Source organism: Lissotriton helveticus, chromosome 2_1 (genome assembly GCF_964261635.1).
Source record: "Lissotriton helveticus chromosome 2_1, aLisHel1.1, whole genome shotgun sequence".
Taxonomy (NCBI): domain Eukaryota; kingdom Metazoa; phylum Chordata; class Amphibia; order Caudata; family Salamandridae; genus Lissotriton; species Lissotriton helveticus.
The window spans coordinates 1,554,135,389-1,554,207,477 of NC_136059.1; positions in this window are offsets into that span (position 1 = coordinate 1,554,135,389).

The window sequence follows — 72,089 nt, forward strand, 5'->3', positions numbered from 1 at the left end:
GCTCTTCGTGTGCTGCTAAGATTAACCCTAACCTGTGTTCAAGTTTGGGATTATTCTATCCCCCACTCCAGGGATTCGAGCAAATGAAACATTATTTGCATCAGTTATATATGAGTACTTGAGTGGGAAGCCTTTTGGTAATGTTATACCGCTGTCCTTGTTGGAAGTGGTGACAGCCTGCATTATTTTGCAGTCTATTTTTGTTTTTGAACGAGTGATTGCAGCTATGGGAGCCGTTTGTACAGCCGCCTGTGCGGCTTCATCAGCCAATGAATTCCCTGCAACGTGAACGCCATCACGCTGATGACTCAGTGTATGGATCACGTGAGTCTTCTGTAGTTCTTTCAGTAAAAGAACTACTTGTTCCCATAGAATTTTATGCTTGATTGTGCCACCTTTTGCGTCTTTGAAACCGTTTTGAACCCACTTATGCAAGTATTCATTGTAAGACTGGACGCAGTAATACGAATCACACACTGAGTGGGGAGAATTCGCGATCGGTATTTTCAAGCGCCATCTTGAATGCCTGTAGTTCAGCTCCCTGAGCTGTACAGTCTCCGAGAGATTGAGTTTTTGTGACCAAAGGTCTGAATTTACCATCGCGACAGTGACCTTTAACAATCGCGCACGCAGCACTGTAAGCTTGATTTCCCCCAATCGCGGGTTGTGCTGATCCGTCTGTATAAATTATACATCCGTAATGTTCTAGAGGCAGAATCTCAGTGTGCAGAGGACGTTCTTGTTCGTATTGGAGAAATTCTTGAGTCTTCAAGTAGGGGTCAAAAACGTACTCAACGTCTGTTGCAGCAAGAGAATTAACCCATTGTATCCATCTTGGATGTAAAGCTTTTGCATTTGGAATGCTTGCCTTCGTCAATGCCTCTAAGGCAGGTACAGGAGTAACAACTTGTAGTCGTTTACCCTGTGTGAGGGGTCTCTCTTTTGCTACTGCAGTTTGAACCGCTGTCAGAATTTTTTCTGTTGAAGTGAATTTCATTTCAGCTTGTGTGTACAAGTGTGATTTGTAAGCTATTGGTACCTTTTCACCTTCATTAAAGGTTAGGTACGTGAATCTACATCTCCCTGGGATGATTCGGATTACAAGGTTGGGTTCATTTACACATGTCTGTAAATGGGTTGTTGCTAACATGTCTGTTTGCACTGAACGCAAAATGTCTGTGTGTTTTTGAGTCCAATTAGTATGTTTGAAATCAGGTTTGATTAATTCGTAGAGAGGTTTAACCCTTTCTGCGTAATGTAGAATGTAAGTTCTCCCAAAATTCGGGAATCCTAGAACTGACTGTAAGTTTTTCAGCATTTTTGGAGGTTGGAGCAGCCCACATTTCTCTAAAACGTTTGCTGCCAGGCTTTTGCCTTCACTTGAACGTTCGTATCCCAAGAATAGGACGTTGAGGTGGCCAATTCTTGATTTTTTAAAGTTGAATTTATATCCTTCAGCGGCGAATCCAAGTATTATGGTGTTCACCCTGGTCAAGTGCCTGTCCAAGTCGTCATCTGTAAGATAGAGGTCATAGACATAAGATAATGCCTCATCATCATACATTTGCAGTAATTCTGTTACTCTGGCTGAAAATAACCCAGGGCTGTTCTTGAATCCCTGTGGGAGTCGACAGAAGTGACACTGTATCCCCATAATTGAGAAAGCGGTCAAGTACCTGCTTTCAGGTGCGACAGAAGAAACCGTTTGAAATATCTAATGTGGTTTTATATTTTTTGCGCACGATGTTATTCATCAGTGCTGCAGTATGTGCATTTTGTACTGCAAAGGTTTTGCAACAAAAATGTAAATGTCTGAAGTCCAAAACTAGACGATAAGTATTGTCTGGTTTGGGGACAGCAAACAAAGTATTGTTCATGGACGAGGTGCATGTTTCAATGACCCCTTGGTATTCAAGTTGATCTAGGATCTCCCTTACCTTCTTTTTAGATTCTTATTTAACCGGATACGGTTTCTGAGCAGTGGTTGTTTTTTTAACTGGATCTTATGGCGAGGAGAATCCTCATCCCATCCCACATGGTTTTTATATAATTCTGGAGCCTGAGCCACAGCCCATTTTCTGGCATAGGTGTATTTTTTATGAATAGGAATATGATTTGAGAAGGCTGGCATAATGATTTCTTCGCCATGTGGGCACTCCCTGACAAATTCAGGTGTCCAGTCTTTTTCAGCCAGAAGAATGTCATAACCCTTAGATAGTTTTTCCCAAAAGAGTGTTTTTGTTTTCCTAGTTATGCCCCCTTCTATTCGGAGTGTTACTGCACATAACTTATGTGGTACACTAACCCTGGTATCTGCAGTTTCAACCTGAATATATTCATTCAGGTCTACTGTCTCCAGATGGTCCTTCGGGATCTTGCGAGCTATGGTAACCTCTGCTGCGCTGTCCAGCATTGTCTGGGCCCACTCCCCGTTCTTGAGTTGTGTCCTTAAGATCCTCGGCATGTCTGATTTTAAGACTTGCTACCTTCTATTTGCTGAATTTAGTTTTCTTATTTTTCGGAACGTGTTGATCGTCTTTGGACTTCACGCGTTCTTCCTTGTGTTCTGATCGTTCTCTTCTTTTGGATTTCTGAGAGGAAGTCTGAAAGGTACGAGAGGAACGTGTATCAGTATCTTGATATCTATCAGGTTTTCCCAAATGTTCCCTGTTTCTGAGGTTATACCGCTATTCAGAGGGCTCCTTTTGAGGAGACCTTCCTCTTGTTTGAGAACGCTTCTCTTTAGGAAGTGTCTGTCTAGTATTTTCCCACTTCTTTTTAGGAGTAGTGAGATTCTATTTAATAAAAACTTTTTCAGGATTTTCTGTTAGTTCGGGCTTTAATGGTTTCCCTCCCAAACTATCACTTCCTAGTTCTTCATAGGATTTTTCTATTATTCTGGCCAGTTCATATGGTTGCTCAGTTCTTTTAGTTTTTGGCGGATTGCCACAGACGCTGCTTCACCTTTAATATTTGCTAATATTATAGCTGAGATCTGTTTGAAATCTTTCAGTAACTTCATACCGAGATTTAGAGCAGGCTCTGCCCCGTATTCATTTTGAATCTGTTTCAGGACGTCTGGAATTACCGCCATAGACGGTACACCATGAGTTTTTGTGTAGATTGCAGCAAAGACTGTACCCCAAGTGTCACAGTCCTCCAGGTGTGGTGCGATCCCCATTGGTAAACAGATTGTTAGAAGCCTGTGTTTCTCATGAGGTGTACTATCGGGAAATACTGCCTCGATCTGAGTAATTTTTTGAGCTAACCAGGAATTTGTTCCCTTTTTCTGGGTAATTTACCAATGACTGATTGTATGATCTGTGGTGTAAATGTGTTTGTGTTCCCTTGATGAAGGGTTTGTTGTGGAATTCTGATAGTCGGTTGGACCATTAGAGTCTGCATGACATATTGAACCAATTGTCTGTGTATTTTAGTTCATTGTTTTAGCTGAGCTAACAGTTCTGGACCTGTCATTTGTTCTATGGCAGGATGTGGTGTATAGCTGGCTAGTACCGGCCATGTTGCTCCTGGTGTACCTAGTGGACGGAGCCTGGTAATGTGATTTTGATGTTGTAGGGCGCCTTTAAACCAGAGCTGATGCTCTTGGTAAGTTAGTGGAATTCCAATGTCCTCGAAAGGAGCGTATTCCGCTGGATGTTCCTCTATCTTATAGAAGTGGAACACATGTGTTGTTGGATTTGCTTGTGGAAAGATAATCCATGAATAGAATACCTCTGTCTGCCGATATTCATGTGCCTCTATGACAAATATAACCCTACCACCTCTCAGTGATAGGCCATTTCTACGAGCTTTATAGCTATTGTTTTCCTTACGTTTTCCGGGATGATTATAGCATCTGGGTCATCTTGTTGGAGACCTGTAACGTCTGAACCCAGTCTGGTATTAGTTCCTGCGGGTCCACCGTTCTCGACGTCGGTATCCGACATTTTGTTGAAAGTCTTGCAGAGCAAGTTTCAAGGAAACAAAGATAAGGTGCACAATATTTTGGAACACTGTATCCTTCAACGTTGAACAAAACCAAAAACTAATACATAGGATTTTTCGTCCTACTCAGTGATGGTGGATATTTTATCCTTTAACCCACTCCAGACGTCTATTGGAGTATTTTTCGGGAAAAAGGGGTCTCTGTGAAAAGCACGACTGAGTTACTCTAGTATCTAACGTTAAATTAGTGCCTTACCAAACGTTGGGCCCCATGTAGTGTAGTTCCTATATTCCCAATAGGCTCTGCGCATTGGAATAATATATCCTAGAGATGTGACGTAGGACTTAGGTCTACTAGGTCTCTATTGAATATATTAAACTTAATTGTGAGTGGCAGCTAGCTTAGAGGTCACTAGAAACTTTCTCGAATTAACAAGAAGGGATTTAGTTTCTGACAACCGCATAAACATGACAACTTTGTTTCCCCAAGATAAAACTGATCTTTAGAGTCGTGGAAACAATAGATAGATATTTTACTCAGTCATTCGTGCATGCTTCGTTTCACCAGAGGTGCAGCGAAATAGAGAGGCGGCCGTTGTCAATACAAGTATTTATTGAAAAATCTTCTTTCCTAAGCAGAAGAAATGAACTGCTACAATTGTGATACTGGTTGCAAAGTATAATGCGTACAGTAAGAAGAGTATTATAAAATAATACTGTAAAAGCATTGTATGGTTCCTAGACCATAAATAAATACATACATAAATAACAAAGGCTAAAAAGTACTCAACTGTTGCTTCTAATTAAAATACGTCTACCCCGATGTACCTAACCTAAGTCTAGTACTAGGAAAGAAGTAAGTGTGGTGTAGCATAAGTTTTGTATTCTTTTGCCAAGAATCTATCCAAGATTTCTCTTAGGGTCTAATCAGCTCCGTACCTTGGTTTAGAATGAAGGAGGTAAGTCTCAGGACTCGATTTCCCAACAACCCGCAAGGGTAGCTTGGAAACACTGGAGCTGGATTTCTCAGCCAGAGAAAAGAAAGCGTCTCTCTCAGTGCGTCTGCTGGAGGGTCGTCTTCCTTCGGCACTTGCTGTAGCAGGATGCATCCGGCAAGTAGATAGTCGAACTGCTCCAAACCACCGTGTGTTTGCAATGGCAAGTGTGGGCATATTTATACCTTCAAGGTGCCGAGTTTGATGTAAAGGTGGACATAATAACGTCATCAAAGAGTCTCAGTTCTTTGAAAACTCCATGAGTTCTTGGACAAATCAATATTCAAGCAAGGGGAAGTCCCTAGCTGCTGAAGTCGAGTTTTCCACGAAATCGTTGTGGATTGTCGGAACTAGTGGAAGTAGCCATGCCGTATTTGGACTGCAAGAGCTATGTCTACATATGGTTATGATTTCTATACCTATATAAGGACATGGTGATTTATACCTATACAAGGATATGAATCGGGAAAATTACACTAGGGTCCTAAAATGCTATACAACAAGGCCACAGTCTGCCAGGCATTGGAAGGTGGCACGCAGTCACACATGTTGTTCTTCCAGGCTCCGAGAGTAAATGAGGATATCATCACTCAGGTTCATTATGCCTATCAACCCCGAGCGGGTTTCTTTGATGGCATTCGGAAACATCTCTGCTATTGAGGCGATTCCGAGGCTGCGCCAGGTGTATCGCGAGCAGCCTGTGTGTGTGGAAAATGTTGTGATGTTACAACTTTCTTGTGCTAACTCCAGCTGTGGGTGCCCTGAGTTCAGGTCTAGTTTCAAAAACCACTGAGCATCAGTTAAGTCTGCAACAATGCCATCCGTGGTGTGGGTCACATGTCTTTCCCTCTGGATGGCTTGGTTAAGGAACCTCATGTCCACACAGAGCTGGATGGCTCCAGGCTGCTTGGGTTTTTGCGCAGTAACCAATGGAGAAACCCTCGGGGTGGGACCTGATACCTTCTCGATGACTCCTAGGCTTTCCAGGTCATGCAGTTCTTTCTCTACCAGTGGGTGGAGACGAAATGGGATGCGTCGGTGTCTGAGTGCTGTGGGCTTGATGGCCTTGTCAAAGTGCAAAGTGACTTTGTGATCTTTGAGCTTCCCCAGCCCTTGTAACAGTTGCGGGAAGTCATTCAGCATGTCTTCCGCATGTGTGTCGTGGATTTGTTTCATGAAGAACACCAGCTCCAAGTCTTCTGCAGTGTGGCATCCGAGCAACGTGCCTTTCTGGCCTTCAGTGACATGGAAATTTTCCCTGACAGTGGTCAGCGCTGGTGACGTCAACTTCAATCGTGCCCATGAGCGGTAGGGGCTCAGTACTCCCGTATGTGTAGGTTTTTGCCGAACTTGGGGTGAGTGGTGGACGGGGAGTTAGTGTCTCATATTGGCTCAAGTCCATCACAGTCACTGATTCACTGGTGTTGATTAGGGTTTGAATCAGGACGTCGTTGACGCACACTGTGAATATGAGTGGACAGGCCTCGAAAAATCATTAAAATTTTACTAGACCTGCAGGTCTAGTGAGTTAAATAATCTACTCAACCTATTTGTAATGGTCTTGACCCATAAACTGGTTTCAAATGATGTGATCGTGGGCAAAAAATTTAATTAATTGAGCCGCCATTTTCTACATTATTACATAGGTCTGCTGTAAAATATCTATTGCATTTGATTGAAGACTAAACTTTTTTTTCATATAGAATACAAATCTAGCCACATATAGGGTGTACATGACCCCTGACTTGCCTCCTAGTTCATTAAAAGCACTGTCATCAGGGCAGGGCATGAATGTTTCTCAAATCATGTTTAGAAACTATCACTTCTAATAAATACATAACTAAAGCATGAAGTGGTAGCACACATTTGTAATCAGCAGATTTTACATTGAAATGGCTGCGTAGAGCTTCTCTCCTCCCGTGGCGACCAGCTATATGCAATTTTGGAAACCCTTACACCACCTCGAAAACGGCCCTGAAGACAGATCTGTGGATCGGAAGTGGGGATCCTACTTGTGGCTGACTCCTGGACAGCTGTGAGGTCTCTACGTGGCAGATTATGTGAGAGCCCCGACCTCCGACCGCAGCCGATAATGGAGGAAGCGCGGAGCTCCAGCGGCTCCCGCAGTGGCTGAAACCGAGGCGGCTGTCTATATTTCGCATCTGAAGCCTGATCACACAACTGGGCTTCCAAGGCCCCTGAGTAAGTACACAGTGGTACGCGCTGCCCACCGCCTTTCAGTGTCGACTGCTGGAGTCCTGGACACCCATACGGCGCTTACAAAATGGTGGGCGCGACCGAACTTATCCAAAAATCGGACAATGTGTGACGCATACTAAGCACTGGTTACCCCACTCTGTCTCCAAGCGGGCAATTGACTCTGCTGAAGCGTTCAGATCTAGCGCTGCCGCCGCACTAACGCTGTATAATTTCGATACCCCTGGTGCACCATTATCATCAAGTGTGAGCAAGCTTCTTCTTCAAAATGGCAGGCGGGCGCATATTCTCCACTCGCTCTTAAGTGTTAATGACCCAATTATTGCAGAAGGAGCGGCTAGAGCACCAGAATAAAAACGACTCAACAACGAATGTGTCTGCATAAGTGGGTGTGCTGAGATAGAACAGGGTCTCCAAGTCACGCTGTCATCGATTTCTGCCTGTATTAAGTGCGCGAAAGGGACACAGCGAAAGACCAGCAATCTCCAGAAGACTCTCTGGCGACTTTCCGGTTGATAAAGTGACGCCTACTGAAACGTGTGTGCAAAAAGAACAAACTTCAAATCAATGCACACATGAGACTGTGGTGAGGCAAATTGGGTGCCTGAATTGAAAGGAAACTTGAACTTAAGGCAGCGTAATACAGTGTACGGCAGTGTACTGTAGGACAAGCAATAGATTATTGGGCAGCAGGCAAGCAGACAAATGAAAAGGCAAACAAGAAGGTAAGCTCCTGAGACAAGAAGAGGATACTAAACAGAATGAGTCTGTAAACGAACGAATAGGACGGTGTGCAAGCACGGCTACTACCACAGGAAGGCAGACGGATCAAGCGCAGAAGGCATATATAAGGACTGGGCACAACAGTGAACACAATACAAAATATACAATCCTACAAAAGGAGCGCGTTGACCGGCACAAGCACAGCACGGCGAGACAAAGCGGAATGAGAAATGCACTCAAGTTAAAATGACCAATGGCGCAGCTCACAGTGGTGCAGTGAGCTTGCTGTAACATACCTCATCCTGGGGCAGCCGGCTCGCTGGATTAATGCCACTGACGATTCGCGATTCCTGATACATGGCGATGCTTATCATCACTAAGTAAGGAACCTGGTAATACTGCTGCGGCGATTCCTGCATCTGCTCCTTCAAAGTTCCAGACGATATCTACTGGCGCAATTGATCGGTGCAAACGGACTGCGCCTAGTGACCCAATCACTTCCAAAACCGAGTCTTCGTCTGTCACACATCCGCGACGAGTGTCACCATGGGTGACAAAGAAACAACAAAAAATCTCAAGAGTCTCATGGCTGAGCCACCGAACCCAGTATCGCCCATGAAGGGCAAGAAAGATGTTAGCGACATTGTGGATATTATATTAAACAAGCTTGAGGAAGTGCGTGACCTAGCAAAGTCTACAAAGGAAGAAATCGTGGCCATGAGACAGGATATACGAGGCACTAACTCTAGACTTACTGAAACGGAATCGAGGATCAGTCGACTGGAAGACACAGAGGTCAAGACCTGTGGAGCTCTTATACGCCTTACTATAGCCTCAGATCAAACAACAAGGAGACTGTCCGAGTTGGAAGATAGGAATCGAAGGGGGAATCTCCGCATATTTGGCAAACCGGAAGGATCAGAGGAAGCTCACAGCTCATGTGTTTCTTTTCTGGAGACATGGTTCTCACAAGCAACCAACCTCACCTTCCATCAACCGCTTGAGTTTGACAGGGCACACAGAGGTCTAGGCAGGATCACAAAAACCAAAAAGGCCCCAGACCCATCGTCTGCAAACCCCTGAGATACCGTGTGAAAAAAAGCCATCACATTTAATATCACCAGGGAGCAAGCGACATATAAAAGGCGCAATATTCAAGTTAAAAGTACAAAGTTGTGCTTTATTATAAAGTATATATACTCAGAATAAAAACATATAGGTTCAAATATATAACCAAATCATACACTTGACCTATTTAATTATAAAAAACACAATAGTTGACATACAAAGTAAAAATATCAATAACACAAATGATTGTAAATTCATAAAACAGTGGCAGACAATTATAATCTTCGACGCGCGTTTCGGCGTTTGAACAAGAACGCCTTCTTCAGGAGCCACATATAAAATCTGAAAAACATATATGAAACAAATTAAAGTCACCATTGGGGGAGAAGCACTCGCCTCTCAACATAGTCTTATTACATGAACATCTAACAATAATAAAAACCGCCTTACATATCGCAAATAATCCCTGCTTAGTAGCCAAACTGTTGCGCTACATAAGATACAAACTATATATTATTATATTTGAGCAGTGGTGTAGTTACAACATATCAAGGTCCTGCATAATAGTCCGATCTAGACTCATATCTATTGCCCTGTAAACGTGCCCGATAAGTCAGAGGCATATTATTTCAACCACATTTTTCATGACAATATTAAAATAGGCAGTGTAATTTTATCAATCCTAAAGGTATATATCCCTTGAAACCATGCTGGCAAAAAACACCGATGAATGTTATTCATTACTTTCTATATTTCATTCATTAGATGTACTCGATTTTTTCTAGGTTTTTAATCAAGAATGTTTACTTGTGTTAAGCATGAATATTGACAAAGTGTCCTTACCAGGAAGTCAAGAGTTCTACGTGGTTCCAAATGATGGCTGGAACACAGGAGAATGCTCCGCTCCTAATCGTGGGGGTGGTTGATGGACTCGAGTCCTTATTGATATATCCTACCAACCCAGCCAAATTACTAGACAGCAAAGTGAATAAATACTTTATGCCTTTCTGGTATTGAATGGGATTTATATTTAAATATGAAAGATTTTTCAATTGTGCAGTTCTTACCTAGTGTTGATTGAAAAATGCATAAGAGTCGATGTTTAGTAGGGGCATCCAATCAAATATGGTGCTATAGATCACAAAAGATATAAAAGGAAAGCCAAAACCATTACCTAAGCAAAAATAAAAGCGGAATGACTGCCACTATGTAGTTACCTAATGGGTACAGAATCTTACCTATAACATGCAACCAAGATGTTGCTATTTTCAAAGCGAACGGCTCTTCCTAGATGTGGCGCTCGTTACTTTTGGAGATTTCTTTAAAACTGCGGATATGGAATAGAAACAAACCTACCGTCAGTGTCTCATTTAAACGGACAAAATTCCCAAAAGGGTGTCGAAAATGAGCACGACAAAAATACCAAAGCCTAATGAATGCTCGTAAATTTACTGTTCGTGTAACCCGACTGATTAAACTAAAATAACGGGCGTAGGATTTAGGCGATTCAGTACTACCTCAGCAGAAAGGTCCTACTGTTGTTGAGGATTAGTGAGTGCTCGTAACTATATTATTCACATCACCCGACCAACAAGATAGCGGGTGTGGGACACTGAGTGCCACAACTACAGAATGGAAGGGGGATGGGGACAAGGAAATAAAACGGGTAAGGTATGCAGACTAACTGCATCAAAGGCACAAAAAATATATAATATGGTAACAATAAGCACCAAACTTACCAACAGATAGTCGGCTGTGTTGGTAATAATCAAATAACACGGGGCCACAGTCGAATAGTCTGTTCCCTTGGTGCTATCTTTGGGACTAAAGAAAAAATGAAAAGCTGGAATTACGAAAGAAAACAACAATGTGTACCTTAGTTACAAGGTGTAAGACAAATTGACCGGGGGATGGGCCGTTCGCTTACCGAAAACTGCTTTGGTTTGCAGCGTCCACATCAACCCGCGGACGTTCCGAACGATGGATTCCTGGCGTCCCGCGGCCGTTGGAAATGATAATCGTTTTGCCAACACGCCTACCTAAACTTAAATAGGCATGCCGTATTTGTTCCTCATTGTAATTGGTTAACCGTGAACACTCCTGCATGAAGAGTGCTCTCGGTTACGGGAACATAGAGGGAGGACTGCGCAAGACGTGCAGCCAGATCACTGTACCTAGATACAGAAGAGGGACTGCACGGCGCGAGTGTACTAAAACCGGCATGATGTGCGCTACAAAGTTGCAATCTATATTTGCAAAACTACATTATGAGGAGTGGCTGCACGTCTTGCGCAGTCCTCCCTCTATGTTCCCGTAACCGAGAGCACTCGTCATGCAGGAGTGTTCACGGTTAACCAATTACAATGAGGAACAAATACGGCATGCCTATTTAAGTTTAGGTAGGCGTGTTGGCAAAACGATTATCATTTCCAACGGCCGCGGGACGCCAGGAATCCATCGTTCGGAACGTCCGCGGGTTGATGTGGACGCTGCAAACCAAAGCAGTTTTCGGTAAGCGAACGGCCCATCCCCCGGTCAATTTGTCTTACACCTTGTAACTAAGGTACACATTGTTGTTTTCTTTCGTAATTCCAGCTTTTCATTTTTTCTTTAGTCCCAAAGATAGCACCAAGGGAACAGACTATTCGACTGTGGCCCCGTGTTATTTGATTATTACCAACACAGCCGACTATCTGTTGGTAAGTTTGGTGCTTATTGTTACCATATTATATATTTTTTGTGCCTTTGATGCAGTTAGTCTGCATACCTTACCCGTTTTATTTCCTTGTCCCCATCCCCCTTCCATTCTGTAGTTGTGGCACTCAGTGTCCCACACCCGCTATCTTGTTGGTCGGGTGATGTGAATAATATAGTTACGAGCACTCACTAATCCTCAACAACAGTAGGACCTTTCTGCTGAGGTAGTACTGAATCGCCTAAATCCTACGCCCGTTATTTTAGTTTAATCAGTCGGGTTACACGAACAGTAAATTTACGAGCATTCATTAGGCTTTGGTATTTTTGTCGTGCTCATTTTCGACACCCTTTTGGGAATTTTGTCCGTTTAAATGAGACACTGACGGTAGGTTTGTTTCTATTCCATATCCGCAGTTTTAAAGAAATCTCCAAAAGTAACGAGCGCCACATCTAGGAAGAGCCGTTCGCTTTGAAAATAGCAACATCTTGGTTGCATGTTATAGGTAAGATTCTGTACCCATTAGGTAACTACATAGTGGCAGTCATTCCGCTTTTATTTTTGCTTAGGTAATGGTTTTGGCTTTCCTTTTATATCTTTTGTGATCTATAGCACCATATTTGATTGGATGCCCCTACTAAACATCGACTCTTATGCATTTTTCAATCAACACTAGGTAAGAACTGCACAATTGAAAAATCTTTCATATTTAAATATAAATCCCATTCAATACCAGAAAGGCATAAAGTATTTATTCACTTTGCTGTCTAGTAATTTGGCTGGGTTGGTAGGATATATCAATAAGGACTCGAGTCCATCAACCACCCCCACGATTAGGAGCGGAGCATTCTCCTGTGTTCCAGCCATCATTTGGAACCACGTAGAACTCTTGACTTCCTGGTAAGGACACTTTGTCAATATTCATGCTTAACACAAGTAAACATTCTTGATTAAAAACCTAGAAAAAATCGAGTACATCTAATGAATGAAATATAGAAAGTAATGAATAACATTCATCGGTGTTTTTTGCCAGCATGGTTTCAAGGGATATATACCTTTAGGATTGATAAAATTACACTGCCTATTTTAATATTGTCATGAAAAATTTGGTTGAAATAATATGCCTCTGACTTATCGGGCACGTTTACAGGGCAATAGATATGAGTCTAGATCGGACTATTATGCAGGACCTTGATATGTTGTAACTACACCACTGCTCAAATATAATAATATATAGTTTGTATCTTATGTAGCGCAACAGTTTGGCTACTAAGCAGGGATTATTTGCGATATGTAAGGCGGTTTTTATTATTGTTTGATGTTCATGTAATAAGACTATGTTGAGAGGCGAGTGCTTCTCCCCCAATGGTGACTTTAATTTGTTTCATATATGTTTTTCAGATTTTATATGTGGCTCCTGAAGAAGGCGTTCTTGTTCAAACGCCGAAACGCGCGTCGAAGATTATAATTGTCTGCCACTGTTTTATGAATTTACAATCATTTGTGTTATTGATATTTTTACTTTGTATGTCAACTATTGTGTTTTTTATAATTAAATAGGTCAAGTGTATGATTTGGTTATATATTTGAACCTATATGTTTTTATTCTGAGTATATATACTTTATAATAAAGCACAACTTTGTACTTTTAACTTGAATATTGCGCCTTTTATATGTCGCTTGCTCCCTGGTGATATTAAATGTGATGGCTTTTTTTCACACTGTTTAAATTTCCCTGTATAACATATTCGGTTGCATCAACAGGGGGTCCTTGTTACTTTTCGCCAATTAACCCCTGAGATACCAGCATGTGGAGCAAATACTATCCTTTGTGCGGAAAAATAACCACATATTATGGAAATCGAACAAAGTCTACATCTCGCAGGATTATAGTAAGGAGACTGTTGACGTAAGGAAGGCCTTTCTTGCTCTTTGCCCGCAGCTACGATCACTGGGACACCAATTCGGATTCATAGGCCCAGCAAAGTTCCGGGTGCTTATTCAGGGATCTCCTCAGAATTTCACGGACCCGCAAAGACTCAAAAGGCTCCTAGATGGCCCAGAAGAGCTAAATATGGATACAACAATGGTGGACTCTGCAGCTGCTTCTGCTTCTGGCTATAAATGAGTATCCTTTACCTGTGTAGAACTGTGGTTTCATGTTGCCATGTATCTTTAGTAAGCTCTCTATGCTCTAAATGTTAATGTTTGCATTGCTTCCTGCGCAATTGTTAGGTACACTGCTTTGACGCCATGTGGTTCTGTTGATATCTTATTCACTGACGCCATGCTGTCCTATTGACGCCATGCTGTTCTATGGCACGGATGGTCTTTGACCGTTGTCGATGTTGAGGACAAAACAGAAGCTTGGTCTTAGTAACTCAGCCACTTTCAAACCAATGTTAATACATTGCACTTGTTCTACAATTGTTCTAACAAGTGAGGCACAACCTACATAGATAATGGTGTTCACTCTGCACCCTGTGTATATGGTACTAATCTTGGAAGGTGGACTATTCAGGTTTGTAACACGGGGGCATGGAGTAGAGTTTTTGAAGCAAAGAGGATTGTTGTAAGCTGACAGACTGGCCAGGAGAGTCATGTTTTGTTATACTTATGTTACATAGATCTATGAAGCACAATAGTTTCGGAATGTAGTGCATCTAATAACTACTGTTGTAAGATGTTCGATTGTTGATTCAGTTTCCAATTCTCAATGTGGTTTGTGTGTAAGGCCATGCGAGGGACAACGTTGTTGTTTTTCCTAGTCACCATGCCTGTCACCTACACTTGGGGTGGGTTGGGTGACTTTCGGGAAGGGGGAGGGGAGGGAGGGGTGGGGGGGAACGGGGCGGGGTAAGAGTTTGAAATTTCTTTTATTTTTTGTCTACGTATTTATTATTTGTTGCATATCAATGCCAGGGTGTTCATACTGACAATATTCTGAAGCCGCTATCTGATTGTTCTTCCAGTCTTGCTGGAACAGCTGTTGCTTTCCACACTTACACTATGTACACACTGTCGCACTTTAGTCTGGAGGGACTGCAGTCTCTACGGGTATTTGGATTACCTGTTTGTATTTGATCTCTCACTATATGCACATGCCAACATCCACAATTGATACACCCCTTGGGGTAACAAGAGTAGGTAACCTGAAAATACTCTCCCTTAATGTTAAAGGACTTAATCAGCCTGTCAAACGCCAGAAAATCCTAGACTATTTACGCGGGCAAAAAGGAGATATTGTTCTATTGCAGGAATCCAAACTAGACGCTAAACAATTTAATACACTTAGGAACAAATTCTACACTGAAGTGACAGGATCGGAAGCAGTTGGAAAGAAAAATGGCGTTTTAACATTGATAGCCAAAAAGTCCAATATTGACTTACTTTCCTCTATGGCTGACACTAAGGGGAGGTGGTATTTGAAAAACAGGGGACCCCTACAGTATTAAGTTTGCTATACGTAGGGAAACGACACTTTAGGAAAAATATACAATTATAGCAAACACTCAATTAATAAATGCCAGCTCTCGCAATAAAAAATTACAGAAAAAGCGACCTTAAATGTACTACTATAAATATAGCAACACATTTTGTTTTGATATACATAACATTTTATTTCATATAGATAATTAGATCAAGCATTATTATTTCTTAGATATATTCATTTTCTGTTTCAATAAATCATTCAGTACAAATAAATTGAATTTTGTCAACAAATCACATTAATGAAAAAGGAAAACCAGACACATATTACAACAAGTCACACTGGACCGGTCAATATTCTATTGGGGTAGGCAAAGCGGTTGGATTTAACTACCCGCGTTTCGGCATTCTGCCTTCATCAGGTGACCGTCATTCACACATACACTGAGCAGGACATAAACTAGAAGAAAAATACAAAAAATATATATATATATATATATATATGTGTACATATTATAAAAAAGTAGCATGATAATAATTTACATAATCTATTTACAGATATCAACAAGAGAGACTAGGTCACTATTTACAATAAAAATACACAACATTTTTTGCTATTTACAAGAACCGCAGCTCATGTGTTATAATCCTTGTTGCTTCATTACTTAGACAGACATCCTAAACATATTTCATGTTCCTATGTATATCACAAAATATATCTATTAGTATTCCAGATTCTCTATCTAGCATATACTAGTCACAATATTTTAAACATAGAGGCTTAGTTGTCAATTTCTATTATGCTGTCACTGTACATGTTTTGCCAGGTTATACCATACAGTCTCTTCTGGCCACTTTAAGGAGTACACAGAGTATACAACGTCAGTATGAAGAAAAAATATGGAGACAGAAAGAAAGAGAGACCACAAGCCATGATTTAGACAGAGGTATAAGCGGCGACAACTAACCAGTATTATCAGTTTAACCAGATACCTAGGCCTAATTGAAACAGACTACGCATCTATGAATCATTTTAACAGCTATCATATTCCTAATAAACTTACATAAGTTCTATATCACGTTGGTTTAAATGGAAGGTAAATCTTAAGTCTTCTATGGTATCACCATCTGGCTTCTATATTTATTATTGTTCTTTATTAGACGTACAATAGACCCTAAGTAGAATAGAGATAAATTAGGGCAATGCTTATGTAGTGTATACTTTTTACTTGTGTTAGGTATAACAGCTCTTTCTCTTATTTTATCCCTTATATAGTACAAACAATTTCTATCCAAGGGAAACCTATAGTAAAAAAAGGTTTTATTTGGTTCTATTTCCATATTGAATGTTCATGCCACTAGAATTAACATTTAAATATACTTCATTTTTAAGGGGCCATCAATATTTACCGTATATAAAACAGGCTGTATCCTAGATCAGAAACTGTTCGAGTTGAGAATCAGGATACAAGTAAGGTAAATGGGGGTAGATGCTGAATAAATAGATGGTCCACATCCACCTAAATTAACAAAATAGATACGGGTCTAAGTATTGATAGTATAAACACTAGTTATACTCTCCATAAAAATACATATACTGTGTAGGTAAATTACCTTAATCTAGTCGGAGCGTTTCACACTAATTCATAGATCAAGACGTGAGCGATACTGGCAAGTTTATATACTGAAGGCGGAAATGTTCTACATTAAATAGAGATAAGAAAACATATTCCGGTAAACCTAATAGTAAATAAACGAATAACTCCAAGAGCATAGTTAGATTGCACGGTACCTTTAAAATCAAAGTGTACCCTGCTGTAAACAGGTCTCAGCCGTAGTATTCAACCATACGTTTTAGGCGGTATCTGTTAGACCTAAAAAAACCGAGAAGAAACTGTTCAGGCTATCGTATCCTAAGAGTTGTTTACCGAATTATGCCGCCCTTCCGAAAAACGCCTTACCTTCAGTTTAGCCTTTATATTCAAAAGCCAGATCTCCCGATAATTTTCTGCATCGAGTACTCCACGCGAAACAGGAATGGAGGCGACTCTATTTCGGTTTATATACCCAAAGCTTTCCCGCGTAGTCAGTAATTAATTGAGTGCACCTGTCTCTAAACCAAGTGCACTCGCGGTGATGTCATCACTATGCGATGTATGGGCATAGAGATCAAAAATGGACTAGCCGATAATGTGCGCGATAGAAAGTAGTGGTTGTTAAGTTATACGGACATACAAGATGTACTTTTTGTCCACATCAATATTCTATAGGGCCAATGCCCTGTTTTTTATTGAGTACTTATAGAAAAAACAGCATGAGTTATAATTCACGATTTTTATAGCGCATACTGTGGACCAAGGTAACCAACTCCCAATATGATAGCTAATTGAAACCTTATTTGTGTAAATTACATATAAACCTTCAGATAGACCACTCTTTATATGGAAAATCAAGATCAATATGTAGTTTTTGTCCATAACGATATAATTTATATAAAATAGATATGTATGGAACTAGATGGAGGAAACTGCTTCCAGCATTCTCAGAAAGGTTATATCCAGTATTGTGATAGGACATAGTATAAGCATCATTGGGACTGCAGTATAGGGTTATAGTAGAGACATGAGTAACACTATATCTCATATTTTATATGATCGCCTGCTCCCATGGAATGTCCAAATTTAACCCCCCATCAACGGTATCTAGAGAGAAGATCCAAAAAAACTCACGTTTTCTGCGGATCTTATCAGAACATAGACCTTCTCTTACCTCAATTCTTTCTAGAATTATCCAGCGGATATCTTCTGGTCTATGGTTGCATTCTACATAGTGAGCTACCATTGGTGCATTCATTTTTTGTGTCCTTATTGCAGATTTATTTTCTGTCACCCTAGTGCAAAGGGACCTTGATGACTCACCAACATAGCCCATATTACAGGGGCATAATAGTAAACAAACAATGTTTTTCGTTTTGCAATTAGTCATGCCCCTGATCTGTATTTTAACTCCATTGTGCATCAATTCTTTTGTTTCAATGGCCTAGGGGCATACTTTGCATGCTCCACATTTGTAGTTACCAACTACAGGATTTAGGTTAGTTATGCTCCTTTGGGTACATTCTATAGGTACGGGCATGCGTGATCTAACCACCAAATCCTTGATGTTTTTGTTTTTCCGATATGCGAAAAGCGGTTTCGGTAGTTTTTCTTGATTTGTTTTATTTACATTAAGAATGTGCCAGTTCGCATATAGTATTTGACGTACTTGATTGTTCAAAAGGAAGTGTCTAGAAACAAACACCAAGTTTGTCTCTTGTTTCGATGTTGTACCATGTAACAAATGTTGGCGGTCATAATACCTGGTCCTTTTAAAGGACTCTCGCACTAATCTGTGCGGATAGCCGTGTTCTTCAAATTTTTTACTCATTACTGTAGCTCTTTCGTCATAATGGTTCAGTTTAGTACAGTTTCTCCTTAACCGTAAAAATTAGCTAAAAGGGACACTGTTTTTTTGTGTGGCAGGATGAAAACTATCGTAATGAAGGATAGTGTTACGTGCCGTGGGTTTTACATAAAGGTCCATAAATAATTGGCCTTGGTCATGTTTTACAGTGATGTCCAGAAATTCCATCTCTGTATTACTTATGTGTGCAGTAAATTTCAAATTCGTGTCACAGGCATTAAGCAACAGAATAAATTCATTTAAGGTATCTTCTGTATCATCCCATATAAAAATGACGTCGTCAATATAGCGTGACCAATAAACCACAGGTTCGAAAAACGGGGCCATTTCATTGAAGAGATTACATTTTTCGAAATGTGCCACATAAATATTCGCGATTGTAGGGGCGCAGGCCGCGCCCATACTAACCCCCTTTGTTTGTCTATAGAGGGTGCCTCTGAATTCAAATACATTATCTTCCAGGACGATTCTAAGACAGTCCAGGATGAAATTAATGTTACAGTCTATGTTATATGTTTCAATGAACCATTTGGTCGCATCTATTGCACCTAGGCATGGGATGTTTGCGTAAAGACTTTCGACATCAAGTGTCACAATCCATTGTTTTTGGGCATTAAATGCTGTGCCTTCAAGTTGGTTAATGATATGACGAGTGTCCTGTACATATCCAGGTATACCTGAAATATACGGGCGCAAGATTGCGTCGAGATATTTCGATATTGGTTCCGTTACACTGTCACTCGTCGTCACGATGAGTTGGAAGGGGGGGTCCAATTCATTTTTGTGCACCTGAAATGAAATGAAATGAAAGTGGGTTTTGTAAAGCGCATTACTACCCGAAGGCCTCGTAGCGCTATAATTGCATACTTCTGGGGGTCTACTGGTTTATTCAGATAAGAGAAAGGTTTTGAGGGTTTTACGGAATTTTAAGAGATTGGGCTCGTTCCGACTCCTGGGGGTAAGGAGTTCCAAGTCACAGCCGCCTTTATGGCACCTTAGGGGTGCCATAAAGGCTAGCCATTCTAGGATTATCTATGTTTAGATATTCATACTCCTTTCTACAAATGTCTCCATTTTGAAATGCTTTAGTTGTCAGTTTATGAATTTTATTTCTTGTTTTAGCAGTAGGATCTCTGGTGATTTTACTGTAGAAATTGTTGTCACTGAGCATGTCTTCAATTTTTGATATATATATTTCAGTATCCAGGATTGCTATCCCACCCCCCTTATCGCAGCTCTTTATGGTTACTTCTTTTTAATTTTTTAGCTGCAATAATGCCCTGTGTTCGTCTGAGTTGATATTATATGGAGTACTCGGTATGTATTTGGTGGCTATTCGTAATTTATTGATGACTACTTGTTAGAATATACGTATTTCAGGGGCCACTTGATCTAGTGTTGGTGTAAATACCGATTTAGGGGCTAAACCCGACTTATTTTCTTCCAACACATTGTGCTCATTGACTGAAAAAAAGCTTTTTAAACGGATTTCACGAAAAAATTTCATGACATAATTATAGAGCTCAAATTTATTGAGCCCAGAGTGGGGCACAAAACATAAACCCTTTGACAAGATCGAAAAGGTTGCTGCATCTGCCTCAAATTTGCTGAGATTGAATATAGGGATGGTTTTTATTCCCTCCAATAACGCGCATTTCGCGTCTCCAGATATCGATTTGGGTTCTGAGGTTGATGGTCCTGATATTGTGCTTGATATTGTCCCCACTGTTGGTAATTCGGTTGGTATTGACATTGGGACCGAAATTGGGACCGATAATTCGGTCGCCAATTCCCTCTGTTCTGGGGGCGCCTCCCTAAAAAAGGACGATAACCTTGATTAGATCTTTGTACAAATCTTTGACCACTTCCTTGGTATGGCGACATACTCGAATTGCTGTCCGAGTCTGATGAGTTTGAGAATGTAGTGACCTTTTTCTGTCTAGTATCTGTTTGTTGAAAACCCATATCTTGACTTGTTTCATCAGTTTGTTCATAAAAGTTTTCTCTGAGATATGGGTATACATTCTCTTTACTGTAATAGCGCAGATCTTTCTGGAATTTATCCATTTTGCGCTTTGTCAGGTATTCATTATAAGAATTTAATTCTGATTCTACATCTTCTAATTTTTTTTTGATATCTATAATAACTGTAGATGTTTTATTTTATATTCTAGGTCAAGAATCTCTTGGATTAATTGTGCCAGCACTTCCTTAGCTGTTTCCACGATTACCATCATAAGGTTCCTCGAACACCGGTTAGGAATGAGGGACCATCGTTCTAGAAAGTGTTTCACTTGTATAAATAGACCTGGGATGTTTTTAACTTGTAGGCCTTGGGGTATAACCCCGGCTTTAAGATAATCCAAGATATATTTCCCATGAAGTTCTATTCTAGTGGACTTTTTTTTGAGGGCCAGAAGTTTGACAAGATCTTCATTTTTATCTGTATTATTAGGATTTATATTATCAAAGTCAACCGAAGATCCCACCATAGAGGCAAAATCTTCATCACTAAAACTGAACGATTTTAAAGTGGCCATATTGATAATATATAAGAACTATATTTTCTAATAAATCTTATTAGTATCTGTTTAGATATATTGGTTAGTTTCACAACTAGAATGTAACTACAGAATGTAGAAATAAGAAATAAAGAAATAGTATTAAATGGACTAGAGAGAATGCAAGATACTTAAGTTTGATACTGTGTATACATTCATAGATTATTCTAATTGTCATACATGCATAAACAGTTATTGGCTCAATTTCTTGACTGAAAGATCGTTTACAATGTCTGTCATATCTAGGCTAATATTCTATGGATCAAATTAATATAAACAGAATGGCTACGCAAACAGATAAGTTACAAACACTACCTCCCCTCATGGACAGGCCATGAGTATATACTATTTGAAAAACAGGGGACCCCTACAGTATTAAGTTTGCTATACATAGGGAAACAACACTTTAGGAAAAATATACAATTATAGCAAACACTCAATAAATAAATGCCTGCTCTCTCAATAAAAAATAACAGAAAAAGCGACCTTAAATGTACTACTGTAAAAATAGCAACACATTTTGTTTTGATACACATAACATTTTATTTCATATAGATAATTAGATCAAGCATTATTATTTCTTAGATATATTCATTTTCTGTTTCAATAAATCATTCAGTACAAATAAATTGAATTTTGTCAACAAATCACATTAATGAAAAAGGAAAACCAGATACATATTACAACAAGTCTCACTGGACCGGTCAATATTCTATTGTGGTAGGCAAAGCGGTTGGATTTAACTACGCGCGTTTCGGCATTCTGCCTTCATCAGGTGCCTGTCATTTGCACATACACTGAACAGGACATAAACTTTGTGCTGGGTTTTGCTTAATTATTTATTATGCACTTTAGCACCGTTTAAGGCATCAGTTTTAATGAAATGTTTATTGGTTAATTTTCACTTTTGTTTTAGCATTTTTAAATGTATACATCTGTAACTGCTCTTTTATGACAAACACACTGTCGAAATAAAGAACTTATGATGATGAGAAGAAAAATACAAAAAATATATATATGTACATATTATAAAAAAGTTGCATAGTAATAATTTACATAATCTATTTACAGATATCAACAAGAGAGACTAGGTCACTCTTTACAATAAAAATACACAACATTTTTTGCTATTTACAAGAACCACAGCTCATGTGTTATAATCCTTGTTGCTTCATTACTTAGACAGACATCCTAAACATATTTCATGTTCCTATGTATATCACAAAATATATCTATTAGTATTCCAGATTCTCTATCTAGCATATACTAGTCACAATAATTTTAAACATAGAGGCTTAGTTGTCAATTTCTATTATGCTGTCACTGTACATGTTTTGCCAGGTTATACCATAGATTCTCTTCTGGCCACTTTGAGGAGTACACAGAGTATATAACGTCAGTATGGAGAAAAAATATGGAGACAGAAAGAAAGAGAGATCCCAAGCCATGATTTAGACAGAGGTATAAGCGGTGACAACTAACCAGTATTATCAGTTTAACCAGATACCTATGGTTGAATACTACGGCTGAGACCTGTTTACAGCAGGGTACACTTTGATTTTAAAGGTACCGTGCATTCTAAATATGCTCTTGGAGTTAAAACAGTACAGCATTAGTTTATTTACTATTAGGTTTACCGGAATATGGTTTCTTATCTCTATTTTATGTAGAACATTTCCGCCTTCAGTATATAAACTTGCCAGTATCGCTCACGTCTTGATCTATGAATTAGTGTGAAACGCTCCGACTAGATTAAGGTAATTTACCTACACAGTATATGTATTTTTATGGAGAGTATAACTAGTGTTTATACTACCAATACTTAGACCCGTATCTATTTTGTTAATTTAGGTGGATGTGGACCATCTATTTATTCAGCATCTACCCCCATTTACCTTACTTTGTATCCTGATTCTCAACTCGAACAGTTTCTGATCTAGGATACAGCCTGTTTTATATACGGTACATATTGATGGCCCCCCCATCATCTACTCCTGATACTGTAGAATGGACCGAAGCACTCTCTAAATTCTTGGAGGACAAAATCACAACCATATGCGAATCCTTCAGCCCAGACTCTCTGCCTACACAGTACCAAGATCATGACCCCACTACTGATAAGTCTCCCTCTAGAAGGACTACCTTCGAAATGTTTGACAGGGATAAGACCATTATAGTAGGGCAAAAGATCAAATCAGGTTCCCCGAATGATCAATTACCCCCGAAACTATTTACCTTACTTGCCCCGGCTTTAGTAGACTGTCTCACTAGCCTCCTTAATAAATCTCTGCTGGAAGCAGATGTCCCAGAAATCTGGAAGGCGGCGAGAGTAAGGCCAATATTGAAAAAAACAGGAGCTGATGTTAACATTCTTGTAAACTATCGACCCATCTCTCTCCTCCCATATTTTGGAAAAATATTTGAAGCATCGGTCAATTGACAGCTGGTAAAATATCTTGAAATGAATGACCTACTTGACCCTTCACAGTCGGGTTTCCGTGCTGCCCACAGTACGGAGACAGCACTGGTCGAGGTCGCAGACAACATAAGACTTGCTCTGGACAAACATCAATCTTCCATCCTTGTCCTCTTAGACCTGTCTGCGGCCTTCGACACCATCTCCCATCGTATTCTGATTCAGAGACTATGGGAGATTGGTGTCAGCGGGCAGGTATTGGAATGGTTCAAGAGTTACCTATCTAACCGGACGACCACAGTACAAATAGGCAGAATCCTGGCCAGCACTCGGCCTGTCAAAAGGGGGTTGCCACAGGGCTCTATTTTGAGCCCCAAGCTTTTTAATATTTATATGGCTCCCCTGGCCAAAGTAATCAGAGCGTTTGGCTTCGATGTTTTATCCTATGCCGACGATACTCAAATTCTGGCCACTCTTGGCCCTGACATTAACGGGACCAAAGGCAGTTTTAAGAACTGTCTGATGGAGGTAAAAAACTGGATGGGTCGAAATCACCTGCAGATGAATAGCAGCAAGTCAGAGGTCATGTTGTTCGGCAAAGCCATTGAACATTGGACCCAGGACTGGTGGCCTACACAACTGGGCGAATGCCCAGTCCCCAAGGAATCGGTCCGCAATTTAGGTCTACACATGGATAATAAGCTCTCCATGAAAGCTCAAGTAAACCATATTGTTGGTACCTGTTTTGGCATCATGCGCGGCTTGCGTAGGGTTTTTAAGTGGATACCAGCTGAAGCCCGTAAGCCCTTAGTACAGGGCCTCATCATAAACAGGCTTGATTATGGCAATTCACTACTACTTGCCGCAAATGAATGCCACCTCAGGAAGCTGCAGGTTCTGCAGAATACGGCAGCACGTCTTGTCTTAGACTTACCTCGAAGATCCCACTCTGTGCCATGCCTAAAAACCCTACACTGGCTTCCTGTAAAAAAACGGATCACGTTTAAAACACAATGTATGAAACACCAACATATGTATGGAAGGGGCCCAAAATATTGGACCCAGAAACTCACATGGTACATGCCAAGGAGGCAGCTGAGATCAAGCACTGAGTCACTACTCACTCCATTGAGAATTCAAACTGCCAGGAATGGAGGTCGCGCTTTTGCCTTCTTGGCACCATCTCTTTGGAATAAAATGCCTCTCAGTCTGCGTACAACCTCTGAACACACCAGTTTCCGAAAGAAGCTTAAGACTTGGCTTTTCTGCTAATTTTAGCTGCTTACTCTGCTGTCAGAATCGTCTGCATGCGCCATGAGACTCTTTGGACGTGATATGCGCGCAATACAAATATCCTGACTTGACTTGACTTAAAAATGAAGTATATTTAAATGTTAATTCTAGTGGCATGAACATTCAATATGGAAATAGAACCAAATAAAACCTTTTTTTACTATAGGTTTCCCTTGGATAGAAATTGTTTGTACTATATAAGGGATAAAATAAGAGAAAGAGCTGTTATACCTAACACAGATAAAAAGTATACACTACATAAGCATTGCCCTCATTTATCTCTATTCTACTTAGGGTCTATCGTACGTCTAATAAAGAACACTAATAAATATAGAAGCCAGATGGTGATACCATAGAAGACTTAAGATTTACCTTCCATTTAAGCCAACGTGATATAGAAATTATGTAAGTATATTAGGAATATGATAGCTGTTAAAATGATTCATAGATGCGTAGTCTGTTTAAATTAGGCCTAGGTATCTGGTTAAACTGATAATACTGGTTAGTTGTCACCGCTTATACCTCTGTCTAAATCATGGCTTGTGGTCTCTCTTTCTTTCTGTCTCCATATTTTTTCTCCATACTGACGTTGTATACTCTGTGTACTCCTCAAAGTGGCCAGAAGAGAATCTATGGTATACCTGGCAAAACATGTACAGTGACAGCATAATAGAAATTGACAACTAAGCCTCTATGTTTAAAATTATTGTGACTAGTATATGCTAGATAGAGAATCTGGAATACTAATAGATATATTTTGTGATATACATAGGAACATGAAATATGTTTAGGATGTCTGTCTAAGTAATGAAGCAACAAGGATTATAACACATGAGCTGCGGTTCTTGTAAATAGCAAAAAATGTTGTGTATTTTTATTGTAAATAGTGACCTAGTCTCTCTTGTTGATATCTGTAAATAGATTATATAAATTATTATTATGCAACTTTTTTTATAATATGTACATATATATATATATTTTTTTGGTACTTTTCTTCTAGTTTATGTCCTGTTCAGTGTATGTGCAAATGACAGGCACCTGATGAAGGCAGAATGCCGAAACGCGCGTAGTTAAATCCAACCGCTTTGCCTACCACAATAGAATATTGACCGGTCCAGTGTGACTTGTTGTAATATGTGTCTGGTTTTCCTTTTTCATTAATGTGATTTGTTGACAAAATTTAATTTATTTGTACTGAATGATTTATTGAAACAGAAAATGAATATATCTAAGAAATAATAATGCTTGATCTAATTATCTATATGAAATAAAATGTTATGTATATCAGAACAAAATGTGTTGCTATATTTATAGTAGTACATTTAAGGTCGCTTTTTCTGTTATTTTTTATTGAGAGAGCTGGCATTTAGTAATTGAGTGTTTGCTATAATTGTATATTTTTCCTAAAGTGACGTTTCCCTACGTATAGCAAACTTAATACTGTAGGGGTCCCCTGTTTTTCAAATAGTATATACTCATGGCCTGTCCATGAGGGGAGGTAGTGTTTGTAACTTATCTGTTTGCGTAGCCATTCTGTTTATATTAATTTGATCCATAGAATATTAGCCTAGATATGACAGACATTGTAAACGATCTTTCAGTCAAGAAATTGAGCCAACAACTTTTTATGCATGTATGACAATTAGAATAATCTATGAATGTATGCACAGTATCAAACTTAAGTATCTTGCATTCTCTCTAGACCATTTGATACTATTTCTTTATTTCTTATTTCTACATTCTGTAGTTACATTCTAGTTGTGAAACTAACCAATATATCTAAACAGATACTAATAAGATTTATTAGGAAATATAGTTCTTATATATTATCGATATGGCCACTTTACAATCGTTCGGTTTTAGTGATGAAGATTTTGCCTCTATGGATGGGATCTTCGGGTGACTTTTATATTATAAATCCTAATAATACAGATAAAAATGAAGATCTTGTCAAACTTCTGGCCCTCAAAAAAAAGTCCACTAGAATAGAACTTCATGGGAAATATATCTTGGATTATCTAAAAGCCGGGATTATACCCCAAGGCCTACAAGTTAAAAATATCCCAGGTCTATTTATACAAGTGAAACACTTTCTAGAACGATGGTCCCTCATCGCTAACCGGTGTTCGAGGGACCTTATGATGTTAATCGTGGAAACAGCAAAGGAAATGCTGGCACAATTAATCCAAGAGATTCTTGACCTAGAAGATAAAATAAAAACATCTACAGTTACTATAGATATCAAAAAGAAATTAGAAGATGTAGAATCAGAATTAAATTCTTATAATGAATACCTAACAAAGCGCAAAATGGATAAATTCCAGAAAGATCTGCGCTATTACAGAGAGAATGTATACCCATATCTCAGAGAAAACTTTTATGAACAAACTGATGAAACAAGTCAAGATATGGGTTTTCAACAAACAGATACTAGACAGAAAAAGGTCACTACATTCTCAAACTCATCAGACTCGGACAGCTATTCGAGTATGTCGCCATACCAAGGAAGAGGTCAAAGATTTGTACAAAGATCTAATCAAGGTTATCGTCCTTTTTTAGGGAGGCGCCCCCAGAACAGAGGGAATTGGCCACCGAATTATCGGTCCCAATTTCGGTCCCAATATCAATACCAACCGAATTACCAACAGCGGGGACAATATCAAGCACAATATCAGGACCATCAACCTCAGAACCCAAATCGATATCTGGAGACGCGAAATGCGTGTTATTGGAGGGAATAAAAACCATCCCTATATTCAATCTCAGCAAATATGAGGCAGATGCAGCAACCTTTTCGATCTTGTCAAAGGGTTTATCTTTTGTCCCCCACTCTGAGCTCAATAAATTTGAGCTCTATAATGAGGTCATGACATTTTTTCGTAAAATCCGTTTAAAAAGTTTTTTTTCAGTCAATGAGCACAATGTGTTGGAACAAAATAAGTCGGGTTTAGCCCCTAAATCAGTATTTACACCAACACTAGATCAAGTGGCCCCTGAAATACGTATATTCGAACAAGTAGTCATCAATAAATTACGAATAGCCACCAAATACATACCGAGTACTCCATATAACATCATCTCAGACGAACACAGGGCATTATTGCAGCTAAAAAATTCAAAAGAAGTAACCATAAAGAGCTGCGATAAGGGAGGTGGGATAGCAATCCTGGATACTGAAAAATATATTGCAAAAATTGAAGACATGCTCAGTGACAACAATTTCTACAGTAAAATCACCAGAGATCCTACTGCTAAAACAAGAAATAAAATTCATAAACTGACAACTAAAGCATTGCAAAATGGAGACATTTGTAGAAAGGAGTATGAATATCTAAACATAGATAATCCTAGGATGGCTAGGCTTTATGGCACCCCTAAGGTGCACAAAAATGAATTGGACCCCCCCTTCCGACCCACTGTGACGACGATTGGCAGTGTAACGGAGCCAATATCGAAATATCTCGACGCAGTCTTGCGCCCGTATATTTCAGGTATACCTGGATATGTACATGACACTCGTCATATCATTAACCAACTTGAAGGCACAGCATTTAATGCCCAAAAACAATGGATTGTGACACTTGATGTCGAAAGTCTTTACTCATACATCCAATGCCTAGGTGCAATAGATGCGACCAAATGGTTCATTGAAACATATAACATAGACTGTAACATTAATTTCATCTTGGACTGTCTTATAATAGTCCTGGAAGATAATGTATTTGAATTCAGAGGCACCCTCTATAGACAAACAAAGGGGGTTAGTATGGGCGCGGCCTGCGCCCCAACAATCGCAAAATATCTTCAATGAAATGGCCCTGTTTTTCGAATCTGTGTTTTATTGGTCACGCTATATTGACGACGTCATTTTTATATGGGATGATACAGAAGATTCCTTTAATGAATTTATTCTGTGGCTTAATGCCTGTGACACGAATTTGAAATTTACTGCACACATAAGTAATACAGAGATGGAATTTCTGGACATCATTGTAAAACATGACCAAGGCCAATTATTTATGGACCTTTATGTAAAACCCACGGCACGTAACACTATCCTTCATTACGATAGTTTTCATCCGGCCACTCAAAAAAACAGTATCCCTTTTAGCCAATTTTTACGGTTAAGGAGAAACTGTACTAAACTGAAGGATTATGACGAAAGAGCTACAGTAATGAGTAAAAAATTTGAAGAACGCGGCTATCCGCACAGATTAGTGCGAGAGTCCTTTAAAAGGGCCAGGTATTATGACCGCCAACATTTGTTACATGGTACAACATCGAAACAAGAGACAAACTTGGTGTTTGTTTCTAGACACTTCCTTTTGAACAATCAAGTTTGTCAAATACTATATGCGAACTGGCACATTCTTAATGTAAATAAAACAAATTTAAAAAACTACCAAACGCTTTTAGCATATCGGAAAAACAAAAACATCAATGATTTGGTGGTTAGATCACGCATGCCCGTACCTATAGAATGTACCCAAAGGAGCATAACTAACCTAAATCCTGTAGTTGGTAACTACAAATGTGGAGCATGCAAAGTATGCCCCCAGGCCATTGAAACAAAAGAATTGATGCACAATGGAGTTAAAATACAGATCAGGGGCATGACTAATTGCAAAACGAAAAACATTGTTTATTTACTATTATGCCCCTGTAATATGGGCTATGTTGGTGAGTCATCAAGGTCCCTTTGCACTAGGGTGACAGAACATAAATCTGCAATAAGGACACAAAAAATGAATGCACCAATGGTAGCCCACTATGTGGAATGCAACCATAGACCAGAAGATATCCGCTGGATAATTCTAGAAAGAATTGAGGTAAGAGAAGGTCTATGTTCTGATTAGATCCGCAGAAAACGTGAGATTTTTGGGATCTTCTCTCTAGATACCGTTGAGAGGGGGTTAAATTTGGACATTCCATGGGAGCAGGCGATCATATAAGATATGATATATAGTGTTACTCATGTCTCTACTATAACCCTATACTGCAGTCCCAATGATGCTTATACTATGTCCTATCACAATACTGGATATAACCTTTCTGAGAATACTGGAAGTAGTTTCCTCCATCTAGTTCCATACATATCTATTTTATATAAATGATATCGTTATGGACAAAAACTACGTATTGATCATGATTTTCCATATAAAGAGTGGTCTATCTGAAGGTTTATATGTAATTTACACAAATAAGGTTTCAATTAGATATCATATTGGGAGTTGGTTACCTTGGTCCACAGTATGCGCTATAAAAATCGTGAATTATAACTCATGCTGAATTATAACTCATGCTGTTTTCTCTATAAGTACCCAATAAAAAACAGGGCATTGGCCCTATAGAATATTGATGTGGACAAAAAGTACATCTTGTATGTCTGTATAACTTAACAACCACTACTTTCTATCGCGCACATTATCGGCTAGTCCATTTTTGATCTCTATGCCCATACATCGCATAGTGATGACATCATTGCGAGTGCGCTTGGTTTAGAGACAGATGCACTCAATTAATTACTGACTACGCGGGAACGCTTTGGGTATATAAACCGAAATAGAGTCGCCTCCATTCCTGTTATCGCGTGGAGTATTCAATGCAAAAAACTATCGGGAGATCTGGCTTTTGAATATAAAGGCTAAAATTAAGGTAAGGCGTTTTTCGGAAGGGCGGCATAATTCGGTAAACAACTCTTAGGATACGATAGCCTGAACAGTTTCTTCTCGTTTCCCGTTTTTTTAGGACTAACAGATACCGCCTAAAACGTATGGTTGAATACTATGGCTGAGACCTGTTTACAGCAGGGTACACTTTGATTTTAAAGGTACCGTGCATTCTAACTATGCTCTTGGAGTTAAAACAGTACAGCATTCGTTTATTTACTATTAGGTTTACCGGAATATGGTTTCTTATCTCTATTTTATGTAGAACATTGCCGCCTTCAGTATATAAACTTGCCAGTATCGCTCACGTCTTGATCCATGAATTAGTGTGAAACACTCCGACTAGATTTAGGTAATTTACCTACACAGTATATGTATTTTTATGGAGAGTATAACTAGTGTTTATACTACCAATACTTAGACCCGTATCTATTTTGTTAATTTAGGTGGATGTGGACCATCTATTTATTCAGCATCTACCCCCATTTACCTTACTTTGTATCCTGATTCTCAACTCGAACAGTTTCTGATCTAGGATACAGCCTGTTTTATATACGGTAAATATTGATGGCCCCTTAAAAATGAAGTATATTTAAATGTTAATTCTAGTGGCATGAACATTCAATATGGAAATAGAACCAAATAAAACCTTTTTTTACTATAGGTTTCCCTTGGATAGAAACTGTTTGTACTATATAAGGGATAAAATAAGAGAAATAGCTGTTATACCTAACACAATTAAAAAGTATACACTACATAAGCATTACCCTCATTTATCTCTATTCTACTTAGGGTCTATCGTACGTCTAATAAAGAACAATAATAAATATAGAAGCCAGATGGTGATACCATAGAAGACTTAAGATTTACCTTCCATTTAAACCAACGTGATATAGAACTTATGTAAGTATATTAGGAATATGATAGCTGTTAAAATGATTCATAGATGCGTAGTCTGTTTAAATTAGGCCTAGGTATCTGGTTAAACTGATAATACTGGTTAGTTGTCACCGCTTATACCTCTGTCTAAATCATGGCTTGTGGTCTCTCTTTCTTTCTGTCTCCATATTTTTTCTCCATACTGACGTTGTATACTCTGTGTACTCCTCAAAGTGGCCAGAAGAGAATCTATGGTATAACCTGGCAAAACATGTACAGTGACAGCATAATAGAAATTGCCAACTAAGCCTCTATGTTTAAAATTATTGTGACTAGTATATGCTAGATAGAGAATCTGGAATACTAATAGATATATTTTGTGATATACATAGGAACATGAAATATGTTTAGGATGTCTGTCTAAGTAATGAAGCAACAAGGATTATAACACATGAGCTGCTGTTCTTGTAACTAGCAAAAAAATGTTGTGTATTTTTATTGTAAATAGTGACCTAGTCTCTCTTGTTGATATCTGTAAATAGATTATGTAAATTATTATTATGCAACTTTTTTATATGTACATATATATATATATATATATATATATATATATATATTGTATTTTTCTTCTAGTTTATGTCCTGTTCAGTGTATGTGCGAATGACGGTCACTTGATGAAGGCAGAATGCCGAAACGCGCGTAGTTAAATCCAACCAATTTGCCTACCACAATAGAATATTGACCGGTCCAGTGTGACTTGTTGTAATATGTGTCTGGTTTTCCTTTTTCATTAATGTGATTTGTTGACAAAATTCAATTTATTTGTACTGAATGATTTATTGAAACAGAAAATGAATATATCTAAGAAATAATAATGCTTGATCTAATTATCTATATGAAATAAAATGTTATGTATATCAAAACAAAATGTGTTGCTATATTTATAGTAGTACATTTAAGGTCGCTTTTTCCGTTATTTTGTATTGAGAGAGCTGGCATTTATTAATTGAGTGTTTGCTATAATTGTATATTTTTACTTGAGGTATTGAAATTCTGAACCTTGTTATAAAAGTCGTCGTATCATGACGATTTTGGTATCAGCAGACCCAATATGGCGAGTGCTAGATGTGTGAGCATTTTCGTCCTATTCGAGTGACGAGATCACCATGAAATCTGGGTGTCCGTTCTGAACCCTCGGGTTCCATCTTGCGTACGGCAGCCATTTTGTGGTTGCCCTCACATAGGCCGGTGACAGTGGCCGAAACGAGTCTCCAAACACACGTACACTTTAGCTGCCTTCTGAATGACCTGAACGAGCGACCCTCTTGCCTGAAGCCAAACTGGTTTAACCAGTCCCTTCCCCGGTGGCTGATCGAGATTACGGATCGAGACACAAAACACCATCAAACCCTTTTATTGCGCATAACTATGTCTTATCTTGCTCACACCTGTCTCTACTCTTTTCTTTATGATCCGTTTACGATGGGGATGTGCCCGGTTTTATGGTGGGTTCGATCGACCTGTCAGATCAAGAATGCTGGGTTTGACCAATAATTGATTATGGGCTGGACAAACTGAAAAATGGGCTTGTCATCATGATCCTGCCTTTTTCTTTCTGCGAAAACATGTGAGTGGTCAACTGTAAATTAGGGATATTTCCCTTAAGCATAATATTTGGTATAAAAAGGGATGACCGGTTTTTGTGAGCGAGCAGTCTCCTAGAACATACACCGTGTTGTACTTCTAGGATCTCTGTTACAGGCTGCAGCTAATAAAATTGATCTTTGACATCACCAAGAATCACCCGTGTCTCTGTACTCTAAGACAGGTGGACCCGGAGACTAGGGCGTTTCCCCATGCGCCGCTGGATCTTAAATAACCCGGGTCTTCATTTGGCGCCCACGTGGGGCGACTTCAGCGGTACCGGTCCAAGCCTGAGGTTCGTGAGGAGCTTCGTGTGAAAATTCTGGAGGAAGGCCAGCCACTTCATCGACCCCTGTATGTCGTCGTGGTCCGAAAGTCTTTGCTGCGAGGTTCCCCGCTTTCCGACGGCTACGAAGGACTGCTGCCCTGACTGTCGCCCTGTCTTGGAGCCTTCGATGATTTGTAAAGCGAGACGATAGATGGGTCTCCTGGTGCTGACATCGATACCTCAGTTAAGTATGAGGGGAGCGTCTCCCAGTCCTTAGTTTAGTTTTTGGGTATCCCTTGGGATCTTTGATTTGGAACTTGAGATCTTTGATTTGGAACTCGTGATCTTTGATTTGGGACTTGCAAGTACCAAAGCCGAGGGACTTGTGTATTCACAAGACTATCGTATTCGATATTCCCTTGAAGTTTGAAGCTAGACTAGTGAGCGAAGATGCCTGGTCTTAGCAAACTTGGAAGGATATTTTGTTGTGGTCGAAATAGGGATTCCCGATTGGAGGACTCGTGTCCGGTTCCTCCGATTGGAACTCCAACCTATGAGCTCTATGTGAAACATGGCGTGGGCCCCATCACATATAACGAAGTATGGATTCGTTACACGAAAAAGGACGGTGTCCTACAATGGCCCCAATGTGGTAGTTTTGACACGGAAATCTTAGACAATCTAGAGGTTAGACTTTTTAAGAAGAAAGCCCGGCCGGCGATGTTTGACTCTTTCCGCCTATGGCGAAAGGAAGCCAAACAGAAAGAAATTAAATTAGCAAAGAAAAATAAAAGAGAAAGGGGTATCTCGATAATGCAAGCTGCAATGCAGTATAAAGATAACGAAGAAGAACAAGCGAGTGAGCAGTTGCACAGGCAACGTAAAATGGCGATCGATAAATGCTATCCAGTTTTGCCGCTTCCTCGGCAAGATGCAGCGAAGGAGCTTGAGAAAGACCCTTTAATGTCACATTTGTTGAGCTCGCCACCCCCTTATGCGCAGAGAGCTACAGCACCTCCGCAACCTTTAGTTGCGCAGCAACCTCTGGCCGCTTTGCCTCTTGCTATTGCACAGCCGCCAGCTCCTCTTCAGTTGGCTCCTACTCCTCTGGCGCAGCCTTCTCAAGGGCCGCCGACTTTGCTACCTGCTCCGTCTCTAATTCCTACGACTTTTTTGCCTGTTCTCGCTGCCCTTCTGCTACTGCTCCTACATTGGCTCTTACTCAGTCCGCTCTATCTCCTGTTCTGTCAACTTCTCCTTCTGTCCGACAGAGAATGACGGATACTGTTACTAGTCTCTTTTCTCCTTTCTTTGGGTCATTAAGCACGACCCCCAATTCAGAGCGTAAACAGTTGCGTAGCCAACTACCTGATTCTAGAGAGAAGGGAGTATTGGATCATTTGGCGCATAAATGGGTTACTGACCCTACAAGATATGAGTTAGAGTCTGTTATGGATGTCTTCCGCCAATGGGAAGCACCAAAGCAGAGGTACGTTTTTGACAGAATGTGTGATTTTCTTTATGAAGAATTGGAAGATGGTGATCGGGGACAAACTCCGCCTGAGTTGTGCCGTGTACGGTTCGAGTTTGCAAAAGGCACGATTGTGGGTCCAGATGTTGAAAGAGCGGTAGCGACGCTACTCTCATTTAGGAACGAGTTTCCTTCCTAGTCCTTGTTTGAGCCTGATCCTTCTGTTAGGAGAAAAGTGCGACAATATCCAATGAGAGAGGTTCCTCCGGTATGGAAGGAAGAAGTACCTGCTGGTGCGAATAATAACCCCCCAGCTGTGCCAGCACATTTTCAACGTGTTTGGGTCCATGTTCCATGGAAGCGAGCTGAAGTTTTGGCTCTTAAGCAGACTTTGCCTGACCCCCGTAAAAATCCCGCAGGGTACTATAAAGAATTATCACAGACTGCAGACTCATGTGTCATGAATCTAGCTGATATAGACATGTTGTTTGGTAATGTGGTTCCACAACCTTTATGGGGTTTGATTCTGCACACGGACCATGCGCAGGAGCTAGGTGATACCTGGGTCAATATTAGTGCTGCGGATGCGCGACAAGTTGGTGGTGCTAAACCTGACACACTCTACCACAAGGAGCCAAGAGGGATATGGAAAGGTATATCAGGGATCGCCCTCCACTCTGAACAGTTAAACAACAACAAGATCCCTGTACCTGGGGTGATTGTTACATTACCAAGACATGAGTACACATCACTCAGGTTGTATTCTTTGTTTACATACCGGTATGTAAACAAAGAATACAACCTGAGTGATGTGTACTCATGTCTTGGTAATGTAACAATCACCCCAGGTACAGGGATCTTGTTGTTGTTTAAAAGGTGCTAAACCTGAGCCTGTAGTTGCAGAACTTCCTGGTAGGATCATTACTTACATGAAGACTTTAATGCCTGCTATGCGAGTAAACTGGGACAAATTGTCTGCATGTAAGCAAACGAAAGATGAAACTGTGTCCGATTTCTTCACTAGGTTTGAAGAAACATTTATTGACCACAGTGGTCAAGACATGAGTACTGAAGGTGGTCAACGGTTGTTTGTTGATAAGTTCGTGCATAATTTGCTTCCCGAGTTATGTACCAAGTTGAAGGATTCCGAGAGTTCGTGGGCTGTTTCCTCATCGGCACAGATATTGGCTACTGCACAATGCTATGAAAATAGGGATAAGGATGAGAAGGATAGGGCAGACAAAAAGACTAAAGAGCTAAAGACGAAGGTTCTTTTACAGCAAGCATATCCGCCCCGTAGTAACCAGCGTGATTATCAGCAGCCTCCGCAGTTTCAGAGAAACTCGCAAAAGTTCGAGCCTTCTCAGCCGCGTCTTCCTGTAGGCCCTAATCAGTGTGCATATTGCAAAGAAGAGGGCCATTTTAAGAGTAGTTGCTCTGTTTTGTCGCAGCGTATGAATGGTGTTACTAGCGTAAGAGGTCGGAATGTTCCACAAGCTCCTAGAGGTAGAGGACGTGGAGGGTTCCCCCAGAACGCACGTCCCTTTCCTCCACAAAATTCGATGAATAGTTTTGATCAGCAGAATCACACGTCTGGTAGGCCGACTCAGTACTATGCTGACGACTACTATGTCGAAGGTGGGAATATGGAAGGTAATGATTGCTAGGACAGCCATAGACAAAGAGAGGGAGTCGTTTCAGTTCCAGTAGATCAGAGTGGACCTTATAGTGAGGTGATTACATCAGGTGTGTCAGAGCCTTTTCTGTTGGATACTGGTGCTACAAAGAGTTATATTATGCACTCTAAACTCCCTGGCGCACCTTTGTCTGGCGAGATGAATGTTTCAGTAGGTTTTTCTGGCGCCCCAGTTAGGAACCCGATTTCTAGTCCTATATCTCTTTCTGTTGGACCTTGCGAATTCGAAGCACCCCTTATTCTGACGACAGGTTGTGGTGAGAACTTGTTGGGACTGGATCTGTTGAAAAGATTGTACGCGACACTGTATTGCTCTCCTTCAGGAGTACAACTTACATTAGGTAAGAAAGTGGCCTCCCCGATGTATTTGTCAAAGGATAAACTTCCGACAGAATTGTCTTCTCTTCCTGATATTCTTTGGGCTACTGGTCCTAATGATGTGGGTCTGTTGGAGATACCGCCATATGTTGTGTCGTTGAAAGCAAATGTTAAAATGCCACGTATTCCCCAATACAAGATCTCTAGTGAAGGTGAAAGAGCGTTGCTAGCGATCATTCATGACCTGATTGAGAAAGATGTAATTGAAGAAACGAGAGGTAATGTGTGCAATAGTCCGGTTTTGCCTGTACTATAAAGGACTGATTCATCACAACCACCTGTATATAGGTTCGTGATCGATCTTCGCGAGGTGAGTAAGATTGTAGTTCCGCAATTTCCTGTTGTTCCAGACATTACTGCCTTACTGACCATGATTCTAGCTTCAGCCACTTGGTTTTCGGTGATTGATATGAAGAATGCTTTCTTCAGCATCCCGATTGCCGAGGAGAGTAGGGATATCTTTGGCTTCTCTTTAGGAGGCCGAAGCTTCCGGTTTAAGAGAGCTCCTCAAGGCTATTGCGAGAGTCCTTCTATATATAGTCAGGCTTTAAAAACACAGCTTGATACGATTGCTTTACCTAATGGTGCTGCTCTTCTCCAGTACGTTGACGATGTATTAGTCGCTGCCGATACTGAGGAGATTTGTAAGGAAGCTACCTTGCTGTTGTTGCGTTATTTGTCTGATTTCCATCACAAAGTGTCACTTTCGAAGTTGCAGTATTGTCGACAAGAAGTGACCTACTTAGGTCATCTCTTATCGAAGGAGGGAAGAAGACTGACTCCAGATCGAATTCAAGCAATTGCGAAAATGAGTGTGCCTACTACACAAAGAGAAGTGCGTGCTTTCTTGGGTATTAAGTCATATTGCAGACAATGGATACCGAATTTTTCTTTGCTGGCCAAACCTCTGGTGGCATTGACTTGTAAAGATACACCGAATCCCCTCCCGTGGTCTGACGACTGTCAGAAAAGTTTTTCTGAATTACGCGATGCATTGTGTTCGGCTCCTGTGTTGGGTACTCCCGACTACAGTAAGCCTTTTACGCTTTATGTCCACGAGAGAGAGGGATGCGCATTGTCAGTGTTGACACAGTCTTTTGGGGACAAGCAACGTCCATGCGCGTATTTCTTGTCGACCTTGGATCCGGTAGCTAGAGCGTTGCCGAGTTGTTTGAGAGCCACAGCGGCAGCAGCTGTTTCTATTCGACAGTCTGCTGGGTTAGTGATGAATAATATGTTGATTGTAATGGTTGCACATGCAGTGGATACCTTGTTAAATAAGACTAAGACACAGCACTTAACTAGTGCTCGATTGTCAGGTTATGAGTTGACACTCTTAGCGAGTCATGTGCACATAAAGAGATGCAATACGTTGAATTCAGCTACGTTGTTGCCGATTGTAACAGAGACAGATGTTTCTGAACAGCATGATTGCTTTCTCAGGACAGAGGAGGAAACGAAAGGGGGAGTGGATCTTAGGGACACTCCTCTTGAAAAGTGTGATGGTACCTTATGGGTGGATGGTTCATGCTTCAAGCTTCCAAATGGTGATGCGACTGCGGCATATGCTGTCACGACTTTACAAACGATTGTTGAAGCTGCACGTATCCCAAATAATTCAGCTCAAGCAGCCGAGTTGATTGCACTTACGAGAGCGTGTGTGTTATCGAAAGGAAAGAGAGTGACCATATATACCGACAGCCAGTATGCGTTTGGTGTGGCTCATAGCTTTGGACGCTTGTGGAAGGAATGTGGGTTCCTCACGTCTCATGGAACGAAGATTCAGAATGGTCAGTTGGTGAATGAGCTTCTTGAATCACTCACCTTGCCGTTGCAAGTTGCGATTGTGAAATGCAGTGCACATAAGAAGGTTACTGACGACGTTGGTTGCGGTAATGCGTTTGCTGACGAAGTTGCGAAAGAAACAGCGAGGGATGTGATGAGTCGAATGTATGTTGCGGGCCCTGCAAGATGGATTGGTGATGTTGGAATGTGTGAGGATACGATAGAAAGTGTGTAGTCTATCCAAGCTGAAGCTACAGAGAGAGAGTTGAGCGTATGGAGAGAGAGTACGGGTAAATTGGATACGAATGGTTGCTGGGTTGAGTTGTCAGAGCATCAGCGATGGTTGTTACCCGATGCGTACGTGCTTGCAGTGGTTACAATGGCGCATGGAATGGCTCATATCAGTGTGAAAGGGATCTGTAAGTTGTTGGCTCCAGTATGGCAAAATACTGGAATTCCTAAGTGTGCAGAGAATGTGGTCAAGAATTGTATGGTTTGCCTGAAATACAATCCTGGTAAGGGAACTCCAACTCCAGCTGGTCATTTTGCGCCTCCGACGTATCCGTTCGAGGTTTTGCAGCTAGATTTCATCCACATGGAGAGATGCAACAACCTAAAATACCTACTTGTGGTTGTTTGTGCCTTCTCAAGATGGGTAGAAGCATACCCCCTAAAAGATAATACTGCCTTGTGCACAGCTAAAGCACTTGTCAAGGAGTTTTTCCCTAGGTATGGTTTGCCGAGAATGGTCTGGAGTGATAATGGGAGTGAATTTGTGGGTCAAGTGATGAAGAGAGTGTGTGAAGGGTTAGGAATCTGCCAAAAATTCCACGCTGCAAATCACCCCCAATCAGCTGGTCTAGTTGAGTGCTATAATGGCACCCTCAAATTGAAGCTGGCCAAGATACAAGCGAGCTCTGGTCTTAGATGGCCTGATGCTTTGCCATTAGCACTCTTGTCGACTAGGATGACTGTGCATTCACGAGTGGGACTTAGTCCTTATGAAATAATGTTTGGTCGCCCGGCAAACATATGGGGAGTACCGAGGGCGACGAAATTTAGCGAGATTGAACACCCTGTATTGCTTGACTATCTGCATGATTTGACGGCTAAATTGCGTGTCTTACACCAACAGGTTCATGATACACTGCCTCAGGCTTCTGAAGATCCAGGGCATGCAATCGATCCCGGATCGTGGGTGCTGATCAAGAACTTTCAACGGACAAAGAACGATCAGCCCCGCTGGACCGGTCCATACTTGGTGCTTTTATCTACGAGAACTGCAGTACGAGTGCAAGGGAAGAAAAACTGGATCCAGGGCGTACATTGTAAGAGGGTTCCTCTGCCTCTACCGTACGACCGGTGGGTCCAGGAGTGCATTCCTGATTCTGAGACCGAAACTGTGCCTCGTTTTCTGCCTTTTAGCGATGCACGTTTAATTGGGACAAGTTCTGAGCGTGAAAGTGACGATCTTTTGCAAGAAGCCGTGCCACCACCAGTGCGGCTCGACACCACCGAACCTGAACTCTTATTCTGCGACCACACAACGCCCGGCAAAAACCGTTATAATTTGCGACCAAGAGTCATGGGACTAATAAAATAAAAATCCTTTTCTTTACTATTTTTGAAAGATCAGCTCTCCCATCTGAGAAACTGTTTTGACCGATTTTTGTTTTTCGAACCGCCATCCGGGTTCAGCTGTAGGGTCGCGGCGCCAAGTCTTTGGAGTGCAAGCCGAAGACACAAGGTCGACGGTTCTGGTTGGTCCTGGGGCGTTCCCTGGACTGACAGACACATTCCTTAGCACGGAACACCCTACCTCCGCGAGCAGCAAGGTTAGAGGATGGAGTTTTTCGAGATGGAGAGACCTGTTGAAGAAACAAACTTTAGAGCCAAAATATGTGAAATAATGAGTAGAAAATGTTTTTTAATATTGTGCGTTTTCATGTTGCTTAGCTCAATGATGTTTTTAATAGGATACGTTATATTCTCTATTCAAGTGACGTTTGCATCCACTACACACCCCATACCTTCTTCTACTGTTCCTTCGCATTCTATCATCCTCTGCCTGAACATGAGACCGTTAGAAGATTGGAGTTTGTTAATAACTCTTTCGTTCAGCTTCTGCACCAACACCAATTAGTAGTGAACACGACTAACTGTTGGGTGTGTGGTCTTATGCCTCATACTACTAATAAAGGTATTCCTTATCTAGTCCTGCCATTTAGCTACAATGGTTCTGTATTGGCGTACCGAACGAAGTTCATCTACGCTCGCGAAGTCCACCCCCTATGTTCTGTGAAGGATAATCCAAAGAATAGTGCTCTAGTTAAGGGAATAGTCAATATGATTAAAGTAGCTAGTTCCTATGAGACTATCCCGAGCGATGAGGCACTAGCGTATATTGGATGGAACGTGACCGGATATGGAGCTAGTCTGAGTAAGAACCAGCAAACGAAAAGATCCTCTCCGATTTGGATTGTACCCCATCAGGGTCATCTTTGTCTGCAAGGTAATGGCAAGAATCCGAGAGCTCAGTTAGGGAGTAGTATCTGCACTGAGACGTATGTTTTATCGTCCCAGACTTCCCCATCATTCCTAGCAGCTAAGGGTACCTATTTCATCTGTTATGATAGAGCATACACATGGCTGCCCCCTGATTTCTCGGGCACATGTTTTGTCTCGTTCCTGTTGCCTCCCACTTACACGGCTGCGGCAGATTACCACAAGACAAGAGTAGTCAGAGGTGTCTTCAGTAAGGAAGATACTGCAGGACAAGAGTTGGAAGATTTCTTGAAGGGTTTTCTGCCGTTTTGGGGACCTATGGTGAACAGCAGGAACATACGACAACTGACGAGAGTGGTTGAGTCCACCGTAGATGAAACTGCCCTTAGTAACTTGACTGCTGAGCTCCAGTCGGATCGTCTTATGACTCTCCAGAACAGAGTTGCGTTAGATGTCATACTTGCAGATCGAGGTGGGGTATGTAAAGTGACCCAATCAAGTTGCTGTGTTTTCATTCCAGACAATGCTCCGACAGTGTACCAGGCCATTTCCAAACTGCATAAAATCTCCGAATCTATACACGTGGATAAAGGAGATTGGTCGTTGATGGGATGGTTCTGGGAACTGTTATCCACGTGGGGATGGAAGACTCTGATGGTAATTGGGGTGATCTTAGCCATCCTTTTCCTGCTCTGTCTTTGTGTACAGTGTACTCCCGCTATATGTGGTCTCTGTGCTACATCGTGTGTAAGGAAACCACTATCAAGAGACGTGCTAAGTAATAGGATGATGCTACAGCAACATCTTGATGATCTGATGAGCATAGACCTGGACTCAGACTGACATGGGTTTAGGTTATTGCCTATGTAAGGACAAAAGGAGGGTCTGAGGTATTGAAATTCTGAACCTTGTTATAAAAGTCGTCGTATCATGACGATTTTGGTATCAGCAGACCGAATATGGCGAGTGCTAGATGTGTGAGTATTTTCGTCCTATTCGAGATAACAATTTGGTACACAGTTTAAAAACAGCTGAAAGAAAAAGGTAATTATTAGCTAAAATTACAGGTACAAAAGACACATTTCATCCTCCAGAGCAAACCCCCATATTACATTTGCAATCGCCTCCTCCTAGTCCTAACAGCAGCAACAAGATAGTTAGCCACGCTGAACATAACCAAAGGTGAATCCAACATTTGGAGATACAGGAGAGCTGGTTTTGCCTGAAGAAAAGCTTTGTCCTTCAATAAAGGCACCAAATACTTCTGTCTGGGCATATTGTAAAAATGGCAGAACAGCATTAGGTGCATATTATCTTGCAGTGAAAAATTGTCACAATTACACACAGGTGCATCCTCTTGCTTGTACCAACCATGGCTGTCACAAAGAACCGTATAGATCTGGTTAAACCGGAATTTTACCAGAAGCCACCTATGAAAAGGGATGTTTACTAAGGCAAGATACGGTTGTAAAGTTAGGCAAGTAATAGTCAAATAATGGGCTCTAACCGTGGGCTTTATAAGTTGGTGTTCCTCTCTCTCCAAGGTCTTCACTTTAGAGAAATTAAGCTTAACCCAATCAAGATCAGATTTTTTCAAACCCAGAGGGGCGGAGAATATCTCAGGACGTCCAAGTTCCAAAGAACACTTTTGAATGTATGACAGCCAAGCAATATCTTTATATTTGTCCAGTTTTAAACAGTCCATCAGTATTTTGTGATTTAGACCTAGGTTGTTATTGATCCAAATCCTAATCCATAAAAGAATAGGTGCCATTGAAAGGATATCAGTAATATACCCTATACCAAGCTCCTGATGAACTGAGAATGTGGCTGTCGATTGGGAGAGCCCTAGTATAGACCTAAGGAACTTATTTTCCTCCCTTTGGATGGTTTCACTATTCACATATCCCCACAGACCTGAACCGTACCTGACTATTGCCAAAGTTTTTGCCCTGTACAAGCTTAATAATGCACCGCTCGGCTTACCTCCGAGTCTCCTAGAAAAACTTAAAATTGCATTTGCCGAGCTCCTCACCGCTTTGGTTTTGGCTGTAATTTGAGGGAACCAGCTACCCTTAGTATCAAAAATTACACCAAGGTAAGTAAAAATTTTGACATTAGTGATCACTTCACCATTACAATAAAACGATTTGGTATTGTTTTTGACAGCCCCGAATGCCATAACATGAGATTTAGAATTGTTTACCACTAAATCAAGTGAGGACATAAATTCGCTAAATGCATTTAAAAGTCTCTGCAGGCCTAAATGTGTCCGAGCTATTAAAGCAGCGTCGTCCGCGTACAGGAGAACGGGGATGCGAGTATCCCCTGCACGCGGTGTGTCCAAAGTAGCAGTTAAAAGGTTTTTCTCCAATGAATTTATGTAAAGAGTGAACAGCATGGGGGCAAGGATGCAGCCTTGCCGTACACCCCTGCTCGATTTCTTGGTCCATCCTAATCGATGCCTTTAAGTCTTTGTGGAGTTCAGCCAGAAAGTGTACAAGAGGAGGATCAAGTCCCAATTTTAACAGCATGGACCACAGCCGAGCTCTGTTGACTAAATCAAAGGCCGTGGACAGGTCCATAAATGCAACAAAAATTGACCCCTTTGTTGCCGTTGAATATTTTGAGATTATCAAATGAAGATTTAAACATTGGTCCTCTGTACCTCTTCCTGTACGGAACCCATACTGGGCATCTGTTAAAATGTCATTTTCCAAGGTCCATTTGTTAATTCTTACCAGCAAGACTTTGCCCAGGACCTTCATGGAGGAATCCAACAAGGATATGGGTCGGTAACATTTGGGGTCGCTTCTTTGACCTTTTTTAAAAATAGGGACTATGATTGAACAAGCCCAGGTTTTTGGCAAACCCCCCTCAAGTACGCAGTTAAAAACATTGGCTAATATCTCTGCCCACATCCCTGGATTTGATTTATAGAAATCCAATGGAACCCCGTCTGGACCGGGAGCTTTATTTACAGCTGAGCCTTTTATTGCAACCTCCACTTCAGTTTTACTGAAATTTAGCTTGGGTAGAGAAGTTGAAAAACAAGGTGAAAAAGATGTCTCAGCCATTTCATTTGTCCCGTATATGTTAGAGAAATGTTTAAGCCACTCTGCTTCAGGGATATTTACTTCAAGATCTATGTTATTTGATTGGGCAAATAGGGGATTATTAATTATAGACCAGAATTTAGAGCTTTGTTTGAAGGTAATTGAATCCATTAAAGAATACCAAGCTTCCTCTTTGATGACCTTTTTCCGAGTCTTAACCGCCACAGCATAATTCTTTCTCAATTGTGCCACCAGTGCCTTGTCTCTGGGGGAATGTTTAAGCGCTTTCAACAGAGCCGAGTGTGCCTTGGAGCATGTGTGATCAAACCAACCAAAAGCTGGGGCAGGACCCCTCTTTGGTCTAGCTGTAAGCTCTTCTTCCACTCTAGCACAAATAGCCTCAAAAGCACTAACTACCTCCTTCCCCCCCATATCTAAATCCCTACATGTCACAAGTTCCATTGCCATATTTTGCTCAATTAGGCCTAGAAAGTCATCAGGGCAAACTTTACACCATTTGAGACGCCTTCCCTGGTCTTTACTCCTTACATCCTTCACAGAGGTGGCCCTCAAGGCCCCTTTGCTTAGACCAATGGAAGCGTCCATGACTAGCGACACCGGGTTATGATCACTGAACCCGCTTACTATGGCATTATAAAACAATACATAGCGGAGAAGACCCGGGGACATAAAAATATAATCAATGATCGATTCACTTCCCCTCGCGTTATAAGTGACCACACGATCCTTTAGGTCTGAAAACCCTGGTTCGAATAAATCATTAGATGATAGCAAATCTTCCATTGCTCCACCCTTAGGGCTGTGCTCGAAATGTGGCAACATCGTATGATCTGGGCCAGTATCATCCTCGATCTGACAATGTAGCCCACACAAATGAACATTAAAATCCCCCATCAGTATGAGTTGAACAAAAGTGGTTTGTTTTGACATATAATTAGTTAAAAAAGAAGATAAACCTTCTAGAACAAAGTTTGGGGGACCCCCCTGCATAGAATTGTAGCAGTTTATTAGTACTATCTTATTATTATCTGCCTGGTTGATTTCCACCAACTGAAAATAATGTGAGGAGCTGGGGATTTCTTTAACAATACCTGCTATGTTGACTGAAACTAGAAACAACAGGCCCCCTCTATCCCTTCCCACCGTGGAGCTCTGCGCTTTGACAAAGAACGATATATAGCCATCCACCCAGAAAGCATTATCTCTTGCCCAAGTTTTCTGTAAAGCCACTATATCATGTTCTTTTAACTTTTGTAGCCAAATCGGGTCATCCTGCTTAGCGCGTAAACCCGCAATGTTCCAGGAAAGTAGCCTGATATTCCCCCTGCCCAGATCTAAAGGGTCATTATCGGGTGCGGTTGCTGTGTTACATGATGGGTCAATAAAACATTATCGTTACAAGGGGCATTCAAGCTTTTATGCTTATGCTCTAGTCAGTCAATATCTATTTGATTTGTTAGAGCCGAAAATCTATTCGACAAGAATAAGTTGTTGGTAGGGATATTCCTTACAATATTAGCTGTGCCACCAACCCTAGGTTGCTTTGTCATCCATTGGTTAACTTGTAGAGGCGAAATAAGTTTGTCTTCAGCCCATACATTATTAATATGCTGTGACATAGTATTCTCTCCGCCACCTGACCTATATACTGGGGGATAGAAATAGCCAAGGGGCATCGCGCGTACACCCTTGCCTACTGGCTCCAGTGGGGAACCATCCCAAAAGAGACGGCTGGAGACATTTCTAGATTTAAAATTAACTATTACACAGTCTCCTGCTACACCTTTCTTAGTTGTGCCCACCCAGTTAACCCTTCTTCCTGTCAAAATGTTGTCTGCGATATTACTTTCACCCGTGCAGTTCGCATTGCACCATTTTTTGATATGCTTAAGAAGGGTTTCGTGATGTTCAACCTCCCCGTCAGCAAGTTTAGGCACATTTACCAGTATTGCTACAAATGGTGTTGCATCAGGAGGTAAATTTACTGGGGGTACCATTCCCGCCCGACCCCCCTGTGCACCCCTCTGTGCACCTTTAGACCTTACTATTGGGGTTACACTAGGTACAGCCTCCATCATAGGTGTAGATATACCCTTATCGACTTTCCCTTTATTTTGGGCAGGGTTATCAGTGGCCAGTTTTGTAGCCATGAAGGCTGTATTAGTTGGTGGACCACCAACCTTAGGAGCAGAAACCTGTACAACTGTTGGACATGACGACATTTGTGTAGCAGAAGAAAGGGCCCGGGTATTTAGAACGTCATTGATGCGCTCACATTTCGCCAAAAGGTCCTTGACACAGTCCTTCAAAGTTTCAGTAATATCAGTGGCAATCTGGATTAGGGCGGATTCAAGCCTGTCCGAAAAAAGTTTTTCTAGTAAAGACGAGATACCCTCCTCAGTAACATACACTGCACGATGAGCCCCAGGCTGGCTACTTGCTATGCTTCCTGGATCCCCCCCAACCACCGGTATAGAAGGTATCACTGTTTCAGACAGTACCGGGATCGGGAGAACAGTAGGGGATTGTGGCAGAATGGGTCTGCAGGACTCAATAATGACCCTAGGTTCCAACGGGATACAGTTAATGATGGGGGTGTTTAGTGTATCAGCGCCCACTGGGATAGTTTCAAGACCCAGCTCACGCTCTGACTCAGCAATCTGGGTAGATAGTTCATCCACTTTCGTAGTCAGGTACGTAATTATGCTGGTAGTATACTTAGGAACCTTAGCTTTTACTTCGCCTACCGCCGATGTCATATGTTTACGCTTACTCATGATGTAAGAGATGTGGCCCGTCCCGTCCCTGGTCGGCCTTGGACGGCCTAAGACGGCCCGCCCTCTGCCCGGGCTCCGCCCGGCGTCGCCCGCGCGCGTCCCGCGACGCGGAGGGAGCGTCTGCTCTTTGTAGCGCCTCCGGGCGCGAAGAGTGCGGGAGGCAGGAAGTGCCCGCAAAGCTCGCTGGGAGCTGTAGTCTCCAGCCGCGTGGTTGGAGCTGTGGCGGCGAGACTACAGCGTTCCCCACCCAGGCGCTGGAGCTGCTGTCGGCGTGATGGCGTGCTGGCCGGTAAGCTCCTTGCTGGATTGTCCCCCCGCTTCACCGAGGGAGCATCTGCTCTTTGTAGCGCCTCCGGGCGCGAAGAGTGCGGGAGGCAGGAAGTGCCCGCAAAGCTCGCTGGGAGCTGTAGTCTCCAGCCGCGTGGTTGGAGCTGTGGCGGCGAGACTACAGCGTTCCCCACCCAGGAGCTGGCGCTGGAGCTGCTGTCGGCGTGATGGCGTGCTGGCCGGTAAGCTCCTTGCTGGATTGTCCCCCCGCTCCACCGAGGGAGCGTCTGCTCTTTGTAGCGCCTCCGGGCGTGAAGAGTGCGGGAAGCAGGAAGTGCCCGCAAAGCTCGCTGGGAGCCTTAGTCTCCAGCCGCGTGGTTGGAGCTGTGGCGGCGAGACTACAGCGTTCCCCACCCAGGAGCTGGCGCTGGAGCTGCTGTCGGCGTGATGGCGTGCTGGCCGGTAAGCTCCTTGCTGGATTGTCCCCCCGCTCCACCGAGGGAGCGTCTGCTCTTTGTAGCGCCTCCGGGCGCGAAGAGTGCGGGAGGCAGGAAGTGCCCGCAAAGCTCGCTGGGAGCTGTAGTCTCCAGCCGCGTGGTTGGAGCTGTGGCGGCGAGACTACAGTGTTCCCCACCCAGGAGCTGGTGCTGGAGCTGCTGTCGGCGTGATGGCGTGCTGGCCGGTAAGCTCCTTGCTGGATTGTCCCCCCGCTCCACCGAGGGAGCGTCTGCTCTTTGTAGCGCCTCCGGGCGCGAAGAGTGCGGGAGGCAGGAAGTGCCCGCAAAGCTCACTGGGAGCTGTAGTCTCCAGCCGCGTGGTTGGAGCTGTGGCGGCGAGACTACAGCGTTCCCCACCCAGGAGCTGGCGCTGGAGCTGCTGTCGGCGTGATGGCGTGCTGGCCGGTAAGCTCCTTGCTGGATTGTGCCCTCACATAGGCCGGTGACAGTGGCCGAAACGAGTCTCCAAACGCACGTACACATTAGCTGCCTTCTGAATGACCTGAACGAGCGACCCTCTTGGCTGAAGCCAAACTGGTTTAACCAGTCCCTTCCCCGGTGGCTGATCGAGATTACGGATCGAGACACAAAACACCATCAAACCCTTTTATTGCGCATAACTATGTCTTATCTTGCTCACACCTGTCTCTACTCTTTTCTTTATGATCCGTTTACGATGGGGATGTGCCCGGTTTTATGGTGGGTTCGATCGACCTGTCAGATCAAGAATGTTGGGTTTGACCAATAATTGATTATGGGCTGGACAAACTGAAAAATGGGCTTGTCATCATGATCCTGCCTTTTTCTTTCTGTGAAAACATGTGAGTGGTCAACTGTAAATTAGGGATATTTGCCTGAAGCATAATATTTGGTATAAAAAGGGATGACCGGTTTTTGTGAGCGAGCAGTCTCCTGAGAACATACACCGTGTTGTACTTCTAGGATCTCTGTTACAGGCTGCAGCTAATAAAATTGATCTTTGACGTCACCAAGAATCACCTGTGTCTCTGTACTCTAAGACAGGTGGACCCGGAGACTAGGGCGTTTCCCCTGGCGCCGCTGGGTCTTAAATAACCCGGTTCTTCATTCTAAGGGGAGGTGGGTCACAACCAAGCTACTCAAAGACGACACCGAATTCTATGTCACAAACATTTATGCTCCGAACACATGTGATTTAAAATTTTGGTCAGACCTCACGAAGCAAATAGACACTATCCCTGACTCAGCTGTACATATCCTCGCTGGGGATTTTAACCTGCCCTTTGACCCGACTCTTGACAGAGACTCCCCATGCACCTTCCGTAGTAACAGGTCGCACAAAGCCTTCACTAATCTCTGCAATCGGTTTCACCTAGCAGATTCATGGCGGTTGCAAAACCCTGATGGGAGGGAATACACATTTTTACTCTTCCCCACACGATTCGTTCTCCCGAATTGACTACCTATTTATCACAAAAATGCCATCCCTAGAATAGAAGAGACGACAATAAAACCGAGGGTCTTATCAGACCACTCCTGTATATCACTCTCCGTCTCCAATGTGAAACCATCTACCCGCCAATCTTTGGCGCCTCAATGAGGAGGTACTTGAAAAGGAGCAACATCGGTCCACCATTGAAGCTGCTATTAAAGAACATTTGGAACACAACAATTGGGGGGACACCACTAATTTGACTCGCTGGGAAGCATTGAAAAGTACTATCAGAGGGGTTATTATTAAACTTAAATCTGCCATGAACAAAGACCACAACAAGGCCCTAGAAAACCTAGAAAAGGAAATATCCACTCTGGAGACTAGGCACCAGCATGACACGAAAGAAGAGACACTGAAAAGGCTGGCCAATAAAAAGTATGAGTACAACAAAATAGTAAGTGAGAGAGCAGGGGTGTGGCTGAACAGGAGGAAACGATTTAAACTATGTGAGTCAAATAAGGCTGGGAAAAGTTTGGCAGCTTATCTCAAAGTCAAAGTACAGAAAAATACAATAAACTCCATTACAGATCAGTCTGGAGTGGCTTATTCAGATCCTATCAAGATCGCAGATATATTTAAAGACTTTTACGAGCATCTCTATGCCAAAAGCGCGGAAGTTGAAAGAACTAAGATTAAAGATTACTTAGGGGAATGTGTGCTACCGTCCCTCTCCCTTGAAGAGCAAGCCGATCTTAATAGCCCAATCACGATCCTAGAGGTTGAGAAGGCCATAAAATCACTAAAGTGTGGGAAGGCCCCCGGACCCAACGGGTTTACTACTAGGTTCTATAAATGCTTCTTCTCTCTGTTATCACATCCACTCCTCCACCTGTTTCAGGAAATCAATGAAACAGGGGAGACGAAGGGCACACTATCGGAGGCCATCATCGCTGTTCTGCCCAAAGATGGGAAAGACCCAACACTTCCCAAAAACTATAGACCTATCTCGCTTATTAATCTGGATTGTAAGCTCTTAGCCTCGATTTTAGCCAACCGCCTCCAGAAAGTTCTGCCCAAACTTATCCACCCCTCCCAGGCAGGCTTTTAGAAATACAGGCTGTCCAGTGACAATACTATGACCTTAGCACACGTACTAGAGAAAGCAAAGCTTCTTACCATCCCTACTGCAGCAATCACACTCGATGCTGAAAAGGCGTTCGATAAAGTGGACTGGACATATTTGGAGGCTGTACTAAATAAATTCAATCTAGGATCGTCCTTTACGAAGATGGTTATGTCCCTTTATTTTTGCCCCTCAGCTAGAGTCAGAGCGGGAGGGTCGTTCTCCTCATCACTCCGATTACAGCAGGGAACCAGGCAGGGGTGCCCCCTCTCCCCTTCATTATTCTTATTAGCTATCGAACCATTTCTTCACCACATACGGAGCAATAAAGACATTTCGGGAATCCCCTTTAAGGATTGCACGATAAAACTAACAGCCTATGCGGGCGACGTTTTAGTTGTTTCGGAAAAAGCGGAGGAGGCTATACCGGCCCTCATGACTACTATTGAGTAGTTCTCGAAGATGTCCGGTTATAAATTAAATAAGGACAAAACAGAAGTTAAACTATTAAATAATCAAGGGAATAAGGAAGTGCTGGGGGACTCTGGCCTAACTTGGCAGCCGGGTTGCTTCAAATACTTGGGGTTGGACTTTGACAAGGACCTAATCTCTACATTACAATTTAACGAAAAGATACTCCTAAAGAAATTTTCCAAATTACTCGATGGCTGGTCTCCTAAATACCTATCATGGTGGGGTAGGGCTGAAACCCTGAAAATGATGGTGACTCCACTTATAAACTATTTAGCAAGTATGCTACCGATGACACAAGGTCGATAAGCTCTTTGGCACATTCTTGTGGCAAGGGAAGAAGCCCAGGATATCAGGAGCTTCAACTAGCTAAAGAAAAAGGCAGCCTGGGCCTCCCCAACTTCAGAAATTACCAAACTGCGTTCCTATGTAAGCAAGGTGCACAATGGTTGGTTGAAGATTCGGCATACACCCCGCTGTGGTTAGATGTTGAGAGATCCCTCATTGGCAATGTTCCCCTCCCTGCTCTACTAGCCATGGACCTTACACACCTTCCCCATTCGAAATGCATCTTATTGAACACAAGACGGGCCCTTTTAAGACTTGATCAATCCCACAAAACTGGTTTAAAATGTAAAAACACCACCTTAGTAGCCTTGTGGCATAATCAACGGGGAACCCCTCCATTGGGAATATTGGTCTACAAAAGGTATTCATTTGGTGAGTGACCTCTATGATGGTTGTACCCTCTACCGTTCTCCTCGCTCCAGGACATGCACCATCTCGCACCGATAGACTTTTATGACTTCCTGAAGCTAAAAGCACTCCTGTCCACTCGCTCTTTGAAACCCTCCGAGCCATGGCTTAGGACCCTTATAACACGAATCAGGGCAGTGGGACATTTTGTCTCGAGAATATATAAACTTCTCCTCCCTCTACTCGGGAAAACTCAAAGACGTAATGAGACACGATGGGAGGCGGAACCCAATTCAACGGGTCTAACATTCGAGTTGGACACAATTCATACTACTGCTTTCTTGAACAAAGTCTCTCCAATATTATCACAAACCAAATATATATTACTCAACAGAACATACTGGACGCCAGATAAGCTTTTTAGACTTCACCTAAGAGATAGCCCTAAATACTGGAATTGTAACTCAGATGTAGGGGATCTGGCCCACATGCATTTTAACTGCCCATCCCTGGGAAAATAGTAGGGAAGAATTTTTGATTGCATAGAATATATTTTCAACATCGAGCCTGCATGGGATTTTGTTTATGTCCTACTGGGAGTACTAGACCCGAATCTAGTCAATCATAATGACCGCCAACTGCTTGATCTGCTGCTCACCCTGGCCTGTAAAGTAGTGTTATGTAAGTGGAAGAACGCTTCCGAGGTATCCTTCAAGATGTGGCAAGAATGGCTATCCTTTTTAAGAGGAGCGGATAATCCTGCTTTGCATTCCTCCCCATGGCGCGCTTCCCATAAGAAGCTTTGGAAATCTCTTGATGCTTCCTCCTTTTCATTTGATCCTCCGTGAGACACTGTAGGTAAATGTAGGTAAATGTAAACACTTGATTGTGAGGTATAGTGCACTCGTCATTGTATACTTCGTGTTAACTTACCATAGATTTTGTTGGGGTTCGAGGGCAAATCATCACCTTTAACGGTACTACTCTCAATTGACACTCGAACTGTGGGACACGCATAGAGAATGTAGACCCAGGGCTCTGGACAGGTTCATTGTATATGCAACAGTACATGTTTGTGTAACATTTGCTGATTTGGCTGTCACATTTGGATTTTTGATATGCGTCACTATGTAGACTATGTAATTATGTATTACCTTGCCTTTATTTGGTATGATTTTGCTGAAAATTATGTATGTCACTCATTTTGTGATCCAATGTACCTGTATGCTTTGCTTTTTGCTTTCTTTTCGTTTTCTCTTCTTTATTTCTTTCTTTTTATTTTCTTCTCTCAATAAAAATGATTTGAATTTAAAAAAGAAATGGCGACAAACTTTCCCACTGACATACAGCTTTACTGATAAATCTATATAGTGCACAAACAATAGTGTTTGGAAATGGAGTTTCTGCAAATGTGTCATTTGCACATCACCAAGTAAAGTGTTCTGGTTTGTTTGGCTCCTATTTAACTCTTTGTTTGCATCACACATTTTAATTACAAAATAAAATGTGCTTTTGTAATTCCTGATATATTTGTAATATTAATTTACAGCCTTGAAACCAAGGAGAGGGATTCTTCAAATTCCAAAGGGACAGAGCACCTATGTGTGTGGCTTTAGGCTGTGTTCAGACTCTTCTACTTCTGGTCAAATTACTGATTCCTCTATCAGGCCCTCCAGGCCTCCTCCTATCTTGGCGGCTCTCATCAATGCTTGGTCCCTAAAGAAACATCATTAGAGGTTTTTGAGCTCCTCCTAGATAAACCAGTGGACCTATTAATTGTTTCAGAGACCAGGCTGTATGACAGATCTGACCCGATTGTCACGCTGGCCACCCCTGAGGGCTATAGAATCTCCAGAGCAACCCGCATTGAGGGTGGGGGAGTGGAGTGGCCATTATGTACAGGGACAAGTGGGATCTCCACAGGGGAGATACTAACTCATGGGGTGACTGCAAAGCCTTGGACTTTAGTATCCAGTTTTCTGCCCATTTTATGTTGTGACGTTCTCTGATATATAGACCCACCAGGGCCTTTTTTCAATCATGGGGCGATGCTGTGATCTCACAGGCGCTTCGCTTCTCCCAGTATATGGTGCTGGGAGATTTGAACATTCATCTCGACCAGTCTGACTCCAAAAACGTACTTGCTTTTGGCAACATTCTTCAGCTTGTCCAACTCTCTGAATGGGTGAATCTCTCTACGCACCAAGGGGGCCATATTCTCGACCCAATCTGCTCCAACTTTCCTATCATGGTTGAAGATCCCCTCCCAGTCTCATGGTCGGACCACTGTGTTACCTACTTCTCCTGGGAGGTGGCCTTGGCTAGCCCTGCTGGCCAGTACTATAGCAAACCAGCTTTCAAGACAATTGAACCCTCTAAACTCTCCTTGGCCTTGGCAGCTTCCAGACACACTCTCCCTCTGGATCTTGATAGGAGTCTGGCAGGGTTCTCAAATTGGGCATCCAGTTCTATGAATATGCTAGCGACGGCCACTTCCTCTAGGTTCTCTAGGGAATCTCCTTCCAAGCCCTGGTTTACCCCGGGTTTGTCAACTTTTTTTTTTAACTCTTTTTATGAATGCACACAAAAGAAATCATAAGACATACAATGAATACACTGGGTTGCACCTCAATTCACATTACAAATACTGGCGGCCTCCTAGTCAAAGAAATATGACAAAATATCAAAATACGGGTTCGGGGAATCTCCGACAGCGTTGGATCATCCAGAGTGGCCGGAGGAGTACAGATCTCACCACTGTATCGATTCCATGGTCCCCAAATTTTGCCCCTTTTCCTGGGTCTCCCTCTGGCCACATACACCGCCCGCTCTCTAAACATACACCAGTCCAGATCTTCCATCCATTTCAGAACTGTAGGTGGCTGAATCGCCCCCACAGCTGAGCAATATTACGTTTGGCAACACCACAAGCCAACGTGGCCCACACTTTCCCGTGGGATGGGAGGTCAGTTGGCTCCCAAACATTCAGGGGACACTTCCGGGCCTCCAAATCAAAGCTCACTCCCCACAACTCCCGCACCTTGGCGTGGATACTTGACCAGTACCCCCGAATGTGAGCACAGTCCCATAAGATATAGAAAAATGTTCCAGTCTCGCCACTCTTACATACATCACTCATTGCCAAACCCATTCGCACCATACGCGGACCAGTAACATAACAGCGATGGAGGATCTTTAATTGAACCAAGCGTTCTCATTTGAATCACAACGACCCTGGGGGAGGCCACAGCCTCTCTCCAATCATCATCATCTAGTACCAGGCCATCGGCGGTCCACTGATCTCTAAGGGGGTCACCCGTGTGATTAACCAATTTCCTATATATATCAAGGAGATCGTTTTGGTTGGGAGATGACCGTCCAACACTCGATCTTCCAACAGGGAGGCCTCCGGGACCTCTGCCTCCTGGGGGATACTGGCCAGCAGCGCATGCCTGGTCTGGAGGTAGCGAAACCTCTCATTCCCGTGCAGTTGATACCGTTCCTGCAACGTCTCGAACGGGAGGACTCCATCTTTACCCCAGAGATCGCCCACCCGGGAAATCCCGATGAGGTCCCATTTATCAAAGCCCTTAGACTTCCACAAGCCTCCCAAATGTTCAGAGTTCCAAAGAGGTGTAGCCAGAGTGACCCTTCCCTCCCACTTAAGAGAGCGATTGGCTTCATGCCAGACCTGAACGGCCACCGCAGTTGGCCCCACCAGAGGAAAACGCCCACGCCTAGCATACAGTGCCCTCGTAAACTCCCCACCGGGAACCTGGCCGCGGTCCATTGCGTAACCGGGATCAAGCGGCGAGCCATAGATCGCCTGGTTGACCGCCGCCAATTGCAACGCCCAATAATACTTATGGATGTTAGGCAAACCAATCTCCCCATCATACCATGGCAACGTCAATTTCGTAAATGCAATTCGAGGCCTACCCTCCCAAAGAAGCTGTCTCTGGAGAGATTCAACCTCCCTGAAATAAAACGGGGGAACCGGGTCCAGAGTGTTTTGAAGTGCATATAGAAAACGAGGGAGAGCCATCATCTTGAACAGGAGAGCACGACCGAGGAGGGAGAGGGGAAGCGATTTCCAGCGGGGCACATCGCGTCAAAGCCGGACCAGTGGCGGCAACAAATTATTGGAGTATCGACTCTGCGGATCCAAGGATATAAAAACGCCAAGATATTTACATCCGACCATTTCCAGTCTGACCGGGTAGCCTGCAGGAACCCACTTAAAACAAAAAGGACCGACTTCGCCCAATTAATGGTGAAGCCGGAGTATCGACCAAACACCTTCAGGACATCCAAAAAGACTACAAGCGAAGTGCGAGGGGAGGTCAAATACAAGAGAATATCATCAGCATAGAGCGATATCTTGCCTTCCCACTCCGGCGTCCACCTAAGTCCCTTAATCGACCTGTCCCAACGGATCCAAGCCGCCAGAGGCTCTAGCGCCAAAGCGAACAACAGCGGGGAGAGAGGACATCCCTGCCTGGTGCCTCTCCCCAGCTCTAAGTCAGCAGATCTATGGTTATTGACAACCACTCGGGCCAGGGGAGCGGAATATAAAAGGCGGACCCAAGAGACAAATTCAGGGCCAAAGCCCATCTTGCCCAGAACTGCAAAAAGAAAGGGCCACTCCAATCTGTCAAATGCCATAGTAGCATCCAGGGACAAGAGAGCCGCCGGTATATGCAATGCCCCTCCCAAAACCCCGTGCAACCTACGTAGGTTAAGAGCCGTATTCCGGCAGGGCATAAAACCTGACTGGTCTGGGTGAATCAGCATCGTAATGACCTTCACAAGTCTGGCCGCCAATAATTTAGCCAAGATTTTGGGCTCAGCGTTCAGCAAGGAGATCGGCCGGTATGAAAGGCTCTCCGTCTTCGGCTTACCTTCTTTGTGCAGGACAATAATATTCGCTACACGCTGATCATAAGGAAGCCGACCCCTCTCCCTGCTCTCCACAAACATATCCCTGACAAATAGAGCCAACTTGTTTGCGTTCACTTTGCGCAATTCAACGGGAAGCCCATTAGGGCCCGAAGCCTTACCCGAACGACCCCCTCTAATCGCCTGCGCCACTTCGTCATTCGTAAGCGGGGAGTCAAGGAATTCCCTATCCTCATCCGAAAGAGCAGGCATCAGAATGTCTTGGATCATGTCCGCGTTCTCAGACTCCGAGTAATGACATTCGGCCGCATACACGGTTTGTCAACTCTTAAGCATGAGAGCAAAAAACGTGAGCGTGCGTGGCGCCTTAGTGATTATTGCCTTTTGGCTAAGGGTAATCTCAGGAGTAGACAAAAAACTTACTACGCTGTGATCACACAGGCTAAGAAGCAATATTATGCAGCCCGCATCGAACAGCCGCAAAACAACTCTAAGGTGATCTTTGCAATAGTTCAGAGCTTTTTTTTCCCGACGGCGCAGTCGTGCTCGCTTCCTGCCACAGAGGACTGGCGCAACACTCTGTCTAATTTTTTTATGGATAAAGTCCGCAAGATTCAGGCGGCTTATACTTCCTGCCCTGGGCCTCTTTACACGCTTTCTCTTCAGTGGATCTGCCTAGTTCCCTCAAAATCTTGAAGGGTCTGAAATCGAGCTCACCTACTGACCCCTGTGCAGCCAGACTACTAACTGCAGTTGCGGAGATTATTAACCCCGAAGTGATTATCATTATAAACTCCTCCCTTCTGGAGGCTTGGGTGCCGGAGGCCTGGAAGCAGGCTAAAATCCTCCCTCATCTAAAAAAGCCCACCCTCAACCCCCAGATCCCAGGGAATTACCGCCCCATCTCCCTCCTGTCCAGCCTAGCCAAAGTTTGTGAAAAGTTTGTGACCAGACAACTAACGGAGTTTGTCGAAGGGTCGGACATTCTGCATCCATCCCAGTCAGGGTTTCGATCCTCCTACAGCACTGAGTCAGTATTGGTGGAGGTTTCCGAGGCCATTCGTGAGTGTCTGGAGGCCGGTGGGAGAGCAGCCTAAGTAATACTCACCCTATCAGCAGTGTTTGACACGGTTCTACACTCACTGCTGCTTGCCCGGCTCACTGAGGTTGGCGTCTCGGGCTCTGCCGGGGGCTGGTTTAGGTCTTTCCTGGAAGGGCAGGTGCAACAGGTCTGGCTGCCGCAGGCCACGTCAGCCCCGCAGCCGGTCGTCGGAGGGGTCTTCCCTTAGCCCCCTTCTTTTTAACATCTATGTCACTCCTCTGATCTCCTTGGGCGAGGACATTGGGGGCTAAGGTGATTGCTTACGCAGGTGACACCCAGCTCCTACGGTGATTGCTTACGCAGGTGACACCCAGCTCCTCTTTACCTGGCAAAAAGATGTGGTCTCTGTATCCTCTGTCCAGCACTGCTTGTCTTCGGTTTTCAAGTGACTTTCTGCCGCGCAACTCAAATGTAACAAAGACAAGCCGGAGATTCTCCTTTATGGCAATTTCCCCCCGGTTTCAGGGACACAATCCTTTTGCTCTTCGCGATATCCAAGACCCTCTGGTCTTCAAGAAACATCTAAAAACCTACCTCTTTGCTTAGTGTTAGTTTGGCGACTCCTCTTAGTTTTGCACCGGGACACTCCTAGAGTAGCAGCGCGTGTTATAAAACTATATAACATAACATAACATAAACTCAATAGTTATAAACAAAATTTCACTTTGAAAATCCCAGAACAATGTTTATCCACATTCAGCGACTCCAACAGATTTGTCAACTCACATACGCAATCATAATCAATGCTCCACTAAGGTTGTATTTGTCATGTTCGCGCCTTGTCCGCACTACAATCCCCTACAGTCCGTGAGTCCTGAACTACAGTTCCCATGATCCTCCGCGGGTAGCGGGAGACCTCGCGAGAGGAAGTATAAACAGAAGGAGGAGCCCGGGCTCGGCGTCGGGAATTCCAGTTGTGTGCCGGGATTCTGCTTCTGTGTTCGTTTCTCGACTTTGAGCGGTAAGGGTGCTCTGCACCAGCCCTTGTTCTCTGTGGGATCGCAGAGTTTTGTATATCCTGTGCGTGGGCTAGAGTGCCAGTAGCTACGCATTTTCATGTACTATTTACTTTCGGCTTGGATTTTGACCCGGTCGGTATTGCCGGCCGACGGAGACGTGGATGTTTTGAGATCCACAGGGTGATTCCTTCTTATTTTGTGTTCATACTTGGTATTCAACCGTTACCTACTCTTCGTAATATCGGGGTTCGTTGGAGCAGTAAGGCTCATGAGAACTTCCTGGTTGTGGTTCCACGTTGCGGTATAAGAAGTATTATATGGGAACCTTATCTCTTACTGTGCACATCCAATGAAGTAATTCCAGTACAGTTCCCCGCTTTGAAGTGGCAGTGTCGTTAAGGGCTTGTGTGTTTACGTATCAGTGTATAACCATTATGTCTCTAATTCCCTTTATCTAACAGGGGTCCTCATGAGTGGTAGTGGACTACACTCTACCCCTGTGATTCGATATAGATATTAGACATGGGTATGTTCATTGGTCATTAACAGTAAGAGGGGGTGCGTACGACTCCTATATGTATATGATGTTGGATCAGGTTATATATGTTGATCTGCCTTTTGTATTTCTACAGTCATACACTATTACCAACCACAACTGTCAGGCCACACTGCGTATCTACAGAATCGTATTTTCCTTTACAGGTAAATGGAACTAGATAGGTACAGGTTATGGTGTAAGGAAATGATTGATGACTAGGAAAAGAAGTTGTGTATTCATTGTGTACGCTTTCTTTGTGTCTTTCAGATCTCCCTCCCCGCTGTCCCCTTCCTTTCCTTCCCCCTCCTCCATCCCTTCTTCCCCCGCTTGATCCTTCCAACGATCTGTGCCATCACGGCAATCCAGGCGTTGGTTAGATCTAGAGGTGGACATACTAAGCAACAAACCGATCCTGAGGACAGACTCTTAACTGTATTAGCACTTATATACATATTTAATACATTTTGTCAAATAGATTGCAAAAATACATGTATATCACCATATAAAACAATACATAAAAATATTGAAAACACTGTGACCCACAAAATAGTGCAATTAAGTTTTATTAAAAATGCCCTGGAAAGGAAAGTTCTACTTGTAGAAGACAGTAAACTTTGTCTTCTCGTTGTTAATTTTAAATATTAATAGACAGCACTCTGCAGGGGAATAACTTCCCTGTCTTTATCTGACTGCTGACTCTTAATCAAATTTAACAATAGTACTTGGCGTTGACGCATTTCGGTGGGACAGTAGCAGTTAGGCTGCCTTCTTCAGGACTCAAAGTTTTCTGTCCTCCTTTCCTTATTCATATGACATAACAGTATGTTACATATGCACCGGTGCTACCGCACTCGGGGAATTGTTGCTCCAATATAGATTAATAGATGCTACTCTGTTGATTCTGGTTATAGCTGTATGTCTTCCCTTTGATTATGGGATGAGCAGTGTAATTACTGGATATAATGAAGATAAATGACACCCTTTTGGTTGGATGAAGAGGGAGCACAATATAGAATCCCTTGTGTTCTAGTCAACCAGAGCGCATATCCACAGCTTAACGTTCTGAAGGGTACCACGTACTCCGGTGCCTCGACTCGGCTGTTTGCTTAATGTGCATTGTTCAGTAATTACATTGCTCTTCCCATAATCAAAGGGAAGAAATACAGCTATAATCAGAATCAATCTATTTGGCACTGGATTCAAGTTAGCCTGGCTGATGAAGGGTGACATACCCCGAAACCGGTCCCAGGATGCTTGTTTCCGGTCCAGGGAGGACCTGGCTGGGCAGTTCGGTCTGGGCTGTTCCCATGAGGCACAGGGTCAAGACTGATTTGAATATAGCTGGTTCCAAACTGGGGTGGCGTAGTGAGCAAAAGAACCCATATCTCTTGACTGGGAGGAGAATGTTTGAATCATTCAGCATTCCATCCATCATTTGTTGCAGTTACACTTTTCGCCCTAAGTGGGATGTGTATGCCCAGACGTGGGTCCCTTGCTCACTGTGCCACTGGATTCAAGCTAGCCTGGCTGAAGAAGGCTGACATATCCCGAAATAGGTCCCAGGATGCTTGTTTCCGGTCCAGGGAGGACCAAACTTGGCAGTTTCAGCTGGACTGTTCCCACAAGGAACAGGGTCAAGACTGGTTTGCATATGGCTGGTTTCAAATTGGGATGGTGAGCAAAAGAATGATGGATTTAAAGCAGATCCTTGTGACTGGAGGTGAATGTTTGCATTGTCCAGCATTCCATCAATCAACTGTTTCTTTTGCAAATGTCGGAAAGGTGTGCCCAGACGTGAGTCCCATGCTCACTACACCAGTGGATTCAAGCTAGCCTGACTGATGAAGTGTGATGCCCTGAAACCGGTCCCAAGATGCTTGTTTCCGATCCAGGGAAGACCTGGCTAGGCAGTACGGGCTGGAATGTTCCCACAAGGAATAGGGTCAAGACTGATTTGCATATGGCTGGGTCCAAACTGGGGTGGTATGGTACGCAAAAGAAAAAGGGATTTAACCCAGATCCTTGCGACTGGGGTGAATGTTTGCAATGTCCAGCATTCCGTCCATCAACTGTTTCTTTTGCACATGTCGGCCTAAGTGGGAAAGGTATGCCCAGACGTGGGTCCCATGCTCACTATACCACTGGATTCAAGCTAGCCTGGCTGATGAAGGGTGATGCCCCGAAACCAATCCCAGGATGCTTGTTTCTGTGTCCAGGGAGGACCTGGATTGGCAGTTCGGACTGGACTGTTCCCACAAGGAACAGGGTCAAGACTGATTTGCATATGGCTGGGTCCAAAGTGGGGTGGTGTGGTGAGAAAAAGAATTATGGATTTAGCCCAGATCCTTGTGTCTGGGGTGAATGTTTGCACTGTCCAGAATTCCGTCCATCAACTGTTTCTTTTGCGCAGAGAAAAATAACTGACATCTTCAGGCAGCTCACTTGACAAAAACCTCTAACTCTAGTAAAAGAGAGAAAAATAAACCTTATTTTCCATCAGCAATTAGTTGGAAGACAAATTGACAATTGATCTCTTTCCTTGAACAGACAGCAAATGTGTCAAGATAAAAACAAGATTTAATGCCATTTTTATTGCTCATTTACTTTCTGAATTAACAGAACACCTGTTCCTTTCCAGCTTAAGTTTACTCGCCAGATGGGACTAGTAGATGCTAAAAATAGCTCGACCTGATAAAATTGTACTCGCAATTGCGAGTGGGCGTCTAGATTTTTCGAGGCCTGGCGGGGGACGTCTCTTGCGACCAGAGCGTCCGTCGAAGGAGATTACAAAAATGTCATTATCATCGTCTTCTAATTGGGCAGCAGCCCCTTGCGTGGGCTGTACCTCTGCGTTGGTGGGATCTTCCGGTGCCAGCTGACGTAGGGGCATGGCAAGTTCTCTTGATGCACCTCCTCTGGGTCGCCCTCTTTCACCGCAGCAGCCACTGGGAGCAAAAAGAGGGGTACCCCTGAGGTAAATTCCTAAAACAGGGAGAATAATCCTATTGTAAATATGAACATTTAGGAACAGAATAAATCTAGTGGGCCTAAACATGTTTAACTCACGAATATCAGAAAATACATGTCATCAATAATATATGAATATGATAATTTCAAAAAATTGTTTTTTTATTGTTGAAAAGAATTGTTTTTAATTTTCAAGTATAGATATACATTAAATACAATAGATACACAATAATTCAAAAAGTTAATTCATAGAATAAATACTAAAACATGTCAATTAATATCAGGTCAGACAATCTATGGTCACAATACAGTTCAAACATTATAAATTATAATAAATTTGAGCATGGCTAGGGAATGTGTTCCTACGCGCGTTTCGGCTGTGTGCCTTCATCAGGAAGCCATGTTTTCAGAGACAAAAGATGTGACCTGAAAATTGAAATAGGATATAATCGAATGCATGTATTAACAGTTCATGTGACATATTGGATAAATGGAGGTCCTACACATTATATACTAAAAAAGAATTAATATACCAAGGTGCTACCTAAAGATAAAAACATTTGTCGCAAGCCTATCATGTGAAGATAAGGAGGATAAGAGGCAGAAATTGCCGTGAGATAAATAAAAAATATATAGAAAGCCACCACCTAATGGTATCTTAGACTGAAGCCAAACAACGTGGAGGTCACATGTAGGAGAGTAGGGTCTGCTTTCCTATGGTCACCCCAATTTTTGCTTTTTGCTTCACTGGTTTTCGACTTAATGTGGCTTTGGGCCTGCTAATCAGACCCACAGCCTGCTGTTCTCTCTCTAAATTCACATACATGTACTATAGGTACATCACCAATTTGGTATTGGACAACTTATGAGCCCCTGTACAGTGTACTATAGGTACCCAGGGCATAGGTGAATCCAAGACCTACCAGGGGCTGCAGCATATCTTTTGCCACCCTGGCTGGCCATCCAAACATACACAACTGGCTGATCACTCAGCTGGGGCAAGGTCGTGTAATCACCCCTTGCTTAGATATAGTATACCTATATCTAAACCTATATCTGGACACATATATACCTATAAGTCACTCCTAAGGCAGGCCTTAACAATCCTGGAGGCAGAGTGCCTGGTTTTATGTGAGATGGTGCTCTAGCATGAGCTGAGCATGTCCGCAGCTTTCGGAACCATTTCCTTATAGCTGTTCCAGGGTATTGCCATACCATATACTCTTAAGTGCATTATAATCCTCGCGGTTATTGCTAACTTTGGTTTGGCTTTATCAAAACATGTCGTGTAAGGTGTCATACACTTTGGAATACTACCCCCTCGCCAGTTCTGGCAACGGGGGTAGCATTCCACTCTTCTAGAGGGAGAAGACATGTAACTTTACTTAAATGCGTTAAATCTAACCAGAGCCCCAGCATCAGAAAATGGATGCTGATGCCACAGACACGAGTCTGGCCTCCGGCTGCTGACTGAAACTCCGGCAGGGGAGGCCTGGACAAAAGGTATCCTGTCACAGGGAGGTGTTACACCACCCCAGACAGGAGATAAAGGATTGAGGCAGGCAGGGCGAGTGAAACTTGACACTGCCTGGGGGGCTCAAGGCTCCTCATGCATAGCCCAGTTCAAACCGGTCCTGGGGCACTTCAGCCCCAGCTCTGGTGCAAAACTGGACAAAGGGAAAGGGGTGTAACCACCCCCTTCCTGGGTCCCACCCATAGGAGGGACCTAGCAGGATATCCAGCCCCTTGATTTGGAATAAAGGTAGGAGCTGTGCCCATAGACTTTAGATAATCCTGACTGAAATTTTGATACAGAACTCTGGACCCTTCGACATCCCACTCGACGTGGAAGACTGAAGAATCTCCTTTGTAGTCAAGGAGTGACCACCCTGTGCAAACAGGCACCATCCAGTGCCCAACGGTTTGCTTTCTTGCAGCTCCAGCCGGAGCTCGAGCGACAGAGATCGACAAGAACCGGATTCCCAGACATTCAACAGCCCGATCCACAGCCACAGCAAAGCTGAGACCCGTGGAGGCAACGTGAGACGTGGGACCGGCCATCTAGAAAAGACTGCGAAGTGCTGACCGTGCAGCTCCTGAGGTATCCTCGAAGCTGTGCATTGGGGTTTGAGAAGCCCCAGCCCCGAGCAGCTTGTGCACCGAAGATCACCCCTTCACACTCACCGAGCGCAACGTGGGGCCCTTTTGCATTTTCCTGCTCGACGCGTCTGTCCGGTCCCTTGCTCGTTGGCTACTGATCACTACAACGACGAAACTTTGAAACTACTCTGCTAGTCTGGTTGCTCCAGACTGGCCCTCATTCCCTGAAAAGGAGCAACCTCTCTGACCTTGCTGGTCCGAGTAAGAAGCGATCTTCAAATCCTGCGTGGGTTGCATTTGCCAAGGCCTGTTGACTCCGATCCGGAAGCCGACACCGCCGACAGTGAGAGCCTTCATGGAACAGCTCGTGATCCACTCCTGGACGCCCTCGATGCCCCAGAGTCCACGTGGCAATGGAGACAACTTCTCGACAACCACCTGATTGCGCCCGACATCGCCTGGTTCCTTCCTGGTTCCATCCTGGTCACTGGCTAGTGACCCAGACTCTGTCCCCTCTGCTTTCAAGTACTCTACATCTTCGATCCACCCTTGGATCCAACCGGACTCTTCTCTCCTGGCCGCCTGCAGCATCTTCATCTCCAGGCTCCATAGAGCTCCACGACGAGACCTGACACACTTTGGCACCTATGCACCCGCTTCCTGTGGGTGAGGTAACGATCAAACACCGGTGCTCCTGTAGTGGTTTACACCTCTAGTGTCCCAGTTTTAAGTGGCTAAGTTCTAGTCCAGTCGGAAGACTTCCAAAGCAGTAACTTTATAACTTTTACGCACCATTGACTTTGCACTGGTGCATGCGTGTGCTTTTAGCGCTGCACCCGAATCCCGTGGGCTACTCCCGTCCTAACTACAGTTAGTCCAGTGTAGTCCCAGCGATTCCCAAGGCCCTAGGCCTTACCATTGTTCATAAAGCGGTTCTTATACCACTTATTTAGTATATGGTTTGAGTGGCCACCGGCCCTATCCATAATTGTGCAACTTTTGTATGTTTAACTGTGCTTTTGTTTAAACGCTTGTGCCTCTGCCCTCATAAAGAGTACAGAAGCTGTCCAGAAGTGGAAAACCTTGCCGCCTACTTGCCTTCTGCTGTTGTAACCTTCAGAGCCCATCAATCCTTGGCTGCCTGTCCTCCCGCCTCCCGCTGCCCGACTCTCTTGATACTCTGAGTCACGCAGCCGAGTGGAGTGCGGTGCGAGGGGGGAACTTTAAAACTACAATCCCCAGCAGTCAAAGCGGCGCAGGCCGCGCCATCTGCGCGCCAGGAGGCGCTGAAATAGCGCGTCACCCCGGTCGAGGGGGGGAAGCTGTCCAGAAGTGGAAAACCTTGCCGCCTACTTGCCTTCTGCTGTTGTAACCTTCAGAGCCCATCAATCCTTGGCTGCCTGTCCTCCCGCCTCCCGCTGCCCGACTCTCTTGATACTCTGAGTCACGCAGCCGAGTGGAGTGCGGTGCGAGGGGGGAACTTTAAAACTACAATCCCCAGCAGTCAAAGCGGCGCAGGCCGCGCCATCTGCACGCCAGGAGGCGCTGAAATAGCGCGTCACCCCGGTCAAGGGGGGGAAGCTGTCCAGAAGTGGAAAACCTTGCCGCCTACTTGCCTTCTGCTGTTGTAACCTTCAGAGCCCATCAATCCTTGGCTGCCTGTCCTCCCGCCTCCCGCTGCCCGACTCTCTTGATACTCTGAGTCACGCAGCCGAGTGGAGTGCGGTGCGAGGGGGGAACTTTAAAACTACAATCCCCAGCAGTCAAAGCGGCGCAGGCCGCGCCATCTGCGCGCCAGGAGGCGCTGAAATAGCGCGTCACCCCGGTCGAGGGGGGGAAGCTGTCCAGAAGTGGAAAACCTTGCCGCCTACTTGCCTTCTGCTGTTGTAACCTTCAGAGCCCATCAATCCTTGGCTGCCTGTCCTCCCGCCTCCCGCTGCCCGACTCTCTTGATACTCTGAGTCACGCAGCCGAGTGGAGTGCGGTGCGAGGGGGGAACTTTAAAACTACAATCCCCAGCAGTCAAAGCGGCGCAGGCCGCGCCATCTGCGCGCCAGGAGGCGCTGAAATAGCGCGTCACCCCCGTCTCGCGGGACGCCGGGCGAAGCCCGGGCCAAGGGCGGGCCCGTTCTAGCCCGTTACAGACCGGGTAAGACTGGACTGGGCCACCTTATTAACAACTTATTAGTGAGCCCTCACTAAAATCATCCCTCTGTATTTTCCGTTTCCCAGTTGGACTTCCTATTTCATTTCTGCAGTGTAATTGATTATTGTGTATCTTATTAATATGTCTCCTAGAGTAACAAGAAATAGCAAAGCTGCGCATGTCGCTCAGATTGTAGGTCCAATAGACCAATTTATTGCTAAAGCTAATGACGCCATCAATCAGGGTGTTCTTTTGTTAGAGAGAAGGGTTTCATTAGATCTAGCTGCAGCCAGGCGCTCTTCATTAGGCTTACTGGCCACCGCCTTAACCCCACAACGCCCCTTAGTCCCTGACCCACAACACGAGACTCCGTCAGTCCCAGGGACAGTGGATCTATCAGTATCCATAGACCTGTCTACCACGCAAATTTCCCAACTTTCTGCACCTCATCCCTCCCGTTCGATTGAGAGAACACCCGTTCTTTTCTCCAATACGGGGGAGAACCCTCTATCCCCTACCACGAGGGGACAGCGGGAAGGTGCTATTACAAAAAAGAGACAGGGAAAGAAAGATGTCAAAAACCCTTCCCCAACTATTAATGACTCCCAACAGGTCTCCCTGTTCCAACCGAATGACGACTCTCTTACACTAGCCCAACCCCTAATTCCACTTGAAACTCTTCAACAGCCTACCACCATAATAACGTCGGAAATAATTAATCTCTCTTCTGACTATCCTATTACTGTTTCAGATGGTAATATAGGTAATGGGCGGGACCCTTCGGTGCAAGATCCTCACACTAGCCTCCTTTGAGGCTCTAATTAAAACCCATCTTAACCCCATTAAATCGGCGCTATCTAAGATCGAAAAGTTATTAGCAACTTTAGCATCTGAATTAAAATCTAAGAACAGCACGACCTCTACGCCTGCTGTTTCTGTGTCTCATCAGCCCAACCCAAATCAGACAAAGTCTGGGGCCTCTCTTCCCCAACAAACCCTACAAGCCCCCAAAGTGGTGACTACCATAGCGGAAGTTCATCACACTCCTATTCATACTCCAGCCCACCCAGTTAGCACTAAATTACAGCAAAAACCAACTAATCTAGCTGTAAAAAAAACCTGCTATATCTTCCCTGCCTGGTCCTTCTGCCCAAATGGCTAATCACCCTAGCCTACCAACGACACGTCCTCCAGCTAAAACACCAGCTAGTAAGAACGCGGCCTACAATACAAGACGCAATTCATCCCGCTCTGTTCACCTCCCTCCAGATGCAACGCCGTACGTAGTTATCATGACTGGGGTTCCAGCGTTGCATACTAACTCTGAGGAACCCGGGTGGTCATTAAAAAATAAGGTACTCCACTGGTTGACGATGAATCGACCACTTCCCCCGTTTGCTAATAATAGTGTTATCTCAGTCCGTAAAGTCCCCTGGATAGGGAAGGAGCACAAAACCATCCCAGGAGACTGTATTATAATAACTTTCGAAGACCCCCAAACCGTAGAGCACATTTGCCCTTGGGGTGACCAAACATCTTCCGATGGCATTGGAACAAAAAGGCTAGCTTTTTTCTACCCCCCCCGCCCACTCTCCTCCATCTTCCTTGGAGTGGAATTGGACTCAGGTAGGGACTCGGTCTAGAAATCCGGATCGGATAAACTGGCAGGGACAAGGAGGTAGAAACCCCATGCCCTTGTCGGACTGGAGGGGCGTCCCCACACACAATAGGTACGACTGTTTAGAGATGGTGGACTGACCACCAACAGTTACTGACCTGTCTGGTGGGAATTTTTCCCCCCCAGGGCCTTCCCCTCCCATGCAAACTGGTTTTCCAGTACCGACATATCTGCCGATTATAACCACGCCCCCTCCAACATTGGATACTTTAATTGACCCGCTGGGTGCACATATTCACCATCGCGCCGGTTGCCAGCTCCATTCTAACAACCTGCGCGATAATCATCAAGAAAGCTTGTCCTTTTCTCCTAACTTTGACTTTACATCAGTACAACAAAACCTGTCCCAGAATGGAAGGCCAGCACCTACCAATGATCCACCATCGACCTCCTTTTTGCCCATATTATTCTGGAACGTGGCTGGACTGCGACCCAGAATGCTATCGGCATCATGGCTGGCTTTTGTCACCTCCCATGAAATAATGTGTTTTCAAGAGACATGGACAACCGACCCACTGCATATACAAGGGTACTTAACGTTCCATTATTCTGCTAGCCCTTCAACACATGGCAGATCCAAGGGGGGTCTTGTGGTATATATATCCAACAAGCTCGAAGTTAAGAAAATTTCCCTTCTGTGTAACACTTTGTATTATCAAATTCTTTTGATTATTTTTAAAAATGGTACATCATATAGTTTGATTAATTTTTACAACAATCTTCCTCCGGTAGAGTGTATAAGAATAGTCTCTGAAATTTCACTTTGTATAGATGAACACCGTGCTAAGCACGCACCAATCATGTGGAATGTAATCTGGGGAGGGGATTTTAATGTACAATTGTGTTCTCATTATAAGAATTCTGATTGTGGCCTCCTAGATGAAAATGAATGTCCTTTGACACACTTTACACACTCCTCGGTAGGAGATTCTCTTAATGTTATTTTAATGTCGTTGGAATTGACATACGCCAACGAACTTACCGACCCTCCTGTGGAATTTAAGCCCACCTTTCACAGTAGGGGTTGTTTTAGCACCATAGATTTTATACTTTGTTCATGTTCTCTAAAGGGTACAGTTACTCAGTTTAGTACAGGAACAGAAATTTCAGGTGATCATTTCCCTACCACAATAGTGCTAAAGCCACCTATGTGTGCTTCACACCCTACAAAGAATAGCTTACTGACCCAAAAGTCACTGTCCATGGCAAAAACTAACGGGTACTCAGTGAAATGGTCAAGGATAGATCCACTAGAAACATCTGGTTCAGTGATTACCAAAGCTCTACCTTGGATAAATACATGTTTGAATGAGACATCCTCCCCATCGGAAATTATTTCAAGTTTCGGGGAAATCCTGAAAGTCATCCAGAAGGTCCTTTCACGCACCCGTAAATCAGGCTGTCATACTGAGCCAGGCTGGTTTAATACGGCTTGTCGAAAAGCCTTAAATGCCCTAAAAAAAGAGCCCCACAACCCAATCAGAGACCAAACTAAAATAGCTTTGTTAAGATCAGACTACAAGCAGGCCCAATTAAATTGTAAGAGAGACCATAAAAACGACCTCTGGGCCCAATTACATGAGAGTTGCATTAGCAACGACAGCTCTCTATTCTGGAAAATAGTAAAATCTCCTTTCCTTTGTGAGGGCAGTTCACATCAGCACTTGGATGTTGCCGTATCCGCGGATGAGTGGGTGGCACATTTTTCTAAAATCTTTAGCGACCCCCCCTCGGAACGTGCTGTACATCCCAACCCAGGGCTTGAGACCCATGACAAAGGGGTGTATCCAATTGATCTGAACTTCTCCCTTGGAGAGGTTATAAGTGCATTATCAGCTTCTAAACGTGGAAAGGCCCCAGGCCCCGATGGTGCACCATTAGATATATTCCTCTCAAACATTGATCTATGGTCTCCATTAATTACTCAGCTAATTGCTGCAGTATTAAAAGACGGCCTTTTGGACTCTTGGTCCTCCTCCATACTGCTCCCAATTTTCAAAAAAGGTGAGCGAAACAATCCCGCCTGTTACAGGCCCATCTCCCTCCTGGATTCGTTGGGTAAAGTTGCGGGTCGCCTAATTCTGGACCGCTTACAGGATTGGGCGGCAGAAAAGAACATCATAACGGACTTACAGTACGGATTCCGGGAGGGGTTGGGCACTGTTGAACAGGCCCTAAACCTTTCGCTCCTAATGGGGAAGTACGTTGGAGTAAAAGGTGGTAATCTATTCATGGTCTACGTCGACCTTAGCGCGGCGTTTGATTGTGTATGCCATGCCAAGCTGTGGTCCATCTTGGATGAGTTGGGCGTTGACCCCCCCCTTATCAGGTTCTTGCGCGAGCTTTACACTGACGCCTCGGCCCGCGTAAGATTTGGTACGGGTGGAGAGTTAACGGCCTCCTTTCCAATAAATCGCGGAGTAAGACAGGGATGTGTCCTCGCCCCCTTTTTATTTAATTTATATACCAATGGCTTGGAAGTAGCCATGCTAGAGGGGTGCCAGGATCTACCCACTATCAACAGACGTCCAATTCCAGCACTTCTTTATGCTGATGACTCCGTACTTTTCGCTAGGACCCTAGTACAACTTCAGAAACAGCTTGATAAGTATTGCAATTATATGCTTTCACTTGGGTTAAAGGTCAATAAGACCAAGACCTTTGTCATGCAATCCGGGCCCAAGGTAAAAAGCTCTAAACATCTTTGCATCGAGCAATCAAAACTGGAACGCGTTAGGGAATACCCCTACTTGGGCATCCTAGTAGATGATAAGCTGACATGGAAAAGGGCGATGGTCACTAGGAGATTGCTCTACCAACGAGCAACTTCTGCCCTCGTCTCTTTTTCCAGAAAAATGGGTAAGCCATCTCCCCCAGTACTGCTCAAAATCCATCAAGCTAAATGCTTGTGCATTGCTACTTATGGAGCCGGGGTATGGGGCTATGTAAACACTGACGAACTACAAAAAATTCAGAACGGCTTTTTAAAGTACCTTTTGGCCCTTCCACGGAGTGCCCCCACATATGGCTGCCACATAGAGCTTGGGATTGACTATCTAACAGACTACATAAAATGTCAACCAATGCTCCTATGGCATCGCATATGGACAAAGCCTCAATGCCATCTCACTCGTGCACTCATTTTAGAATGTCTTGAGATGTCGGCCTGGAAAAACATCCCATGGTTAACCTATGTGGTCAACTTCCTGAAAGATCTTGACCTCATACAGTATACCATTGAGCCTTCATCCATCACTGAGATGAGCAGAAAAACTTTGAAGCATCACTGCCTCACCCATTTAAGGGAACTCCGTCTGTCTAATGAAATATCTAAACAATCAAATGTATATATCCTGATGGTTCAGGTGTCTCTAGGAATTCAGCCATATCTATCGTATCATGTATCCAACTATGAAAAATACCTATTAACTAGGTTACGCTTTAATTTGTTTTTCAGATTGGTTACTTTCCCTAGAACCCAAAATTGGTCCCACGACCTGGATAAATGCCCATGTGACAAGGTCTCCCCCCAATCAACAATGCATGTACTGCTGTTTTGTTACTACTACGCAGATATACGTAAGCGCTGGGTTTTACCATTGCTGCGCCAAATGGGGTTGAGGACCTGTCGCCCGGCCTTTCTAGCTCTGCAACATCTCGATTCACAGTATGTGGCAAAGAATCTAGCCCTCTTCCTGAAATCATGTATAACGATCCGTAGAACTTTGGAAGCGAATCTCACTTGAATATATGGACATCCGTACTAAACTTCGTAAATGAATTATAATCGTATCTTTTGGACATTGTATTTTTCTATATTTTATATATTTTAGATGTACTAACTGTAAACTGTGATTTTATAATGAAATGTTTAAATACGATGTACTTTTTATGATTAACAAAATGGTTAACCGAATAAAAGATTTGAATTGAAATTGAATTGAGTACAGAGGATTATTCTAGTAATAAATACATATATTTTTATAATATATAACTTGTGTGGTGTCCTTTCATTTGGTATTACAGGATTGCATATGGTAAAACAGCTGGCTGCACATGCCCTCTTGAGTTAAGCCTAAGACTGCTTAGTCCATGCTACCCTTAGGATAGCTTGTCTATAAGGTTGACTTTACAACCACCACCATAAGGGATTGTTTGGACTGATACAAGGTGCTCACTAGAATAGTGAACATCATACATCAGGGCAACTTCTCACATTGGTGTGTAGCGGTTGGGATTTGAGCTTGCTGTTGTTTTACCATTGCAATCTTTATAT